Genomic DNA, 72089 nt, shown 5'->3' on the forward strand with positions numbered 1-72089 from the left:
TCAAAGTTTCCCCTCATCTCCTCCTTAAAACCAATATCAATCAGATATATATTTTTGGCACAAGCTAAAATGACAGGAATCTATCCTGACTTTCTACAGCACTAACAATGAGGTAGATGGACTGATTGCTGAAGGACATGTGAGATGATTTGACATATGTACTTTGATACCAGAACTGATGGAATGTCATTGACCCGCAACATTTGTCTATATATTAGATTTCAGCTACTTTTTGCCACTAAGACATGGCTTCATTTTGTGTTGATGTCATATTATGTTTCTTTCGAAATAAAATCCAAAAATTAGTCAAGCCATCAGAAGCAAAAAGAGTCACAAAAGTAAGACATGATCAGACCAGGTTCAATTAAACCCAGCTTGAATGTGCACAGTATAATCAAGAATGACCCATTCTCCTCAGAGCCACACAGCACATGATTATGGCATCCATTGAAGAGGAGGTTGGAGGAAAGAGGAAGATAAGTCCATAAAACCTCAACAATTAAAGGGTGTCCATTCAGAATAGAGATGTGGAGGAATTTCTTTAACCAGAGTTTTGTGAATCTGTGGAATTTGTTGCCACAGGTGGTTGTGGAGGCCAGGATATTGGGTGTATTTAAAGCTGAGATTGATAGGTTCCTGATTAGACAGGGCATCAAAAATTATGAGAAGGCCAGGCAGTGGGGCTGACTAGGAAAATGGATCAGGTCATGATTGAATAATGGGTAGAATCAATGGGCTGAATAGCCTATTTTTTTCTCATGTTCTAGGGGCACAATTAGGACATTCAGCCCATTCAGCCAAATTTGCTTCACCATTTAAATCATGGATTAATTTTTCCTTTTAACCCCATTCTCCTGTCTTCTCTCCAAGAACCAATCAAACTCTAAATATACCCAGTGATAGCCTCCATAATCAAATGTAGCAATGTATTCCAAAGATTCCCACCTTCAGTTACAGACATTTTCTTTCATCTGTTTTAAAGAGACATCCTATGATTCTGACTTTCCCACCCCTCCCCCCTCCCAAACCCCACGTTGATCGTAGATTCTCCTACTTAGTTCAAGTCAGTTCAAAAAATACATGCAGAAAAGAAGCCTTTTGTACTGGAGATGGGTGCAAGACGGGTGCTAGGAATTGCGGGGCCCAATTAGAAAATTGATAGTAGGGCCTCTACTCTACAAAAGTCGTGTAGTATGCCAGTCTTAGCCAAAAAGCATTAAATGCTATTTTTAAATTTTTAAGAATTTTTCACACTGTGAACCATATCAATCAAAATACATACAAATATTTCCCTCTTAAATATACACAGTGGCATTTTTTCCTCTTTTATCCCTCCACCTTCCCTCCCCCCTTCCCACCCCCTCCAAACCCATTAAACATTCAACATATACAATACAATACAATAAACCCATTAAACAATGAAAATAAACAAGAAAATTGTGTCATCTACTTTTACACACTGGATCAAGTCATTTGTCTTCTTATCATTTTATCATTTTAGGGGGTGGAGGTCCACGGTAAACCTTCTCTGTTGTGTTCCATGTACGGTTCCCAAATTTGTTCAAATAATGTGACTTTATTTTTTAAATTATATGTAATTTTTTCCAATGGAATACATTTATTCATTTCCATGTACCATTGCTGTACTCTCAGGCTCTCTTCTGATTTCCAAATTGATATTATACACTTTTTTGCTACACCTAAGGCTATCATAATAAATCTTTTTGGCGCTTCATCCAGTTTGAGGCCTAATTCTTTACTTTTTATATTACTTAGAAGAAAGATCTCTGGATTTTTTGGTATGTTGCTTTTTGTGATTTTAATTAATATCTGATTTAGATTGTCCCAAAACTTTTTCACTTTCTAACATGCCCAAATTGCATGTATTGTGGTTCCCATTTCCTTTTCACAGTGAAAACATCTATCTGATAATGCTGGATCACATTTTTTTAACTTTTGGGGCGTGATATATAACCTGTGTAACCAATTATACTGTATCATACGTAACTTTGAGTTTATTATATTCTTCATAGTTCTAGAACGTAACTTTTTCCATGTTTCATTTTTTTATCTTTATGTTTAAATCCTTTTCCCACTTTTGTTTGGTTTATAGCTTATTTCATCAATTTCCTTCTCTTTCAGCTTGATGTACATGTTCATTATAAATCTTTTTATTATCATTGTTTCTGTAATCACATATTCAAAGCTGATTCCTTCTGGTAATCTCAGTCTGTTTCCCAATTTATCCTTTAAGTAGGCTTTCAATTGATGGTATGCAAACATATTTGTACTTCATTTGTTCAAATGTTAATAAATTATTTCCCCCCAAAAATTTTTTTCTATTCTATTAATTCCTTTTCTCTCCCATTCTCTAAAGGAAAGGTTATCTATTGTAAATGGGATTAGCTGATTTTGCGTCAATAATAATTTTGGTAGTTGATCATTTGTTTTTTTTTCCTTTCTAAGTGAATCTTCTTCCATATAATGAGTAAACGAAGCAATACTGGCGAGCTTTTATATCATATTAGCTTTCCATCCCACTTTCTAGCCCACATATACTTTATATGTTCCAGTTCCTTCTCCTCTATTTTATCTAGCTCTATCTTAGTCCAATCTGGTTTTTCCCTGTCTGATAAAAATCTGATAAATACCTTAATTGTGCTGCTCTATAATAATTTTTAAAGTTTGGTAATAGCAAACCACCTTGGTTGTGCCACTCTGTTAATTTATCTAACGCTATCCTCGGTTTCCCCGCTTTCCATAAAAATTTCCTTATTATTCTCATTAGTACATTGAAGAATTTATCTGTTAAAGGAATTGGTAACAATTGAAATAAGTATTGTATCCTTGGGAAGACATTCATTTTAATGCAATTTACCCTCCCTATCAACATTAATGGTAATTCTTTCCAATGTTCTAAGTCTTCCTGTAATTTCTTTCTTAATGGCTGATAATTTAATTTGTACAGTGGTCTTAAATTATTATCTAATCTAATACCTAGGTATTGAATTGTTTGTGTTTGCCATTTAAAAGTTGATTCGTTTTTAAATTCGGTATAATCCGCATTACTCATTGGCATCACTTCACTTTTATTTGCATTGATCTTTCTCCATATTCCGATATTTCTCCATATTCCTTCAATTTCTTAGGTAGTTCTTTTATTGATATTTCTGGTTCTGTAAAGTATACTATAATGTCATCTGCAAATAAACTGATTTTATACTCCTTCTTTATTTTTAACCCTTTCTTTTATTTTCTGTTCTTATCAGTTCTGCCAATGGTTCTATTGCTAAAGGGAGCAATGAGGGACCTAGTGGACTCCCTCGCTAGTTGACCTATGTAATGTGCATCGAAAGAACCAAAGACTTGTTGATCCAAACCAAGGCTTTTATTAACTAAAAGATTGGAGTATATCACAAATAGGTTGACCAGTTCAGAATGATCTGGTCTGGCTAGGAGCAATTCTTTAAGACCTGCCAATAGATGGGGCTACACTCTCAGCCAATCACAGTCATCCTACACTACCATCAGTACATCAGTACACGTTGGTGATAGAATCTGTACTATCACATTCACCCCTTCTTTGAGAACCGACCCCAGGGTGGATGGAGGTTAGGGGCTGTACCAATCAGGGGGCCTGACCATCCGGTGTGACCACCGTGGCTCCAGGATTGCGGTCGCCGGAGTCATGTCGCCAGGTATGGCCATTGCTTTGCTCAATTCCCCAACAGTGTTGTCGACAGACTGGCCTGAGCTGGTGAGTTGGTGCTAGTCCCTCTGTTCAAGCACATGACCTGGGGGAGAATAAATAGAGGGAGGTTGAGTTAAAGGCACTGCTGCGCCTGATCCGACTTGGGCTATGTCCCTTACCGAGACTGTGTCCTCCATCTGTCCGAGTACTCAACGTAGGCATAATGCGGGTTTGCATGGAGCAGAGTCACTCAGTTAACCAAGGGGTCATTCTTAGAATACTGGATGTGGCATCATAAAAGGATTGGACCGGGAACCATGAGACATGCAGGTATGGTTAAACCTGACTTGGATTTCCTCTGGAAAGAGAACATCCTTTCACGGGGAGTGGCACTGATCGCGGGGCATAGGAGAGAGTGGATGGAGTGTAGGGCACTAGTGAGCACATCCTGCCAGCGAGAGGTAGGGAGACCTTTGGACTGGAGGGAAAGTGTATTCACTGTCCAGATGATGGCATTCTCTCTTTCGACTTGCGCATTACCGCATGGGTTATAGCTGGTGGTCCTGCTTGAAGCAATACCACGCTCCAGAAGGTACTGTCGCAGTTCTGCACTCATAAACAAGGACCCCCTGTCACTGTGGTTGTAATTGGGGTACCTGAAGATAGCGAAGATGCTGTGCAGGTCCTCTATAACTGAGGATGCAGTCATGTCTGAGCAGGGCACAGCAAACGGGAAGATGGAGTACTCGTCGATGGCTGTAAAGATGTAAGTGTTACTGTTCTTCGATGGTAGGGGCCCTTTGAATTCTCTGCTGAGATGCTCAAAGAGGTGAGTAGCTTTGATGACGTGGGTGTTCTCTGGATGGAAGAATGGGGCTTGCACTCAATGCACATTGGGCAGGCTCAGGTCATGGAGCGAATCTCCTCGACCGTGTAGGGCAGGTTGCGAGATTTAACAAAGTGCATGAACCTAGTGACCCCTGGATGACAGAGCTCCTTGTGGAGTTTCTGTAGCCTGTCCAGTTGCATGCTGGCGCAAGTCCCCCTGGAGAGTGCATCTGGTGGGTCGTTGAGTTTACCTGGCTGATATAGTATATCATAATTAAAAATGGAGAGCTCGATTCTCCACCTGATGGTTTTGTCATTCTTGATCTTACCTTGTTGGGTATGGCTAAACATGAAGGAGACTGCGCATTGGTCGGTCACCAGCATAAAGCGCCTGCCAGTGAGGTAGTGTCTCCAATGATGTACTGCTTCGATTATGGCCTGGGCTTCCTTCTCAACAGAGGAATTTCAGCTCTCAGGACCCTGGAGGGTTCTGGAGAAGAAGGCTACCGGCTGGCCAGCCTGGTTCAAAGTGGCTGACTGTGCAAAATCAAACGCATCGCTTTCAACTTGGAATGGAATGGACTCATCGATGGCGTGCAGCGTGGCAGCAGTGATGTTCGATTTGATGCGGTCAAAGGCTGCTTTGTCTTCGGTTGACAGGGGGAAGGAGGTGGTCTTGTTGAGTGGCTGTGCCTTGTCTGCTTAGTGTGGAACCCATTTGGCATAGTAATAGAAAAAACCCAGACAGCGTTTGATTGCCTTCTGGGATTTGGGCGGGGGGGCGTGGTGGGGAAAGTCCATGAGGGGACACATGCAGTCATAGTCCGGCATGACCACCCTGTTCTCCACCACACAACCCAGAATTGTGAGCTGAGTGAAATTGTTGAAATTGTAGGTCAAGTGCAGCCGAGTTGCAGTCTGAAAAAATTTCTCATGGTTCGCATCATGATCCTCCGTGTCATGGCTGCAGATGGTGACATTGTCCAGATACGGGAAAGTAGCAGTCAGCCCATTCTGGTTCACCATCCGGTCCATTTACCGCTGGAAGACTGCAATGCCATTTGTGACCCCAAAGAGTACCCTGAGGAATTGATACAGCCGCCCATTCGCTTCAAAGATCATGAAAGGTCGGTCTTCTCGGCGGATCGGGAGCTGATGATAGGCCGAATGTAAGTCAATGTGGAAAATACATGGCATTGGGCAATCTGATTCACCACATCCATGATCCATGGAAGGGGGTACGCATCCAGGAGTGTGAAAAGGTTGATAGTCTGGCTATAGTCAATCACCATCCGTGGCTTCTCCCCGTTTTTAACAACCACTACCTGGGTCCTCCATGGACTCAAGCTAGGTTCGATAATGCCCTCAACCAGCAGTTTGTGCACCTCATTTTTGATAAATTTCCTGTGTTCAGAACTATATTGCCGACTTTTGGTGGCCAAAGGCTTCCAGCCAGGGGTAAGATTTGCAAAAAGTGCTGGCAGAGCAACACGGAGGGTCGGGGCGTGTGGGTGGGTGGCTCGGGCTGCCGCTGGGAGGAGGTTCCCACGGTGGAGTGGTTACAGACAGAGAGCTGAGCATGAGGCCCCCCTAAGAACAGGGAAATGGTTTGAAATTGGCACTGAAAATCCAGTTCCAGCAGTACAGGGGCGCACAATTGGGGAAGGACTAATAGTTTGAAGTCTGTGAATGTGATATCTCTGGACTTTCAGGATTGCCACGCAGTATCTATTTATCCCAGTCGAAAGTGATCTGGTCGCCAATGAAATTCTCTGTGTAGTGGGGAGAATAGCTAGTCCGCAATGGTAGGCCAGGTCTGTGTGGATAAAACTGTCAGTTGATCCTGAGTCAAATAAGCAAATGGTATAGTCTCCATGCACTTGAATCAGTTCCATTGCTTTTGTGAGGGCTTGGGGGAATTCCTGGTCAAGGGTTATTGATGCAGAGACTTGTAATGCAGTGTCTTCCAGACAGTGGAGACCTGCGTGATGTCGTCATACAACATGTGCGTTATGACGTCACGCAAACAGTGGGGCCTGGAAAAACAGTGTTGGGGAGATGGTGTTGCTGCCTGCAGCCAAAGGTAAGGGTTGGAGGTCTCTGCTTGCCGTCGGCGGTGGGGCGGTCAGTGGGGGGGGGTGGTCAGTGGTGGTGGGTCGCCGGATGGCAGCGTCGGTGTGTCCCTGGTCGGCAGCAACGACATGTCCCTGGTTGGCAGTGGTGGCAGGTCCCTGGTTGGTAGCCGCAGGTCCCTGGTCAGCACATGCATGGTTAGTGGCGGCAGGTCTCTGGTCAATAAAAGGAATCAAAGACTTTGATGCACATTACAATTTTATTAACTAAAAGACTGGAGCATATCTTAAGTAGGTCAACCAGTCCAAAATGACCTGGTCTGGCTAGGAGCAATCCTTTAAGACCTGCCAGTAGGTGTGGCTACACTCTCAGCCAATCACAGTCATCCTACAATACCATCTGTACATATGTATATATACACATTGGTGATAAAATCTGTACTATCACAACCTACTTAATTTAAATTGGTTCAGTACATATCCATTTACTGTTACCTTTGCCAATGCTCCATTATATAATGTTTTAATCCAATTAGTATATTCTTCTGGTAGATTGAACCTCTGTAATACTTTGAATAAATAATTCCATTCTACCCTGTCAAAGGCTTTTTTTTTGCATCTAAACCTACAGCCACTATTGGCTTCTTATTTCCTTGAGCTGCATGAAGTAGATTAATAAATTTACATACATTATCTGCTGTTCGTCTTTTCTTAATAAATCCAGTTTGATCCAGTAGAGATATTGGCCAATATGATCCTGGTGTTAGTGGAAACTTCTGGATTACTGTAATTATTGCTGTCTCCATGAATCTGGCAAGTTTTGTGTTTCTTCTATCTGGTTCATTACTTCTAAGAGAGGAGGAATTAATAATTCTTTAAATGTTTTATAGAATTCTATTGGGAATCTATTCTCTCCAGGCATTATATTGTTCAGTAGCTTTTTTAATAAATCCTGTACTTCCTCTATTCAAAATGGTTTTATCAGTTTGCTTTGATCCTCTTCTTGCAATTTTGGCAGTTCAATTTTAGCTAAAAACTCTTCTATTTTATCATCTTTCCCCTCTTTCTCAATTTGGTATAATTGTTCATAAAATTCCTTAAAGTTCTCATTAATCTCCATTGGATTATGTGTAATTTGTTTGTCCTTTTTCCTTGATGCCAGTACAATTCTTTTAGCTTGCTCTGTTTTAAGTTGCCAGGCTAATATTTTGTGTGTTTTTTCTCCTAACTCATATTTCTGCTTTATTTTCATTATGTTCTTCTCCACTTTACACGTTTGTAATGTTTCGTATTTTATTTTTTTGTTTGCCAATTCTCTTTTTGTTGCATCATCCCTTGTAGCTAGTTCTTTTTCTGTACTTACTATCTCCCTTTCCAACTGTTCTATTTCTCGATTGTAGTCCTTTTTCATCTTAGTTACATATCTCCATCCTCAACCGATGGTCAGAACACTTCCAATCTCTTTTCAGTACCAACCGCTCAGTCCAAGATTCCGCCCTGCTCCAGCTCCCTCAACAGCCCCTAAGGCTAGAGCTGGATGAGGTTCCCACCCTGGATGAGACATATAAGGCAATCGAACAACTGAAAAGTGGCAAAGCAGCAGGTATGGATGGAATCCCCCCAGAAGTCTGGAAGGCTGGCGGCAAAACTCTGCATGCCAAACTGCATGAGTTTTTCAAGCTTTGTTGGGACCAAGGTAAACTGCCTCAGGATCTTCGTGATGCCACCATCATCACCCTGTACAAAAACAAAGGCGAGAAATCAGACTGCTCAAACTACAGGGGAATCACGTTGCTCTCCATTGCAGGCAAAATCTTCGCTAGGATTCTACTAAACAGAATAATACCTAGTGTCGCCGAGAATATTCTCCCAGAATCACAGTGCGGCTTTCGCGCAAACAGAGGAACCACTGACATGGTCTTTGCCCTCAGACAGCTCCAAGAAAAGTGCAGAGAACAAAACAAAGGACTCTACATCACCTTTGTTGACCTCACCAAAGCCTTCGACACCGTGAGCAGGAAAGGGCTTTGGCAAATACTAGAGCGCATCGGATGTCCCCCAAAGTTCCTCAACATGATTATCCAACTGCACGAAAACCAACAAGGTCGGGTCAGATACAGCAATGAGCTCTCTGAACCCTTCTCCATTAACAATGGCGTGAAGCAAGGCTGTGTTCTCGCACCAACCCTCTTTTCAATCTTCTTCAGCATGATGCTGAACCAAGCCATGAAAGACCCCAACAATGAAGACGCTGTTTACATCCGGTACCGCACGGATGGCAGTCTCTTCAATCTGAGGCGCCTGCAAGCTCACACCAAGACACAAGAGAAACTTGTCCGTGAACTACTCTTTGCAGATGATGCCGCTTTAGTTGCCCATTCAGAGCCAGCTCTTCAGCGCTTGACATCCTGTTTTGCGGAAACTGCCAAAATGTTTGGCCTGGAAGTCAGCCTGAAGAAAACTGAGGTCCTCCATCAGCCAGCTCCCCACCATGACTACCAGCCCCCCCCACATCTCCATCGGGCACACAAAACTCAAAACGGTCAACCAGTTTACCTATCTCGGCTGCACCATTTCATCAGATGCAAGGATCGACAATGAGATAGACAACAGACTCGCCAAGGCAAATAGCGCCTTTGGAAGACTACACAAAAGAGTCTGGAAAAACAACCAACTGAAATACCTCACAAAGATAAGCGTATACAGAGCCGTTGTCATACCCACACTCCTGTTCGGCTCCGAATCATGGGTCCTCTACCGGCACCACCTACGGCTCCTAGAACGCTTCCACCAGCGTTGTCTCCGCTCCATCCTCAACATCCATTGGAGCGCTCACACCCCTAACGTCGAGGTACTCGAGATGGCAGAGGTCGACAGCATCGAGTCCACGCTGCTGAAGATCCAGCTGCGCTGGATGGGTCACGTCTCCAGAATGGAGGACCATCGCCTTCCCAAGATCGTATTATATGGCGAGCTCTCCACTGGCCACCGTGACAGAGGTGCACCAAAGAAAAGGTACAAGGACTGCCTAAAGAAATCTCTTGGTGCCTGCCACATTGACCACCGCCAGTGGGCTGATAACGCCTCAAACCGTGCATCTTGGCGCCTCACAGTTTGGCGGGCAGCAGCCTCCTTTGAAGAAGACCGCAGAGCCCACCTCACTGACAAAAGGCAAAGGAGGAAAAACCCAACACCCAACCCCAACCAACCAATTTTCCCTTGCAACCGCTGCAATCGTGTCTGCCTGTCCCGCATCGGACTGGTCAGCCACAAACGAGCCTGCAGCTGACGTGGACTTTTTTTACCCCCTCCATAAATCTTCGTCCGCGAAGCCAAGCCAAAGAAAGAAAAAAGAACATAACTTATTATCTGCCCTCTATTGAAGGCTTTCATGGCATCCCATAATATAAATTTGTCTTTCGCTGATTCCGTATTTATTTCAAAGTACATTTTAATTTGGCGTTCAATAAATTCTCTAAATTCCTGTCTTTTAAGTAGCATGGAGTTTAACCTCCATCTTTATGTTCTTGGTGGAATCTCCTCCAGTTCTATTGCTAATAACAGAGGTGAGTGAACAATAGCAATCTAGCTTTATATTCAGTTTTCCTAACTCTCCCTTCAATATGTGCCAACAACAAAAACATATCAATCCTTGAGTATGTTTTATGCCTACTCAAATAACATGAGTATTCCTTCTCCCTTGGGTGCTGCCTCCTCCATATATCCATAAGTTTCATTTCCTGCATTGACTTAACCATAAATGTGGCCACTTTATTCTTTTTGCTAGTCTTTTGTCCAGTTTTATCCAACATTGGATCTAAATTAAGGTTAAAATCCCCTCCTATCAATATATTCCTCTGCGTGTCTACAGTCTTCAAAAAAATATCTTGCATAAACTTGATCCTCTTTATTAGGTGCATATACATTGATGAAATTCCAAAATTTTGAATATATCTGACACTTTATCATTACATACCACCCTGATGGATCTATTATTTCCTCCTCTATTTTGATTGGTACATTTTTATTTGTTAATATAGCTACACCTCTGGCTTTTGAATTATATGATGCTGCCGCTATGTGCCCTACCCTGTCTCTCCTAATTTATTATGTTCCACCAGTTAGATGTGTTTCCTGAACAAATACTATGTCTATTTTTACTTTTTTTGGGAAATTTAATAGCCTTTTTAATTTAATTTGGTTATGTATTCCATTAATATTTATAGTCATATAGTTCAACATGGCCATCTCATATCCTGTTTACACATCGTTTCTGCTTCCTTACCACCACTATCCTCCTTTTCCCCATTTTCATCCCTCAGTTTTCCCTTTTTGAACTCAATATATGACAACACTTTTAAAACATAAAATACTTCAACAATTCCCACATCTAAAATTCCCTTAACCCCAAATGTCCACCCCACTCTCTGAGTTGCCCCTTGTCCCTTGCCGGGCCACCACAACTCCCCTCTCCATTTGGATTTCGAACCTGCTCACAAGCGTCAACTGAGTTTGCAGTGACTGTTATTCTCTCCTGCCCAATCCCCGCCAGAAAAGACTTTTATCTTCACATATAACAAAGATCACCCTCTCCTTCCCCCCTTACTTCCTTTTTCTTTCCCTTCTTTAGTTCTTACTTATATATTATTTTTACATCTTCATATGTATTTTGTCATCGTTCTTCATTCTTGTAACATCTTTTCATCTCTCCTTCTGTCCTACAGGCATTCTGTAAAACCTTGTGCTTCGTCTAGATTTGAGAATATTTTGCTGCCCCAGGATAAATATTTTAAGCACAGCTGAATATCTTAACATAAATTTATAAACTTTTTTTCCATAGGATCGATTTTGCTGTATTAAACTCCTTCATCTTCTTTAAGATTTCAAAACTTATGTCTGGATAAAAAAATATTTTTTGACCCTTGTATTCCAATGGTTTTTTGTCTTCTCTAATTTTATTCCTTGACTTCTCCAGTATATTTTCTCTTATCTCTCAGAAATTTTCTCTTGAAACTGTAAGGTAAAACATCATGAGATGGGAATGTGTAAGGAGTTACCCTGTACAGGGCTGTAACAAGTTGTGAATGCATCCTTGTACTTACAAGATAAGAGAGACATTGATGGATTGAGAGGCAGGAAGCTAGCAGGGAAAGGATAGCAACAGTTTTAGTCATTGGACAAGTAATGATATGATGATGTTCTAAGCACGTATCCAAGGGTATAAAAAATCACCATTTTGCTAATAACGGCAGAATGCATTCTCCGACTAACATGGTTAGTCGCAAGTGTTACAATCCGGTAATAAAGAACAAAGAACCCTGATTTCGACTCAGTCTGGTGTTTGTCTCACTCATTCATGAACAAAGCAGACCTAACAAAACTCAGAAATTTTACTAAAACGGATTGTGGGTTTTTTGTTGTGTCTGAGGTTTCGGAGCTAGTGTTCTGTGTGCCCTTTCTATTTCCATGCCTTCCTGTATTTCTGGCATTCCCAGGACCTTTGGGATCCATTCTTTTATAAATTCTTTCATATTTGTGCCTTCTTCATCTTCCTTTAGGCCCACTACCTTTATGTTGTTTTGCCTACTATAGTTTTCCATTATATTCATCTACTGCTCTAACAACTCTTGTGACTCTTTAACATTTTTGTCACTTTCTTCCAATTTTCATTTTAAGTCATTCACTTCCATTTCTACAGCCATTTCTCATTCTTCCACATTTTCTAATCTTTTCCCTATTTCTGTTTGACCAACTCTATTCTACTTACTTTTTCTTCTGTACTTTTCATTTTTCTTTTCATTTCACTAAATTCTAATGTCAACCATTCTTTTAATGCTCTCATTTGTTCTTGAAATGTTTTTATCTATATACTGTCCATCTATTTTATCTTCTATTTCTCTGTGCAAAGCTTGATCTTCTGTGTCTGCACTTGTGTTTGTGTCTTCTACTTCTCTTCCTTGTATCTGTGATTCTTCTGACTTTCTTGTTGAGTTGCTTGCCTCACTTTGCTGGGCCTCTTCTTGCTGTTGGACCTCTTCTTCAGGGCTAGTTATCTGTTGGGCTGTTCTTCTTTGCTATCACTCCCTTTCCTGTCGCTTTCCTCTTCTTCCAGCTGAGATCCCTGGCGTCGGGCATCCCTCAACTAATCATTAAATGCTTGATATACTAAATATTGAAAGACAATATGAAAGTTTTAATTTTTTAATGCAAGTTAAGACAATTACAGACCTACTGTTTATGCAGGTCTTTTTCTGGTTTTTTATTTGCAAAATATTTCAAAATAAATTCAAAGTCAATGGTTTTAGTAATGTCATTTTCTTTAGATAGCATCACCAAATTGTTTAGTTTCTCTTGTGAAATTGTTGACTGTAAGTATGTTTTAATCATTTTTAGTTTTGAAAAACTTCTTTCCCCGATGTGATTGTCATGGACATTGTTAAGTAAATCCTCAAAGCAATAAAAACATTGGGAAATGCTGTGAATTGATTGTTTACTACCAGATATTCAAACAGAGCTAGAGGCTTAATGAAACTGAAGGCAAGAAAAATTTTCAGAGCTTCAAGTTCTTCAGCCAACAGATAACCATTTATGTCTTTAGTTGTTTCAGTAACTACCTCTCCATCAGTGCTCTGTTTTAGTATGGGGTCAGTTAAAGTTGCTTCAGGGACTGCTGTGTGATTCCCTATTTCCACCTTTTGTAAGCTCTAAAAGTTATTTTAAATGGCTTTTAAGCTGCTTAAATCTAGACTAAAGATTGAATAGCTTTGTCTAGCACTAAGCTGAAGCACTGAACTCCATATGCTTCTTTGGGATCATCTAAAGTTTGATCTTTTGCCTCATATGAAAACAATCTCTTCCTTCTACATAGTTTTTTTTCTTGAAATTGTCTAAACTCCAATGGTAATTCAACAGCTTCAGCCAATTCATTTGCACCTATTAGGACATCATTAAAACTGCCCTCTCTATAAGTTCTTAGCCATGATAATAGTTTTTCAAATGACTCCATGCCTTCATCAATGTCCTTTGTTTCATCTTGTAGTTCCTTGCTTAGATAGTTAACTTTAAAAAGAACTTCATGCCAAAATATCAAAGAAACTAAAAATTTTAACTGGTTTGTTGAAGATTCAGCTTCTGCTTTTATCTTGGGCTCACCTGTTATCTCTGATATTTCCACAAGTGCATATACTTCTCCAGCTTGATAACAAATAGCTTTAACACTGTCAATCCGACACTCCCACCTTATGTTGCTCAAGGGTTTCTCTCATAACCCAGGTACATATTTGTTAAATACTGCCCTCCTCTTAGTTAATGCTGAGAACAATATGTAGATCCTTTGCAAGATCCCAAAATATGTTATAGCATCTGGACAACACTTGGCTACATCTCCAAGTAAAAGGTTATAATTGTGACATGCACAGGGTACAAAGAAAGCTCTTGAGTTATCCTTCAACAGTCATGCTTGTACTCCAGACACGTGACCTTTAATGTTGCTACCGTTGTCATAGCCTTGGCCTCGAATGTCTTTCACATCTAAATTTAATTCCTTCAGTGTGATTAATAATGTTTTATATAAATCTTCTCCTGTGCTACGTTCAACCAGCATAAACTTTATGAAATGTTCATAAACACCTGAAGAAGCCAAGTTAACATCGGACACATACCTGATCGTTAGAGACATTTGATCTTGGTGACTCATATCAGGTGTGCAGTCTAAAATTATGGTGTCGTACTTAGCTGCTTTTATGTGTTTCAGTATCTCATTCAAAACAGCTGTAGCCATAATGTCTAGTAGTTCATGCTGAGTATCTTTTCCTAAATAGTGATTATGAATTTTGTGGGTTTTGACTTTTCTCAAATCTTCTTCAAGAACAGGATCAAACTTTCCAAGCAGCTCAACAAGACCTAAAACGTTTCCATTGTGTACACTCTCATTACCAACTTTTTCCTCTGTTCATCTAAATGCTAGATTTCTCTCAGCAAGAAACTGCGCTATTGCTACTAGCCTTTTGAATACTTGATGCCAGTGCTTTGCCTGTTCATTGACGATTATTTCAAGTTTTTTGTCAATTGTCTGTCCACTACAAAGTCTGCAAAGTGGACTTTCCACTCTGGCACTGTCTTCTGGTGTATTGAGCTCGTCTTCAATTTGATTCACAGCTGCGTCATCCTTTTCTAACTTGTTATCAATTTCATTATTGTATTTATCAAATGTAATTAGACTCAAGACTGTATGGTCATTTTCTGAATAGTTTTTGTTTTCTTCATCCTCAATACATGGGCAGTTCAAAGATGGAGTGACAAGTAATTTTGTGATAGCACCTCTATGTTTTTCATTTTCAGCTACATTAGCCTTGGCCAATGCTCGTTTCTGGTTGCCACTTAAATACTTACGTCCTTTGTCTCTATCTTTGCTTCTGCTTGCCAAGTAAAATTTTAAGCTGCTACTTCTCTGGGCTATATTTTTAAGGTTAAAAAAAAGTAAAAGAAGTGTATTTTAAAATGTTTAGACTTAAAATTACTCAAAAATCTTGACATTAGCAATTTGTTATAAAATTGAACTCAACATCCCTGATAACATGTCTACGTTGTTCCAACAGTGGAACTACATTGTCATCGTCATTGGTACAATGTAAGAAACCAACATCAATCTCATGTAATTTTGCTTTAGCTGCTGACCTTGGAACAATGCACCTAACTCTCAACTTGTGAATGCCACAGAATGTAATAGATGAATATTCCCGTTTTCCCTTTGCAATCCCGTGTTCTGATCTATCAGCAGCTACTGTTATAAAATGCCTCCAGCCCATCTTCAACATATTTGGGTATCTGAACTACATACACACAGAAAGAGGTGCTGCATTCATGAGTGCAGATATACAGCAGTATCTGCACGAGAGAGGGATTGCTACCAACTGCACTACGTTGCAATCCCAGGGGAATGGACAAATCGAAAGGAAAAATGCCACTATCTGGAAAACAGTCCTCTTGACCTTAAAAGCAAAAGACCTGTCTGTTACTAGATGGCAAGAAGTGTTGCCAGAGACTCTACACTCTATACATTTTTTGTTGCGTACTGGCACTAACATGACTCCACATGACTGTATCTTTTCCTTCACAAGGAAAGCCACGACAGGCACAGTGGTGCCTAAATGGATGATGATTCTGGGACCTGTTCTTCTTCAGAAGCTCTGCAGACCCCACAAAGCGGACCTGCTGGTGGATCAAGTGGAGTTGAGGCATGCAAACCCTCAGTAAGCCTTTGTCACATTCCCAGATAGAAGAGAAGACTCGGTGTCCACTAGGGATCTCGAGCCGGCCGGATACATGAGCAACGTGGAGGAAATACAGATGTCTATGGATCAACAAGGAGCGCAGAAGGAGTCACTAGAACAGTCGTCCATTGAGTTACCCCAGAGGACTATACCACTCATCTTGGGTATCAGGACCCTGGGTATGCCCACCCCATAAAATATCACCACCCTAGACTTGGTGGCAGGACCTAATCCCACACAAAATGATCCCCAGCCCACATGACCACATGATCAACCAGTACTTCCCACTCCCACACCTCCACCAAGAAAGGCTGAAAGGCAGACCACACTTCCCACCCCTATACCACTACAGAGGAGGTCCAGAAGACAACGAAAGCCACAAAAAATTTTGGACATGAACTCACAAACAAGGGAAGGAGGATGGGGTGGGTGGGGGGAATAACAATTTTTTAAGGAGGGGTGAATGTGGTGATATTTAATTACACTACTAGGTTAGCAAGGGTTATCCCGGTGACCTGTATATAAAGCAGTTATTGTCAATACAAATGTCACTAAGTATATATTGTTGATGATCATTTGTGGGTATTGTTATTGATATGACTCATAGTCCAAAAATAAAATAAAGAAAAAGAAAAAAAAAGAATGCAAAGCATTTATGCAATAAATCTGCACCACATTTTGGCAGGCACCGGCAACATCTCGAGCACGTCTAAACCAGTAATGTAGAAGTTTGAACAGCAAAGGTTAAATATCTCGAAAACACTAAATACGAAACAAAACCCTGAAAAACACGAACAAATCAGACAGCAAAAAGGGTCGTGCGCTAAGTAACTTCAGTATTCCCCCCCCCCCCCCCCCCCACGAACAGTGTCTATTCCAGAAATAACCATGCCTCTTCCCTCTGGAAGGGCAAAACACAGAAAGCATGTCAAGCCACAGGCAAGACAGCGCGACACACGGCGTGGTTTGCAACAAGCCCTCCCTTGTTATTTCACGTTTTATTGTGTGCAACAGGCACCACCCATCGCCAGCTCTCCCAATCTATTGGATGCGATAAATGTCCATCAATTGGTACGTTCGCCGAACACCCGCCCCAATGCTCATCCGTCATTGTGATTCGTTAAGTGAAACATCAATCACCCACGGCCTCTTCCCTCGACCATGTGTGCAATAAACTTCCAGAGGGCGATTGCCTTCCTCGTTTCACCTTCTATTTACTTTCTGCAGCCTTTTAATCATTGCTGTTGACACGAGCGCCCATTGCAAGTCTTGATCCTGGGTTCGCAGACCTCTGTGCAACGATTGGTCAGCCCAATGATCCAATCACGATGTCAACATGCTCACGCCCCCTTCGTCGAGTGGGGTTGCTATTGGCGAGATAGTCCGTCAGTTATTTATCAGTGGGCAGGCTCCGGGTTTGATTGGTTGGCCAGTCCTGGCACTGGAGGGGCTCGAGGGAGTGGCGGGGAGGTAGCGAGGCGCTGCCGCGGGAGGATCGGGACGGAGCGGCGGCGTTGGTATTGACAGGAAGCCGATCTGCGAAGTCCTCTGGGTGAGGAGCCGGGGTTGGAGAAGGCGCGGGGGCTGCGTCCGAGCGCCGGCTGACAGCTGGAGTGGGACTGCCCTCCCCTTCCCTCATCAACGTGAGTGGGGTCAACGGTACGGCGGGGCTGGGAAACGTGTGCGACTGCCCGCTGGGGGCGGAGGCAGGGACAGCTGCCAGCGGTGGGCACCGAGATACGCAGCGGGGATGGTGGACGCTGGGGTGACGGGGCTCACGGTCACGGGCCGTCGGCACCCCCAGCACCCATCGCCCTTTCTCCCTGACCCCCGCGAGGGAGAGCCCACCCACCCCCACGAGGGTGCCCCTGCGTCCGACCCCCGTGGCTGGTGGTCCCCTTCCCCTCTGCCCAGTCACCAGTTTCCCTGCATTATCCCGTCCGCTCCTTTCCCGGACACCGGGAACACACCTGCTGAGGGAACTCAGTGAGTGAGACAGCGCCCACGTTTTCAGGCTGGAGTGTGGATCCATTGCTGCTGCTCTCTGACTGTTACATTCTCTGGAGATGTTCTTGATGGTGGGGAGAGTTTTCCATGTGATGCCTTGGGAAGTGTCCACTACCTTTTGGAGGGCTTTATAGCCTATAACCAGACTGTGATGTAGCAGGCCAGCACACTTTCTACCACACCTCTGTAGAAATTTGCCAGCGTTTCTGGCGTCACCAAATCTCTGCAATCTCTAAGGAAGTATAGGTACTGACTTGATATCTTCATGATGTCATTGGTGTGTTGGGTCCAGGAAAGATCCTGTTAAATAGTGAATGCCAAGAATTTAAACATTTAGGGTCAACTCCTTTGATCAAGACAGTGAGATTTTTTGGCATTCTGGTATTGAGCATCTGAGTGTAATGGCTGCACAACGGTAATTTGTACTGTTAGTCTGGAAGTGAATGTTTTTCCTGATTAACTTGGACTATCTTGCAGTGATTGTGGTGCTCTCAGCCCAATGATTTAGTTGCTATAGACTAGTTATTCAAGAGCTTGCAATTATGATGCCTGCTAGACTATTAGTTTAGTTTGAGAATTTGATGTTAAGTAGACTATTTCAATTGGCCAAAAGGGTATTCACACAAAGATGAATGATGGCTCTTGAAATTCAGGCTAAGATCTATGTTGTCATAGGCATTGTTGTCTGATTGGGGAAGAGTTGATGGATGTTATTTGTCTTGAGTGATGGACCCATCCTCTCTATCAAATTCAGTGAATGGATTGTTTGCTTGGAGTGAATGTAAGTTCCATATGCAAAATGCTGCTTGAGTAATAGTCACCATAAGTTGAGTTGTTTTCCATCAGTTCTGAACATTTACATCACTACCAATGGAATGTTTTAGGAGGCAAGGTGCAGCATTATGATGAGAAAGATTCCAAAATGTTCCAGAGCAATATCATATCATGATGGACTTTGGTGAGCTCAATCAGGATTTATTTTTGAGATAGTGTATATAGAAATGTTTTTGGGATATAAATTTGGAAAGGTTTGTTAGAGTAGGTCACATACAAACACTTTAAAACAGATCAAATTTAAAACACTGGACCTATGCTCTTTTCTTCTCTTTGGCTTGGCTTCGCGGACAAAGATTTATGGAAGGGCAATGTCCACGTCAGCTGCAGGCTCGTTTGTGGCTGACAAGTCCGATGTGGGACAGGCAGACACAGTTGCAAGGGAAAATTGGTTGGTTGGGTGTTGGATTTTTCCTCCTTTGTCTTTTGTCAGTGAGGTGTGCTCTGCGGTCTTCTTCAAAGGAGGTTGCTGCCTGCTGAACTGTGAGGCGCCAAGATGCACGGTTTGAGGCGATATCAGCCCACTGGCGGTGGTCAATGTAGCAGGCATCAAGAGATTTCTTTAGGCAGTCCTTGTACCTCTTCTTTGGTGCACCTCTGTCACGGTGGCCAGTGGAGAGCTCGCCATTGCCTCCACAGCTTTTGCAAGAGGTTTGAATAGTGCTCAAGTGATTTCACTAATGGATTGTTGTTTACAAAAGGCAACATATGAATGATGTTATTGGAGCCACATATTGTCTGGAAGAGGGTCATGTGGGTTTGCAAGCAGAGAGAGTCAAACAGACTTACTCTCTAAGAGAAATACAGAGATCTTTTGTACAGTGTTACAGCCAGTAACAGAAGCTGGGACTGGACAGGACAAGCTGTGAATCCTTTTGGGAAGACGGTCTGGTCAAAGCCCTTGTGTTTCATGCAAGAGGAGAGGACAGGGTGTCTAATGTTTCACTTGGAATAAGCTGACCTGAAAGAAAGAGGTTATAATCTGGAGAACCTTGATGGGGAAAATTTCTTTGGCAAGACACTGAATTGGCTGGGTGTCCAACGTACAACAAATTTCTCTGAAAACCGACAAGAATCTTCCTGAGTGGTAACCATTTACTTTTCAAGCACCAAAACCTGGTGAACTTTATCAATGTTAAATTCTGTGCACAGTATAAGAATTGCTTGCAAACAGTGAACTTAGAGTAATGAAAAGTGAGATTAAACTGTGAACTAAAGAACTTTTCTGAACTTACACACACATTACCTACACATGGGCTTAGAATTAGAAGGGGGGTAAGTTAGGTTAGTTAAGTTAAGTTAAAGATGATGGAATCAAATGCTTTAATGATGTACATCTCTGCATTCTCTCATAAGTACACACATACTTGAATAAGCTAGGGTTACATTTCAATATTTAGACCTGCCTTTTGAATCATTTTGCTTCTGAAATATCTTTTGTATTTCAATTTTGCTTTTGTATGGTTTGATCAGTTGTTAAGTACTCCCTTGCAGTACTGACATTAACTTGGCAATTGTGTAGTGACTGTAATCTCCTCTACAAAAGGCCTCAAAAGGAAAAACAAATCTCTTTTGGTGAATTTAGACTCATGGTTTAAATTCTGACAAATTCTAATAATGCTTTGATATTCATTTTTGCTTTGTTAAATTATTTGAAGAAATACTGAAACATTTTATTCTTATCTTCTAGATCTGATTTTGTTTTCAAATGATGAATGATTAGAAAGGAAGAATTTTGAGCAGAAGATGGTGGAAAAATGAACAAACATTAATAACCAATAATAAATTGATTTCTATGACAATCAAATTATTGTTTAAAACTTATTGCGAGAGATGACCTTGGGTTGATTGTTCATTTTATTTGGTGTTTTAAAAAAAAACTGCGGATGAAGATGGTGAGAATTACAGAAATTATTGATCTGATTTGGATGGACAAATGATGGCTACTGGAACAGAACTATCACCAAACTTCTATCAAGTAGGAACCCAGAATCTGACTGGAACAGTTAATATGGTATGGGATATCAAGTGTTTCATAATCTTTTTTGCATTGTTGTTGTGCACCAATTTATCCAGTAGAATTGTAAGCAGACTAAGATTTGACAGCCATCAGGGCCAGTGTCATGGTGGAAGAGCAAGTGTTGTTGCTTTGGAACTGCAGGAATCCATTCACCTTGTGATCGTGTGGATTTCCAGCTGATGTTCCAGTGTCCTTCGAAATTGTAAAGATGTGCTAATGTTATAATTGACGTGTATCTTACTGCTTGGTATAGTTTAATGGCAAAATAAATCCAAGGCAAATCTGAGAGGAATAAGTTGCATTCGTACAAGAATGGGATGAAGGATTGCTCACCATGGGTCAAATTGGGATAGGCTCTTGTATGATTACGATGAAAATCAGGATTGATACTCAAAGACAATTTAAAAAAGTAGATTTTTAAAAGAGGGAATGGAAGCAAAAAGGCAAAGAATTCAAAAGAGATCTCAATGGTTGAGACCGAGGTTGCTGAAATGGGAGAAAGATTTGGTGGGTTTAGAGGTGGAAAAGGTTACAGAGATAGTGTGGAATTCAAATTTAGTTGGAAACCAAAGAGAAAGTTAGTATAACTAATAATCAGAAACCAATTGGATTGCTGAGAGACTCCCATTTGGTTCACTAAATGGCCACTCAGCATCCCTTCAGTAATTAAAGATTTTAGTGTATTTTGCGCACATGATGATAAATTGAATATTACTAAATTTCAGGGGAGGAAAGCTGTACTTAACCTGGTCTGGTCTGCATGCGATTCTAGAGCTACAGAATTATGGTTGACAAATATTTTTTGAAATGGACCAACAAACCACACTGTTCAGAGGCAATTAGGGATGTGCAATACATTCTTGCTGGTGATACTGCTGACACGCTGAAAAACAATTAAAAAAAAAAAAACACCTGGGTGAACAGGTTTGATACAAGATTGAATCAACATTTTAGACAATAGACAATAGGAACTGGAGTAGGCCCTTCGGCCCATCGAGCAAGCACCGCTATTTTACAGATCGTGGCTGATCATTACTATCAGTACCCCTTTCCAGCCTTATCCCCATAACCCTTAACTCCTTTGCCCACAAGAGTCTTATCTAACTCCCTTTTGAACATAATAAGCGAATCTGCCTCTACCACCCTCTGTGGCAGAGCATTCCACAGATTCACACTTCTCTGGGTAAAAAAATGTTTTCTCATCTCCATCCTAAAGGGCCTACCCTGTATTCTTAAACTATGCCCTCTAGTCCTCGTCTCCCCCATCATTGGGAACAAGTAATCAGACTTCACCTTGTCTATCCCCCTGATGATTTTGTATACCTCAATCATGTCCCCCCTCACCCTTCTAAACTCCATCGGATACAAAGTCCAGTTTTTCTAGCCTTTCAGCATATGTCAACCCCGCCATCCCTGGAACTAACCTTGTAAAACTGCGCTGCACACCCTCTATAGCTAGTATGTCCTTCCTCAAAATTGGAGACCAGTTTTGTGCCTGACTTGGTCAAGTAGGGAGGAGAGTGAAAGAAACCTCTTTGAGACTGTTGAAAACAGCAAAATATAGGAGCAAATATACAGATGAAAGTTTTTGTAACAAATGTACAATGTTTTATAGGCTGTTTTAATGATGGAGTGTATATATGATGGACATCTTAGTACCATGTCAAATTTCATTGTCAAATAATATCCAGGGAGTTAACTTTGGGGTTATTGGCTTCAGATTAAAAGCATATTCCTTTGAAAATTTCTGCTCATCAGCTTTAGAAGACAACTAGCCCTGTGACAAGTTGAAGACAGTATAGTCATCCAGTCAGGTTATTGAGAGAAAGCGTTATGTAATCAATATGTATGGGAACAGCTGTCTTTTCAAATATTATCACTTTGGGTAGCATGTAGATGAGAAATAAGTTCTTTGAAGATTGATGAATGATTTTAAAAATGCAGTTCAATCAACAGTAAAAGATGGAAATTTAACTTCACTGCTAGGCAATACTAGGAAGTTTATAGCTAATAGAGTATTATAAATGCTGGGCTTCTATGCTAATGTGAAATATTTGAAATTTTTAAAACCACCAGAGTGTTATAGAAATGAACTTTTTTTTAGTTTCCATTATCATACAACATCCATGTTTTAATACCTTGCTTACTATTACATGTTTGAGGTATCCATTTAATGTAGTTTAATTGTTGACAGTGAATATTTTAGCAAAGGGTAAAATTTTAAACTGAAAATTAAATTTGCTGTTTTGAATATATTTCAGTAGACTGAGAATTTTTGTGAATTGCTGTGGAATTCACAAAGCATCTCTTAGTTTGACACTACCAAGCATCTGTCAGCTTGCCTATTGTATTTATTTTGTGGAAGAATTTTGCACATGGCCCAATGTTTTGAAGACTTTTCTGTTGACCTTTTAGACTGTTGAATTAAATTAAAGAAGTACAGCTTTGATTAGTGGCAATTAGTGAAATCTTGCTTAGTTAATATAGTTTTTTTTAGCACGGTCAGATCGTTTTTGGAACTGGTTTTTTCCATTTCTTTTAGTGATTTTTTTTCCTCTCTTACCTTAACTGAGGCAATTGTAGTGCATTTTCTTGTTCTCTTTAGACAGTCCCACCTAGTTCTGTGGCTGCTGAAGAATTCTGCAGAATTAAAATTTATTGTCATGAACAAATCACGAAATTTGATGTTTTAATGTAAACAATCATATTTAATTATAATCACCTTACAATTATAATATATTTAAAAAATAGCGCACGAAAAGTGAGGCAGTGTCTTTGGTTCATTGATTATTCAAGAATCTGATGGGAGAGGGGAAGAAGCTGTCCTTGTGCAGCTGAGTGATCGTCTTTAGGCTCCTGTACCTTTTTCACAAAGGTAGCAGTGTGAAGAGGACATAGCCTGGGTGGTGATGGTGCTTTTTTTAAGACACAGTCTCATCTAGATGTTCTTGATAGAATGAAGTATGGTGCAGAGTTTAAAAACTCTTCGGAACTTTTTCTTGTCCTGAGAGTTGGCATCTCCATACCAGACAGTCATGCAACCAACCAGAATGCTCTCTATTGTACACCTGTAGAAGTTTTCAAGTGTCTTTGGTGTCATATCGAATCTCCTCAAATACTTCACAAAGTTTAATTGCTGGTGAGTCTTCTTCATGATAACAAGGATGCTCCTGGACTGATCCTCGGAGATGTTGAAATCTAGGAATTTGAAGTTGTTGACCCTCTCCACTACTGAGCCCTCGATGAGGACTGGTTTGTGTTCTCCTGATTTGATCCTGACATCCACAATCATCTCCTAGTTTTGCTAACGTTAGCACAAGGTTATTGGTGTGGCACCACTCAAAGAGCTGATCTATCTCCCTCCTGTATGCTTCTTCACTGCCATTTGTAATTCTGCTGACATGAGATTATGCAGACTGGCACAAACGGTGTAATTGAGTAGCTTGAGATATTGGGTCCTTTGGTGGTTTGTAAATGGTCTGTGAATATTCCTATTTTTTAGCGTTTATGTGTAGATTTCTGTCCTAGATATTGCTTCTCCATTTTAGTTTATTGTGGGCCAAGAATTCCCATAAGTAAGGATGTGGCTTATTTTCTGGAAGAGTTTGAAAATATCTTTGAGGTGTTTTCTGTCCTTTTGGAAATCTTTTAAGGCTCTCATGTTGGGGATGTGGAAAATGTGCCCCATATATTTGAGCTAGATGAGATGAACATCTGAGGAACTATTTATTTGACACTTCTATTTAAACATCTCCAATACATGGGGAATATTATAAAAAGGAGGAAATGTATTAATACATTTTGTTGAATTTTAAAAATATATATGCATTCACATGAGGCTGCTTAACAATGTGAGAGCCCATGGAATTGCAGAACCATTGGTTGATCGGCAGGAATCAGTGGGAATAAAAAGATCATATTCTGAATGACTACAAGTGGTGTTCTTGAGGGGTCAGTGTTGGGGCCACTTCTTTTCATGTTGTATGTTAATTATCTGGAATGAGGAATAACTGTCTTTGTGGCTGAGTTTGCAGATGATACAAAGATGGTTGGAGGGTCAGGTAGCGATGAGGAAATGGAAAGGCCACAGAGAGATAGATTAGCAAAATGAGCAAAGAAGTGCTAAATGAAACACATGTTTGTAAGTGTATGCTCATGCACTTTGATAGAAGGAATAAAAGGGCAAAACTATTATTTCGATGGGGAGAAAATTCAAAATTTAGAGGTGCAAAGAGCCTCGGGGATCCTTGGGCAGGATACCCTAAAGGTTAACCTCCAACTTGAGTCTGTGTTGAAGGCAGATACAATGTTGACATTCATACCTAGAGGAATAGGATACAAAAGCAAGGATGTGATGTTGAGGCCTCACTTGGAGTATGTGGTACAGTTTAGGGCTCCTTATTCAAGAAGGATGTATTAGCATTGTAGAGGGTTCAGAGAAGATTCACAAGAATAATATTGTAATGAAAGGATTAGCATGAGGAATGTTAGACTGCTCTTGGATTGTACTCCTCAGCATTCAGAAAATTAATGGGGACCTCATCGATGCATTTTGAATGTTGAAAGGCTTGGAGAGTAGATATAATAAAGTTGTTTCTCATGGTAGGGGAGTGGAAGACAAGAGGTTCAAATGAACTGAAGGGCACCCATATAAAACAGATGCAGAGGAATTTCTTTAGCCAGAGAGTGGTGATATTTTCTACCATGGGTGGCTGTGGAGGCCACATTATTGATTTACGCCAGATATTGATTGGTATCAAAGATTATGGGGAGAAAGCAGTGGAGTGGGGCTAAGTGGGAGAATAGATCAGCTCATGAATGGAATAGTGCAGAAGATTTGATGGACCAAATTGTCTCCTTTTTCTTTATCTTAAGGTCTAATTCTGTAAAAGCAGAGAATTATTTATATTTGAACTAGTGGTTGGATAAAGCTCTTGTTTCTCTTTAATCATCCTATCAGTATTGTTGCACTCCAATTAATGAGCATGAATGTCCAGGTAAACTTTAACTCAACAGCATTATTTTTTTTTTTGTGTGGTCTATCATTTATTTCTCAATTGTTCAAATTACCATCTATTTTTTTAAATTTTTTTATTTTTCACACCATAAATCACATTAGCCATGATATACACTATTTCTTTTTCACACATATACAGTGAGTTTTTCTTCCCCCCCCCCCCTTTCCTCCCAAACCACCCCCCAACCCCCCCTCTCATCCATTTTAGGTATACAATCTAGGTTGCATTAAGCCAGTCAGACAATGTTGTCATTCAACAAAATTACACCAGAAATTCTACTGAGTCCATTCTTTTCTTTCCTTCTCCTTCCATCAACTTAGGTAATGTTTGTCCCCGGTAGGTTTTCGCTATTGTATTTAATGTAAGGCTCCTATACTTGTTCGAATATTTCAATATTATTTCTTAACCAATATGTTATTTTTTCTAATGGAATACATTTATTCATTTAAATTTGGTAGTTTCTTCCTTTTAATTTGGTTATGTATTCCATTAATATTTAAAGTCATATAGTTCAGCGTAGCCCTTTTATATTTTGTTTATCTTCTCTTTCCGTTTTTCCATCATTACCTTTCCTCCTTTTCCATTTCTGTTTTCTTATTTTCAACTCTTTATAAGACAACATTCCTACAAGATCCAACATTTTCCTTATTCTCCTATTTCTATCTTATTTATCCCCAATCTCCCCTTCACCTCCTGAGTTGTCCTTTAACCCTTGTCGGACAACCACATCTCCCCTCTCCATTTGGATTTGCGAATCCACTCGCAAGCATCAACTGATTTTGCAGTGACCGCTATTTCCCCCCACCCCGCCTCCCCCAGAAAAGATTTCACTTTTCATATGTCACAAAGGTCACTCTTTTAATTCCGTCCTTATTCTCTCTATTCCATTACCTTCCCTTATTAATTCTTGTCTATACTATCTATATTTTCCTCTAAGTACAGATACATTCATGTATGCTCATTGTCTCTTTTCACTCTTATACCTCTTTACCCGCATACATATCAATCGTGATCATTTTTACTCTCATTACCCGTCTTCATCCCTCAGTCTATTTTTGTCTTTACCCACATACATATCAATCGTGATCATTTTAACTCTCATTTCCCGTCTTCCTCCCTCAGTCTATTTTTGTAATTGTTCTGCAAATTTTCGTGCTTCTTCTGGATCCGAGAACAGTCTGTTTTGTTGTCCTGGAATAAATATTTTCAATACCGCTGGATGCTTTAGTATAAATTTATACCCTTTCTTCCATAAAATCGCCTTTGCTGTATTGAACTCTTTTCTCTTCTTTAGGAGTTCAAAACTTATATCTGGATAAATGAAGATTTTTTGCCCTTTATACTCCAGTGGTTTGTTGCCCTCTCTTACTTTTTCCATTGTCTTCTCCAGTACCTTTTCTCTTGTAGTATATCTTAGGAATTTTACTACAATAGATCTTGGTTTTTGTTGTGGTTGTGGTTTAGAGGCCAATACTCTATGTGCCCTTTCTATTTCCAATTCTTGCTGTAGTTCTGGACATCCTAGGGTCTTAGGGATCCACTCTTTTATAAACTCCCTCATATTCTTGCCTTCTTCATCTTCCTTAAGGCCCACTATCTTTATGTTATTTCTTTTGTTATGGTTTTCCATTGTATCTATTTTTTGAGCTAGTAGTTCTTGTGTCTCTTTAGTTTTTTTATTAGATTTCTCCAATTTCTTTTTTAAGTCTTCTACCTCCATTTCTGCTGCTACTGCCCGCTCTTCCATCTTGTCCATTTTCTTTCCCATTTCTGTTAAGGTCATCTCCATTTTATTTATTTTCTCTTCTGTGTTGTTTATTCTTTTTCTTAAATCCGTAAATTCCTGTGTTTGCCATTCTTTAAATGACTCCATGTATCCTTTAATAAGAGCAAGTATATCCTTTACCTTGCCTTTCTTTTCTTCTTCTATTTCACCATACTCTTCCTCTTCTTCTTCCTCTGGGTTGGCCATCTGTTGTTTCTTTGTTGCCCTTTCCTCCTCTTCTTTCTTGTTTCTATTGTCTTCTGTGGTCTCTTCTTGCTGCAGGTGTTCTGCAGCTGTCGTTGCCGGCTGTGGAGATTGACTCTCCAGCTGGTCCCCCCTCCCGTCGGTGTGTTTTTTTTTCATTCGCATCGCGCATGCGCGAAGTTTCGCGCATGCGCGGTTGCGCATTTTTACTCGGCTCTGCGAGCCATTTTTGTAGTCCATTATTTACCGACCTGAGGGAGCGGGTTTCTCTCTCCGCAGCGGGCCTCTTCGGACAGGTAAGGCCTTCACCTTTTTCCTCCTTTGTCTTCTCTTCCTCTCTTCTTACCGTTGCTTTCGACTTTTCTTTTTTTGTTGCCATCTTCTTTCCACCTTTATACTCACTTTTCTGTAACTTTTATTTCTGTGCCTTTGTGTTTTCTCTTGTTTTTCCCGACTTTTCTGGAGAGGGCTGGAGTTCACCGTCCGGCCACTACTCCATCACGTCAACTCAACAGCATTATTAAGGGAAGACCTAAAAGGAATTTACAAATGATTGGCAGATGTTTAAATATAAATATCAAGCTGAAAGACACCGATTAAGTTGGAGGAGCATTTTATTCTGTCATTCTACCCATAAAAATTAAATATATCTCTTATTTAAATATTTATTTTAATACTTTCTACACTGTTTTCACAATTTTGACAACAGAGCAAATAAATTCCACAATATGGAGCAGTCCAGTCAGTTAATGACTCAACCATGATCTCAATTAAGAAGCAATTTGGACTGAAAAAATTTTGATTGTACAAGAGTGTGAGAAGAGTTTCCTCCAAACTGAAAACATTTTTATTCCAAGTTAATCTTGGCTTTGGCAAAAACATATTATTCCATTCGAATGTTGACTTATTCACTAATATGGAATACATCTATATGTAAATTGTAAGATATTTCCACTTTACTAGTACTGAAGGGATACAGAAATTGAGTGTAGACCTTTCCATTAAATTCCCATGTTTATTGACTGAATCTTATGAATCTTTGTTAAAATAATAATTGGCTTTCTGACTACTCAATAAGAATATTTCAACCTGAAAGAGTTAGTAATTTTGTCTGCTATTCAAAGACTCAGAATGAAATGAGTAGACTTCTTCCCATGTAACAAAACAGAAATTAAATCTGCATTGTCTGAAAAGATATCTGGAGCATTGACTCTCACACAGTAGTCTTGACACATTTAAATAATAGAAATTAGGATGCTGTTATAGACCACAACATGCTTTGAAACTGAAAGAATTGCATCCAATGTAAGAATTAAAATGAGTATTTGGGTTCCGAGTAGCAGATTTTTTTGTAGTATCATTTAATATCTCATTCCAACTTTAAGACAAGTCAATTAGGGCAATGATTTTCTTGTTAAACATAAGTGGAAATTTAAATGAGAATTCCAGCTTGAAACATTAAAATGATGTTTAAAAAGTTACACCATGATAAGGTGACCATGTGGCGGAGCACTCTCTTACGGCGAATCGGCCCCATGTGTAATGCCACATGGTGGGGCAGCCATGGGAAAATGGCACCATCAGGGTTTCGCCCTGCCTCAAGTCTCCTGCTCATTGCACGCCTGGGCAGCGGTTGTGATATCACCACGCACACAGTGTCTGAGTTCAAGCTTCCCTTAAAGGGCTCTGCGCTGAACTTGAATAAAATGGTAGTTAATGACATTCAGCGTGGTGGCTGTGTCTTTCTTGGCTGTGGCCAGCTCCATGTTGGCAACCCCGACGAGCCCAGATGCTTCTCTGGTCTCAAAAACATGGATCTGGCTGAGATCAATGCCTTTGCCCATCAAACTGCCTCCCTTCTGGACCCATCGCCCACATACATGGTTCAGGCAGGCAGAGGTTCAGTTTCAACTGAGGAACATTTCAGCAGACCCCATGATGTTCTATCACGTCATGAGCGTGCTGGACGAAGAAACAGCAGCCAGCCAGGATGGATAAATATCCTGCCCTCAAGAATCTGCTCCTTGGCACTTTTAGGCTCTCCCCTCAGCAGTGCACCTCCAGGCTCCTGCACCTCGACGGGCTTGGGGACCGCCCACCATTGGCCCTAATGGATGAGATGCTGGTGCTGGCAGAGGATCGCAAACCTATTTTGTCAAATCTTCACTGAGCAGATGACCGAGGACAACCAGCTACTCCTAGCGGATGAGCACTTCATGGATCCATGCTGAGTCACACAGACACCCTCTGGTGCACCAAGAGGGAGAATAAAGCAGCCCTCAGTCAGGTTACACGACCAGGCACAAGCTGGAAGAGCACCATTCCTTCAGTTGCTTTTACCATCAGCGCTGGGGAGCGAGTTCATAAGTGCCAATGACCAGATGACTACCAGGGGAAATGACCTGGCCAGCCTGGACATAGGAGTGGAGCTGGGCGTCCTGCCCTCCACCGCTCGAGACATGCACCCAATCTCATGGTCCCACCCTGCAGGCTGCCATCGGTTCTGCCATCAAGACCTTTGGTACCCACAGGGCGCAGATCCAGATCGGGAAAGAAAAATTCCGCTGGAAGTTTGTGTTAGCCTTAGTGGGTACTGCGTTGTTGGGGGCACATGGCCTATTAGTCGACATGAAGTCACCTGCAAGCCCAAGAACACCGCCATTGCCATTTCCAGGGACAAGTATTTGAGCATACTCCATGAATTCCCTGCCATCCTACAACTACGATTCAGCACCACCTTACCCCAGTACGGGGTATACCACCAAATCTCCACAGAGGGCCCTCACTGCATGCCAAGCCCAGATGACTTCTGCCCGAGAAACTGCAGCTAGCAAAGGAAGAGTTTTCCTGACTGCAGGAGTTGGGGATTGTCCGTTGCTTGGACAGTGCCTAGGCATCCTCCCTCCATATGGTCCCCAAATCCTCTGGGGGCTGGACACCCTGTGGGGATAACCAGCGTTTGAACAACACGACCACACCGGACAGGTACCCGGTTCCCCACATTCAAGACTCTCAGCAAGTCTTCTCCAAGGTCAATCTGGTGCAGGGCTATCATAAGATCCCAGTCCACCCTGAGGACATCAGCAAGATGGCAATCATCACCCCCTTTGGCCTCTATGAATTCCTGTGTATGCCTTTCGGGCTCAAGAATGCAGTCCAAACTTTTCAGTGCCTCATGGACGCAGTGTATAGGGACTTGGACTTTGAGTTTATTTATCTGGACAATATCCTTATCGCCAGTCGCAACTGTGAAGAACATAAACCCCACTTCTGTACCCTGTTTGCCCGACTGGCGGAGTTCGGTCTCATGATCAATGTGGCCAAGTGCCAGTTCAGCAATCAGATGTTACAGTTCATGGAACTCACCATCTCAACAGCAGGGGCTTCCCCGGCACCAGAAAAGGTCGTGGTCAACCAGCGGTTCCCCAAGCTAATCATCCTCAAGGGCCTGCAGGAGTTCATAGGGTTGTGAATTTTTATCATTGGTTCATCCCTGGTGCTGCCCACATCGTGCAACTGATTTTCATGTTGATTGCTGCTAAGGAGAATGCCCTAGCCTGGTTGGAGGAGGCAGAGACCGCTTTTACTGCAACAAAGGAGGCCCGCGCCAAGGCAACTCTATTGGTACACCCACGCTCGAGGCACAAATGTAACTCTCGGTGGATGCCTCAGCCACGGCAATAGGGAGTATACTCAAGCAGTGGATCAATGGCCGTGGCACCCACTGGTCTTCTTTAGTTAACAGCTGCATCCACTGGAGCTTAAATACAGTGCTTTCAACCGATAGCTCTTGGCACTGTACCTAGCCATCCAGTACTTTCGATACTTTCTGGAGTGCAGGCCCTTCACGGTGTTCACGGATCACAAGCCCCTCACACAGGCATTCATGATGGCCAAAGATCTATGATCGGCTTGTCAGCAATGCCACCTTTCCTACGTGTTGGAGTTCACCACCGACATTTGGCACAGGGCAGGGAAAGACAACATCATGGCAGATGCGCTCTCTCATCCGGTGATCAACGCTCTCACCCCTGGTCTTGATTACATACAATTTGCACAAGCCCAGAAGCAGGACACAGAGACACAGGATTTCTAGATCGCCATCTCTGGCCTTGATCTCCAGGACATTCATCTGCCCAACACCCTGGACATGCTGCTCTGCGATGTCTCCACCGGCTCACAGTGGATGTTGAGGGTTTTTAACTCTCAGCGAAGACATCGGTGCGAATGGTGGCAGAACAGTTTGTGTGGTATGGGTTCAAAAAGGAGGTAGTTGAGATGGCAAGAAGCTGTACCAGAAGCCAGGCCTCTAAGGTCCATCGACATACTTAGGCCCCAAATCTGCAATTCGACCCGGCAGTGTCGAGATTTCAGCACATCCATGTTGATATCGTAGCGCCCCTGCCAGTGTCCAGAGAGGCGCGCCACCTTCTCACAATAGTCTATCGTACCACAAGGTAGACTATTTCCATCAAAGAGGCTTTCACGGAGACGTATGCCAGGAACTTAATCAGCTATTGGATCGCCAGGTTCGGGGTTCCGGCGCTCATCGCCAGTGACAGAGGTGCCCAATTCACCTCCGTGCCCTGGGCTCAGCTGGAGAACCTCTTGTGAGGGTAGTGGGGGGGGGGGGTTAAACTCTACCACACCATAGCCTATTATCCGCAAGCAAATGGTTTGGTTGAGAGATTTCATCGTCATCTGCCCTCATGGCTCACCTCTCCAGCACAGGCTAGGCAGACGGACTGCTCTGGGTCCTCCTTAGCATCAGTACAACACCCAAGGAGGACCTACAGGCATCTTTTGTGGAACTGGTATACAGTGCGCTGCTCTCATTGCCTGGGGAATTCTTTGGCTCAGAGCCCAAAGACATGTCTGAGCACGTGAACCTGTTGGTGGATCTCTGTAAGAAGCTCTCTTCGCTAGCCCCCTGCTTCCCTTGCATCATAGCACCTGGCCGTTACATCGTCCCAAAGAACTGTGGAATTTGTGTTTGTTTGGCGCGGCCCACATATGGCACCTTTGCAACACCTGTATGAGGTCTGTACAAGGTCCTCCAGCGATGAGGTCTGTACAAGGTCCTCCAGCGATTTGGCATGACTTTCAGTTTGGACATGGGAAAAAATGAATTTTTCACCATGGACCATTTGAAGGTGGCGCACTTGGACCTATCACTGCTGGTATAAAAGGCCATGCCCAAATGCCAGGTCACCCACCCAAGTGGCAGGTCGTGTAGCCGGTTCTGGGGGGTTGTGTGGTGGCACACTCTCTCATGGTGAACCAGCCCCGAATGTTACACCACATGGGGGGGAAGCCATGGGAAGATGGGGCTATCAGGATTTCTCCCTGCCTCGTCACCAGCCCAGCGCACGCCTAGAGCAGCGGATATGATGTCACTACGCATGTGGTGACTGAGATCACACTTTCCTTAAAGGGGCGTGCGCTGAATTTGAATAAAACAGTCATTAATGACAATCAACGAGGTGGCTGTTTCTTTCTTGGCTGTAGGTTAAAATTACAGATAAAGAAGGAAAAAGAGGGTGAAAGAAAAAAAATCCATTATAATTTTTGATGTTATGCCTCATATATTAAAAAAATCTGCTCTAAATCTAAATGATTTCATGTGATTAGCTCATAAACCTAGTTTAAGCTCAGTGGTTACAGAGGCTAATAATTTTTCTCCCAGAATGTAAGAATGAATGATTAAATGAGTTCTGAAGTTTGGTTTAAAATTTCTCAAAAGAGCTAGTTGCTATTATAGTCTGGGCAATATCTTGTTATGTTAGACTTTGTTAATTCTCAAACTTTACCTTCCAGTTTGGCATTTTTTTGTACGTTCCATTATCTTTTTCAGGTTGGGGTGGGCCTGAATGCGTCTTGCATCAGCAAGTTTAGATGTCTACAGTTAAGATGTTTTGCCATTGGCTTTGAAAGAGGTACTACAATTCTGCTGTCTTTTCTTCAAGATTTATTATAATAGCCTTAGCTGTAGCAAAAAAATGTATTATGTCATGCTGGAAATCAGAAGACTGCCTGAGAATACAGCAATGGTACATAGAAATGAATAAATGTATTCCATTGGAAAAAAAAATTTAAGAAATAACATCACAGTATTCAAACAAATTTGGGAACCGTACATTGAACACAACAGAGAAGTCCTACCGCGGACCTCTACCACCTAAAATGACAGAATGAGAGGAAGACGAAATGAACTGACCCAGTGTGTAAAAGTAGATGACACAATTTTCTTGTTTATTTTCATTTTGTGATGACATTGTTTAATGGGTTTAATGTATCATATATGTTGAATGTTGAGTGGGTGGGGAGGGGAGTGGGAAGGAGGGAGGGAAGGGAGGGGGGAAAAATGGGAGAAAAATTACACTATATATTCAAGAGGGAAAGGTTTATGTGTATTGTGGTCAATATGGTTCATAGTGTGAAAAATTTTAAAAAAAATTTAAAAAGCTGTCTCTGCAGAATATCTTCATGAATATTTAAGAAAAGGTTATCTTAATCAGCATTCCACTCTACAACAACTATGTGTATTGATGTTGATTTTATAGCCTCATTTCTGAAACTAAAAGTAGACGCTGCCACTGCTTGAAGGACTAATGTATCAGGATTTTTCAGCGATTAGATTGGAACTTTTGAGGCAAAAAAAAGATGCCTTTGTTATTTGAAATCTGCGATTTTCTTTTTTACTTTTAACAACAAAATATCACTAACACAAATAGTTACAAATATTTTGAGTAACAATTTCATTCACATTTCTTTTGATATGCATGCATTTATCATTTTCATTTTTTCAGTAGATCCGAATGGTTTTTAATGATTTCTAAAATTTGTGTAGTGACAGTGTTTATTACAGGACACATGATAAGATCTTGTGATATTTTTGTAAATGAAAAAAGTATGGCACAGTGGCAAGCAAAGTGTAAGGCATGGCCATGTTCTGATCAAGACATGGTCTTAGCACTGACTTCATGGCAGATTGGCAATTAAAGACTAATTTTTTATCATTTGCAAGATGGAAATGTGTTTTTGTACTTCAAACTTTGGAAATTTCTTAAATTAAGATTGTTGAATGCATTCTCAAAAATAATGCATGATGTCCCATGCAATTAAGTGTGTGCCTTTGATAATGAAGGGTGAAGGCTTATGAGTGTACTTCTGTTTTAGTTTTGTAAGTTCTAAAGTAGTGAGGTAATGTTGAAACTGCTCATTCTCTCATAAATGTGCTTGACATGTTGGTCTACTGGGTAGCCTTTGAGGTGATTTGTTCATATTTAGATATACAGCATAATAACAGGACCTTTTGGACCATGAGCCTGTGTCTCCCAATTACAGCCAATTTACCTACACCCGTGAAACGTTTCATTCCGTGGAAGGAAATCGGAGCCCCTGGAGAAAACCCATGTAGTCACAGGGAGAATGTACCAACTCCTTACAGACAGTGCAGGATTCAAACCCTGGTCCTGATCACTGGCTCTGTAATGACGCTAATCACTACACCACTCTGCTGCCCCATACCGCTGCTCATATAGGGCTTCTGTGTGTTCCTGATCTGAGGATGTGCCAAAGAAGTCATCTATGTCCTGCCTCAATGACTACTGCCCTGTCAAACTCACATCCATCGTCATGAAGTGCTTCAAGAGGCTCATCATGGGGCGCATCAAGTTCCTGCTACCCCTGTCTTTAGTCCTCCTGCAGTTCACATACATACCCAACCATTCTAAGGATGATGTAATTGCCACTGCCCTCCATCTAGCCCTCACCCACCTGGAAAACAAGAACATTCCATTGCTGTTTATTGATCAGCTTGATTGATCAGTTTATTGATTCAACACAATCATACCACAGTACCTGATCAGGAAGTTGAGCCTGTTGGGTCTATACACCTCCCTCTGATATTAGATTCTTGACTTCCTGACAGGGAGACCTCAGGCAGTCCGGATTGGTAACAGCATCAACAAGACTATCACATTGAGCACAGACGGCCCCCAGGGTTGTGTGCTAAGCCAACTGCTATTCACCCTGCTGACCCTGACTGTGCAGCTAAACACAGCTTGAAACACATCATCAAGTTTGCTGATGACACAACCGTGAGGGGGCATATCAGATAGAATGACGAGTCAGTGTACAGAGATGAGGTGCAGTCAATAATGCGCAGCCAACAACCTGTATCTGAATGTTAAAAAAAAAACTTAAGGGATGGTTGTCGACTTCAAGAGGGTCTGGACAGGCGGTGGGGGGGGAGACCACATTCCGCTGACAATTGACGGGTCCATTGTTGAGATCATCAAGAGTATTCTTGGAGTGCACTTAGCAGAGAACCTCACATGGTCCCTTAACACAAATGCCATAGCCAAGAAAGCAAAACTATGCCTCTACTTCCTGCATATGTTGAGGAAAATCCATCTCCCACCCACCATCTTCAGGATGTTTCAAGACAATCCTGTGCAATTGTATCACTGCCTGGTTTAGAAGCTATTCCACAAGACCCTGCAGAGGATAGTGAAATCATAGAAAAGATCATTCTCTTCCTACCATGAAGAACATTTACGACACTTCATGCAATGAAAGGCAATGAATATTGTGAAGGACTCCATGAACCCTTAAGTAAACTGATCTCCCTTCTGCCATCTGGTAGGAGGTACTGCAGCACGGGCCTTTACATCCAGATTGGAAAAGAGCTTTTTTCCCCAAGCCATCAGACTCCTGAACTCCCAGAAGTTTTGAGGGACTGTTACTGTGTAAGTCTTAATATTTTAATATGTTTAACTTCTATTCTAACTTGTATTTATATAAGTATGCTCTGTGGTCCTGCAGAAACACCATTTTGTCTTTACCGTGTGAGCATGGTATGAATGATAAATAAAAGTGACTTGGTTTGTTTTTAATATTATTGTGAATGCGTCTTCTCTACTTAGTGATTATGGATCAGAGGAGAGCTTGCATTTCTTTAAGGAGGCTGTGAGCATATACTTGAACCCTTTTCTCTGGGCATTTGTGAGTCACTTTCCATGAAAGAGCTTAGAATAATTTGGCGAATCTGATGTTAGACATGCCTGCCTAACGTGGCTGACTGAATCTAGGACTTCAATTGGAGAGATGTGGGCCTGCAATTTGCTTATCCTTCTGCTGAACTGAGTTTTATGCAGAGACCTTCTTGAAATGCTTGGTCTCAGACACATGACCTCAAGGTCTGAGGTATTGATCTTCAAAAACTCTCCTCAATTAACCAACAACTACACTGATATGTTAAATGTGATGGTGAATTTTATCATCAATTTCTAGATTTGACAAGAGGCTGAACCCAAGAAAGGGTTGTTGTCCACATTTTATAATGTTTCACTATGAACCTTTATAGTCAGAGGGAAGTGTGATGTAGCAGGGACCGGTTGCAATGGAAATCATAAATGCAACTATATAAATGTAATTGATATCTATGAGGTTGACAGCTACTCTGTTAATTTAGTCACTTCGGAGAATGTAGATCAGAGCCACTGGATGTAATGATTCCTTTGATACAGTTAGTTTTTGGAACTAACCATACTGTTTATGCAGATCATGTAGAACAATGGACATAAAATCTTGGATAGAAATGCAGCATAGAAAATCTCTAGTTCTAGGTTTATAGTTGTTCAGTACCTAATTGCAACTTAATTGGTTGTAGTAGAATGTTAGCCCTGACATTCTGAGCATGGTTATTAGTATAATTTCTCTCTAATTTTACATGATCCAGGAAAATGTGGTATCATTGTAGCAAGACTTAAAAGAATGTGAAAAAGTTGATGAATATTCTAAAAATGCCAGTGCATTTGATGTCAGTCTGCTGGTTTGAATATTTCAAAAAGTGTGCAACCTGCATACTTGTCTGGAGGGATTATCAGCAAGTGGAGATACTGTGATGGCAGAAAAATTTCCATAGGAGCTAAAGGGAATCATAAATAAATTTGGTTTCTTACCTTAATAAGTATTTAATATTGTTACAGAATTCTGTGTTGTGTATTGACCTATGTGTTGTGTGGTTTTATGTTAAAAAAAAATGACAGTTTACCTTGAGAGCCAAGGTGAAGGTGGACTGCTGAGAGTGAGAGAGTGGTAGATGGACTCAGCATGTGCAGAAGATGATCTAGAAATTTCTGGACTTGGAAGACAAACCACCACTAGGTGTGGCTGTGGAGTGGAAGGAGGCCCAAAATATGAGTAATTGTCTGGGAGGAAGTTTAGAATGTTGGCGTTTTAAAAGTGAGGAACATTCTGAAGGAACTCAGAAGGATCCCGACCAAGCCATTGTTCATCTCTCTGCAAGCAAAACAAGAGACCATTTTGAATTTTGTGTTCTCTCTCTCTCTCTCTCTCTCTCTCTCTCTCTCTCTCTCTCTCTCTCTCTCTCTCTCTCTCTCTCTCTCTCTCTCTCTCTCTTTCTCTCTCTCAAAGATCTTTTGGCTTCAGTTTACCAAACAAACTGAATTTTGTTTACGATCTTTACTTCGATTGAAATCAAAGTTTTGTGAGTTGTATGTGTTTTGTATTTGTATTGTGTCTAAGTGTTTTCTGTGGGCCAGTTGGAAATATAACTTAGACTATGATTACATATGTTATATTTAGGCTGGGGTACTTATTAGTAACCAGTGAACATTGTTATAGAAGGGATTTTGAATTAAAGTTTGAAGGTGAAATTTTGTTAATAAAATAATTCTTCATCTTTACCCCTATGCCTTCTTTGTGGTCGCTGGTTTGATCTTTTAACATAATTTGGGGCCATCGTCCGGGATAAACCAATTTGAAAGCTTTAGGGGTGATTGACCTGCTTAGTTATCAGTTGTCTGAGTTTGACTTAAGCTTCAGCTTGAAATTAAAAATAAATCTTTCTTTCTTTCGGCTTGGCTTCGCGGACAAAGATTTATGGAGGGGGTAAATGTCCACGTCAGCTGCAGGCTCGTTTGTGGCTGACAAGTCCGATGCAGGACAGGCAGACACGGTTGCAGCGGTTGCAGGGGAAAATTGGTTGGTTGGGGTTGGGTGTTGGGTTTTTCCTCCTTTGCCTTTTGTCAGTGAGGTGGGCTCTGCGGTCTTCCTCAAAGGAGGTTGCTGCCCGTCAAACTGTGAGGCGCCAAGATGCACGGTTTGAGGCATATCAGCCCACTGGCGGTGGTCAATGTGGCAGGCACCAAGAGATTTTTTTAGGCAGTCCTTGTACTTTTTCTTTGGTGCACCTCTGTCACGGTGGCCAGTGGAGACCTCGCCATATAACACGATCTTGGGAAGGCGATGGTCCTCCATTCTGGAGACGTGATCCACCCAGCACAGCTGGATCTTCAGCAGCGTAGACTCGATGCTGTCGACCTCTGCCATCTCAAGTATACGACGTTAGGGATGAAAGCGCTCCAGTGAATGTTGAGGATGGAGTGGAGACAACGCTGGTGGAAGCGTTCTAGGAGCCGTAGGTGATGCCGGTAGAGGACCCATGATTCGGAGCTGAACAGGAGTGTGGGTATGACAACGGCTCTGTATACGCTGATCTTTGTGAGGTTTTTCAGTTGGTTGTTTTTCCAGACTCTTTTGTGTAGCCTTCCAAAGGCGCTATTTGCCTTGGCGAGTCTGTTGTCTATCTCGTTGTCGATCCTTGCATCTGATGAAATGGTGCAGCCGAGATAGGTAAACTGGTTGACCGTTTTGAGTTTTGTGTGCCCGATGGAGATGTGGGGGGGCTGGTAGTCATGGTGGGGAGCTGGCTGATGGGGGACCTCAGTTTTCTTCAGACTGACTTCCAGGCCAAACATTTTGGCAGTTTCTGCAAAACAGGACTAAATCACCAGCAGAAAAACCAGCAACTATGAATAATGACCAGTTCATAGCGAATCCTTTACTTGTTAATTTAAAAATGGCTAAAAAGTCAGAACTGATGGTTATAATTGGCAAGTTAAAACTTCTTACAGTAACAACTGGTATGAAAAAAAGGAAATTGTCCTAAAGATTGTTAAGCACAATGTCGAAAGAGGGTATTTGAAGAAGCTGGATTAGAACAGTTTCCAAAGAAGAAATCTTCAGAAAAGTAAAATTGGATTTGAGAAAACTAGAGTTAGAGGGAAAAAGAGAGGGAGAAAGGAAGCAGTAAGTCAGACAGAAATGGAGGAGAGAGAGAAAAAGAACAGAAGCATGAGCTAGAACTAGCTAAATTAAAGCTGACCATCCATAACCCAAGGAGAGGGAGTAAACCAAAACCCATGTGCTGGTCAGGAGGAGAGGTTTCTGGTCAGTAGAGAAGTGAGGTTAATTCCTCCATATGAGGAAGCTGAAATAGACCAGTATTTTCAGCATTTTGAGAAAGTAGCTGTAAATTTAAAATGTCCACCAGACTAGTGGTCACACCTGCTATGAAGTATTCTTAAAGGGAAAGCCCAACAGGTGTACTCATGTCTCACTGTACAACAGCAGCTGATTATGAATTTGTAAAGCAGGCTATATTCCGATCTTATGAACTAGTTCCAGAGGCTTATAGACAAAAGTTCAGGTGTTTAAATAAAGCAGCAACCCAATCTTACCTGGATTTTGCCCATAGGAAGGTTGTGTGTTTTGATCAGTGGTGTTAGAAACAGAATTACCCTTAAAGAAATTGCTCGAGACAAAAATTGAGAACAAAGAACATTTATTATACAACAATGCAAAGTTGGGTGCTTCCCCTTACCCTGGGAATACACACATACATTGGGGCTCACCCAACTTTTATACAGTTTATCTCAGTATAGGAATAACCCCCCCCCTTACATTCTTCTGCCTCCAGCTGGAGAGATTTGGCATTAGGCAATCCTGCCTGCCTACGTGCTGTTTCTGTGCACTTGGAGGACCAGGGGGTATCCTATCGGTGTCTTCTCAGCGCGGTCATTGGCGACTTCAGGGGTTTCTATGAGGCTCTAAAGGCAGTGTACAGCCACTCACCCCGTCCAAAGCCCGCTGCGCAGCTCAGACGGCAAAGTCCTCCTCAGCGACAAGATCTCCATCCTCAACCGATGGTCAGAACACTTCCAATCTCTTTTCAGTGCCAACCGCTCAGTCCAAGATTCCACCCTGCTCCAGCTCCCTCAACAGCCCCTAAGGCTAGAGCTGGATGAGGTCCTCACCCAGGATGAGACATATAAGGCAAACGAACAACTGAAAAGTGGCAAAGCAGCAGGTATGGATGGAATCCCCCCAGAGGTCTGGAAGGCTGGCAGCAAAACTCTGCATGTCAAACTGCATGAGTTTTTCAAGCTTTGTTGGGACCAAGGAAAACTGCCTCAGGACCTTCGTGATGCCACCATCATCACCCTGTACAAAAACAAAGGCGAGAAATCAGACTGCTCAAACTACAGGGGAATCACGCTGCTCTCCATTTCAGGCAAAATCTTCGCTAGGATTCTCCTAAATAGAATAATACCTAGTGTCGCCGAGAACATTCTCCCAGAATCACAGTGCGGCTTTCGTGCAAACAGAGGAACTACTGACATGGTCTTTGCCCTCAGACAGCTCCAAGAAAAGTGCAGAGAACAAAACAAAGGACTCTACATCACCTTTGTTGACCTCACAAAAGCCTTTGACACCGTGAGCAGGAAAGGGCTTTGGCAAATACTAGAGCGCATCGGATGCCCCCCAAAGTTCCTCAACATGATTATCCAACGGGGAGTCACGTGATGGAGTAGTGGCTGGACGGTGAACTCCAGCTCTCTCCGGAAAAGTCGGAAAAAACAAAGGAAAACACAAAGGCACAGAAATAAAAGTTAAAGAAAAGTGAGTATAAAGGTGGAAAGAAGATGGCGACAAAAAAAGAAAAATCGAAATCAATGGTAAGAAGAGAGGAAGAGAAGACAACGGAGGAAGAAGGAGAAGGCCTTACCTGTTCGAAGAGGCCCGCGGTGAAGAGAGAAACCCGCTCCCTCAGGTCGGTTGAAATTGGACTACAAAAATGGCTCGCTGAGCCATGTAAAAGTCGCACATGTGCGGTGCGCATGAAAAAAAACACACCGATGGGAGGGGTGACCAGCTGGGGAGTCGATCTCCACAGCCTGCAACGACAGCTGCAGAACACCTGCAGCAAGAAGAGAACACAGAAGACAATGGAAACAAGAAAGAAGAGAAGAAAAGGGCAACAAAGAAACAACAGATGGCCAACCCAGAGGAAGAAGAAGAGGAAGAGGAAGAGTACAGTGAAATAGAAGAAGAAGGGAAAGGCAAGATAAAGGATATACTTTCTCTTATTAAAGAATACATGGAGTCATTTAAAGAATGGCAAACACAGGAATTTAATGATTTAAGAAGAAGAATAAACAACACAGAAGAGAAAATGAATAAATTAGATATGACCTTAACAGAAATGGGAAAGAAAATGAACAAGATGGAAGAGCGGGCAATAGCAGCAGAAATGGAGGTAGAGGACTTAAAAAAGAAATTAGAGGAATCTAATAAAAAAGTTATAGAGACACAAGAACTGTTAGCTCAGAAAATAGATATAATGGAAAATTATAACAGAAGAAATAACATAAAGATAGTGGGCCTTAAGGAAGATGAAGAAGGCAAGAATATGAGAGAGTTTATAAAAGATTGGATCCCTAGGATCCTAGGATATCCAGAACTACAGCAGGAAATGGAAATAGAAAGGGCACATAGGGCATTGGCCTTTAAACCACAACCACAACAAAAACCAAGATCTATTTTAGTAAAATTCCTAAGATATACTACAAGAGAAAAGGTACTGGAGAAGACAATGGAAAAAGTAAGAGAGGGCAACAAGCCACTGGAGTATAAAGGGCAAAAAATCTTCATTTATCCAGATATAAGTTTTGAACTCCTAAAGAAGAGAAAGGAGTTCAATACAGCAAAGCGATTTTATGGAAGAAAGGGTATAAATTTATACTAAAGCATCCAGCGGTATTGAAAATATTTATTCCAGGACAACAAAACAGACTATTCTCGGATCCAGAAGAAGCACAAAAATTTGCAGAACAATTACAAAATAGACTGAGGGATGAAGACGTGTAATGAGAGTAAAAATGATCACGATTGATATGTATGTGGGTAAAGAGGTATAAGAGTGTATAGGTATAATGTGCATACGTGAATGTATCTGTATTTAGAGGAAAATATAGATAGTATAGACAAGAATTAATAAGGGAAGGTAATGGAATAGAGAGAATAAGGGGGGAATTAAAAGAGTGACCTTTGTTACATATGAAAAGTGAAATCTTTTCTGGGGGGGGGCTGGGTGGGGGGGAGTTGCGGTCACTGCAAAATCAGTTGACGCTTGCGAGTGAATACGCAAACCCAAATGGAGAGGGTAGATGTGGTTGTCCGACAAGGGATAAAGGACAACTCAGGAGGGGAAGGGGAGATTGGGGCTAAAGAAGTTATAAATAGGAGAATAAGGAAAATGTTTGATGTTTTAGGAATGTTGTCTTATAAAGGGTTTAAAATAAGAAAACAGAAATGGAAAAGGAGGAAAGGTAATGATGGAAAAACGGAAAGGGAAGATAAACAAAGTATAAAATGGCTACGTTGAACTATATGACTTTAAATATTAATGGAATACATAACCAAATTAAAAGGAAGAAACTGCTAAATTTACTGAAAAAAGAAAAAATTGATATAGCATTTGTCCAAGAAACACACTTAACTGAATTGGAGCACAAGAAATTAAAGAGAGATTGGGTAGGACATGTAACAGCAGCATCGTATAATTCAAAAGCAAGAGGAGTGGCTATATTAATTAGTAAAAATGTACCATTTAAAATAAAAGAGGAAATAATAGATCCAGCAGGGAGATATGTAATGATAAAATGTCAGATATATTCGGAGTTTTGGAATCTACTCAATGTATATTCACCTAACGAAGAAGATCGAAAGTTTATGCAAGATATCTTTTTGAAGGTAGCTAATACACAAGGGAACATACTAATAGGAGGGGATTTCAACCTGAATTTCGATTCAAAAATGGATAAAACTGGGAAAAAAATTAACAGAAAGAACAAAGTAACCAAATTTATAATTAAATCGATGGAAGAAATGCAACTTTTGGATATATGGAGGAAACAACACCCAAAGGAAAAGGAATATTCATATTACTCGGCTAGACATAAAACATACTCAAGAATAGACCTATTTTTGTTATCAGCTCGTGTGCAAGATAGAGTAAGAAAAACAGAATATAAAGCTAGAATACTATCGGACCATTCACCCTTAATATTGACAGTAAAGCTAGAGGACATCCCTCCAAGAATGTATAGATGGAGATTAAACCCCATGCTACTTAAAAGGCAGGATTTTAGAGAATTTATTGAAAAACAATTAAAAATGTATTTTGAAATAAATACGGAATCAGTTTATACTATGGGATGCAATGAAAGCATTCATTAGGGGGCAAATAATAAGTTATGTAACCAAGATGAAGAAGGACTATAATCAGGAAACAGAGCAGTTGGAAAGGGAAATAGTAAATATAGAAAAAAAATTAGCAATGAAGGAAGATACAACTAAAAGAAGAGAATTGGCGGATAAAAAAATAAAATATGATACACTACAAATATATAAGGTAGAGAAGAATATAATGAAGACAAAACAGAAATATTATGAACTGGGTGAAAAACACACAAAATCCTAGCATGGCAGCTTAAGACAGAACAAGCTAAGAAAATGGTGTTGGCATCAAGGAAAAAAGACAAACAAATTACATATAATCCAAAAGAAATTAAGGAAAACTTTAGAGAATTCTATGAACAATTATACCGAACAGAAAACGAAAGGAAAGAAGGGAAAATAGATGAATTTTTGACTAAAATTGAACTACCAAAACTACAAATAGAGGAACAAAATAAATTAACAGAACCATTTGGAACAGTAGAAATACAAGAGATAATAAAAAAATTACCAAATAATAAGACACCAGGAGAGGATGGATTTCCAATAGAATCCTACAAAACATTTAAAGACTTATTAATTCCGCCCCTCCTGGATGTAATCAACCAGATTGATGAAACACAAAGCTTACCAGATTCATGTAAAACAGCAATAATTACAGTAATACTAAAACAAGGGAAAGATCCACTCTCACCTGCGTCAAATAGACCAATATCTTTACTAAACACAGATTATAAGATAATAGCTAAACTATTAGCAAACAGATTAGCAGAGCAGGTACCGAAAATGGTAAATTTAGACCAAACTGGATTTATCAAAAAAAGACGCACAACAGACAATATTTGTAAATTTATTAACTTAATTCATGCAGTAGAATGAAATAAAGCACCTGCAGTAGCAGTTGCTTTAGACGCAGAGAAGGCCTTCGACAGAGTAGAATGGAATTATTTGTTCAAAGTATTGCAAAAATTCAGTTTACCGGAGAAGTATATTAATTGGATTAAAGCATTATATAAGGGACCGTTAGCGAAAGTGACAGTAAATGGACATGTATCAAAGCAATTTAACTTAAGCAGGTCAACGCGGCAGGGATGCCCACTATCACCTTTATTGTTTGCGTTAGCTATAGAACCACTAGCAGAATTGATAAGAATAGATAATAATATAAAAGGAATAAAAATAAAAGACAAGGAATATAAAATCAGTCTATTTGCGGATGATGTTATAGTGTACTTAACAGAACCAGAACTATCAATAAAAGAATTATATAAGAAATTGAAAGAATATGGAGAAGTGTCGGGTTACAAGATAAATGTAAATAAAAGTGAAGCAATGCCTATGAATAATGCGGATTTCTCAAAATTTAAGAAGTAATCTCCATTTAGATGGCAAATGCAGGCAATAAGATACCTAGATGTACAAATAAACAAAAATCTCGGCCAATTATACAAACTCAATTATTATCCGCTAATGAAAAAATTACAGGACGATTTAGAGCTTTGGAAAGATTTACCACTAACACTAATAGGAAGGATAAACTGTATTAAAATAAACATTTTTCCAAGGATATTATACTTATTTCAGGCATTGCCAATACAACTGACAGAAAAATTCTTCAAAGAGTTAAAGAAAATAATAAGGAAATTTTTATGGAGAGGGGGGAAACCGAGGATAGCACTAGATAAATTAACAGAATGGTATAAACAAGGAGGCTTACAATTGCCAAACTTTAAAAATTATTATAGAGCCGTACAATTAAGATACCTATCAGATTTTTATCAAACAAGGGAAAAACCAGTCTGGACGAGATTAGAATTAGATAAAATAGGGGAAAAGATACCTGAAAACATATTATATAAATGGGATGAAAAATTGGTACAACATAGAACTTCTCCAGTATTACATCATCTCCTCAATATTTGGAAGAAGATTCATGTAGAAAGAAATAAAACAAATTATCAATTACCAAAACTAATATTGACGCAAAATAAGTTACTCCCTTTTACAATAGATAACCTTTCTTTTAGAGAATGGGAAAAAAAAGGGATTAAAAGAATAGAAAATTGTTTTTCAGGAAGTAGATTCTTATCCTTTGAACAAGTGAGAGATAAGTACAATATAACTGGAGATACAGCGCTGGCATATTACCAATTGAGATCCTACTTGAAGGATAAATTAGGAAGCAGTTTGAGTTTGCCAGAGGGAAGTAACCTTGAATATGTGATTACAGATACAAAGTTAATCAAAAGATTTATAACAAATATGTATATTAAACTGCAAGAAAAGGAGAATGAGGAAACAAATTGTAAAACTAAACAAAAATGGGAACAAGATTTAAATATAAAGATAAAAAAGGAAACATGGGAGAAATTATGTTCTGGAACGATGAGAAATACAATAAATACGAGGCTACGTATTATACAATATAACTGGTTACACAGACTATACATTACACCTCAAAAGTTCAATAAATGGGACCCAACAGTATCTGATAGATGTTTTCAATGTAAAAAAGAAATGGGAACAACAATTCATGCAATCTGGACATGTGAGAAAGTAGAAGAATTTTGGGAAGATCTCAATCAGATATTAAATAAAATAACAGAAAACAATATACCAAAGAATCCAGAGATCTTTCTCCTAAGTAACATAAAAAACAAAGAATTTGGAATTGATTTGGAGGATGCACAAAAAAGATTTGTTAAGATATCTCTAGCCGTAGCAAAAAAATGTATTATGTCAACCTGGAAATTGGAAGATAATTTGAAAATACAACAATGAAATTAATAAATGTATTCCATTAGAAAAAATTACATATAGTTTAAGAAATAATATTTAAATATTCGAACAAATATGGGAGCCTTACATTAAATACAATAGCGAAAACCTACCGGGGACAATCATTACCTAAGTTGATGGAAGGAGAAGGAAAGAAAAGAATGGACTCAGTAGAATTTCTTGTGTATTTTTGTTGAATGACAACATTGTCTGACTGGTTTAATGTAACCTAGATTGTATACCTAAAATGGATGGGGGGGGTGGGGGGGTGGCTTGGGAGGAGGGAGGGGGTGGGAGAAAAAGTCACTGTATATGTGTGAAAAAGAAAAAGTGTGTATCATGGCTAATGTGATTTATGGTGTGAAAAATAAAAAATTAAAAAAAAACATGATTATCCAACTGCACGAAAACCAACAAGGGCGGGTCAGATACAGCAATGAGTTCTCTGAACCCTTCTCCATTAACAATGGCGTGAAGCAATGCAGTGTTCTCGCACCAACCCTCTTTTCAATCTTCTTCAGCATGATGCTGAACCAAGCCATGAAAGACCTCAACAATGAAGACGCTGTTTACATCCGGTACCGCACGGATGGCAGTCTCTTCAATCTGAGGCGCCTGCAAGCTCAAACCAAGACACAAGAGAAACTTGTCCGTGAACTACTCTTTGGAGACGATGCCGCTTTAGTTGCCCATTCAGAGCCAGGTCTTCAGCGCTTGACGTCCTGTTTTGCGGAAACTGCCAAAATGTTTGGCCTGAAAGTCAGCCTGAAGAAAACGGAGGTCCTCCATCAGCCAGCTCCCCACCATGACTATCAGCCCCCCTACATCTCCATCGGGCACACAAAACTCAAAACGGTCAACCAGTTTACCTATCTCGGCTGCACTATTTAATCAGATGCAAGGATCGACAATGAGATAGACAACAGACTCGCCAAGGCAAACAGCGCCTTTGGAAGACTACACAAAAGAGTCTGGAAAAACAACCAACTGAAAAACCTCACAAAGATAAGTATATACAGAGCCGTTGTCATACCCACACTCCTGTTCAGCTCCGAATCATGGGTCCTCTACCGGCATCACCTACGGCTCCTAGAACGCTTCCACCAGCGTTGTCTCCGCTCCATCCTCAACATTCATTGGAGCGCTTTCATCCCTAACGTCGAAGTACTCGAGATGGCAGAGTTCGACAGCATAGAGTCCACGCTGCTGAAGATCCAGCTTCGCTGGGTGGGTCATGTCTCCAGATTGGAGGACCATCGCCTTCCCAAGATCGTGTTATATGGCGAGCTCTCCACTGGCCACCGTGACAAAGGTGCACCAAAGAAAAGGTACAAGGACTGCCTAAAGAAATCTCTTGGTGCCTGCCACATTGACCACCGCCAGTGACTGATATCGCCTCAAACCGTGCATCTTGGCGCCTCACAGTTTGGCGGACAGCAACCTCCTTTGAAGAAGACTGCAGAGCCCACCTCAGTGACAAAATGCAAAGGAGGAAAAACCCAACACCCAACCCCAACCAACCAATTTTCCCCTGCAACTGCTGCAACCGTGTCTGCCTGTCCCGCATCGGACCTGTCAGCCACCAACGAGCCTGCAGCTTGACGTGGACATTTACCCCCTCCATAAATCTTCATCCGCGAAGCCAAGCCAAAGAAAATCCCCATTGTCCTTATTCATAACCTTGCCCTTGTCCCCATTAACACCTTTCCAACTCTCAGAGCTACAGTCCCTTCATATGCAGAGTTCACTAATCCTGTCTAGGGTTTACTAATTTAATATGCATAACTTGATAAATCTGTGTATGGCTTACTAATTATTTATGCAAGCCTTGCTAATTCTATCTGGGGCTTGGAGACCCTTATCTCGTTCAGACTAACTCTACTTCTATCATCAATTGTCTGTCCTTATCTCTTTCAGTTAGTGAACTTGCTGATTCTCTAGGAGATTCTTATCTTATTCAGACAGTGTCAGCTTCCTGCCTTCTAATATCCATGTCTCATGTTGTTTGTACTGGCTTCATTCATTTACTTATGTATCTATTTTATTTTCTTCATGTTCATATTGCAATATCAGTTTTTCTCATCTCTCACAGTGGTGTGCCATAATGAAAGTAGAAAATAACTTTGATTTATTGAGAGAAAACATTCTGATTGAGGGGATTAAAAATTGTGTTCCTGTTTGTGAGAGATGGGAAAATTGACCTAAAATTATGAACATGGAAGAAACTAAAGTTCATCAGTAAAATGGCTGAAACCAGTTCAAACAGGATAAGTTTGGGGCTTAGGATGCAGGAAAGCAGAGTCAGCACGATTAACATAAGAATCTTCTATCCTTTGTGACAAGACCATAGGACTAAGATAAGGAATGGTAAGGTACAATAGAATGTAGGAAGTTGAGGTAGTCTGGATCAGATAAGGGTCTCCTAGCCATGGACAGAAGTACCAAGTCATACATTTCTAATTAGCTAACCATACACAGATTTATACATATGAAATTAGCCAACCCTAGATAGAATGAGTCAACTCTGCATATCAAGAGACTGTAGCCCCGAGAATCAGGAAGGTGTGAATAAGGACAATGACATGAAGGGACACCGACAGGATAACCCCCCCTGGTTCTCCAAGTATACTGAAATTGCACGTAGGCAGGCAGGATTGCCTAATGCCAAACCTCTCCAGCAGGAGGCAGAAGAATGTAAGGGGGAGGGTATTCCTACACTGAAATCAACTGTATAAAAGTTGGGTGAGCCCCAGTGTGTGTGTGTATTCCCAGGGTAAGGGGAAGCACCCAACTTTGCATTGTTGTAGTAATAAATGTTCTTTGTTCTCAATTTTTGTCTCGAGCAATTTCTTTAAAGGTACTTTAATTCCTAACATGTTGATATTCAAGTGTACTTGGCAGAGAAAAATATAAAAACGAAGAATTGGCTAATATCGCAGAGCCATTTGCTTTAATCCACGAGTCTAAGTGGATACAAGTGTTAGAAATAGAAGTACCTTTAAAGAAATTGCTCGAGACAAAAATTGAGAACAAAGAACATTTATTTTACAACAATGCAAAGTTGGGTGCTTCCCCTTACCCTGGGAATACACACATACACTGGGGCTCACCCAACTTTTATACAGTTGATTTCAGTATAGCAATACCCTCCCCCTTACATTCTTCTGCCTCCTGCTGGAGAGGTTTGGCATTAGGCAATCCTGCCTGCCTATGTGCAGTTTCAGTACACTTGGAGGACCAGGGGGTATCCTGTCGGTGTCCCTTCATGTTATTGTCCTTATTCACACCGTCCTGATTCTCGGGGCTACAGTCTCTTGGTATGCAGAGTTGGCTCATCCTGTCTAGGGTTGGCTAAATTAATATGTATAAATCTGTGTAAGGTTAGCTAATTAGATATGTAGGACTTGGTACTTCTGTCCAGGGCTAGGAGACCCTTATCTGATCCAGACTACCTCAACTTCCTACATTCTATTGTTCCTTACCACTCCTTATCTTAGTCTTATGGTGGCTCTTGTCACAAAGACTAGAAGATTCTTATGTTAATCGTGCTGACTCTGCTTTCCTGCATCCTAATCGCCAAGCTCATCCTGTTTGTACTGGTTACAGCCATTAACTGATGTATGAATTTTAGTTTCCTTCATGTTCATAATTTTAGATCAGTTTTCCCATCTCTCACACAAGGGAAAATCTTTCAAAGGAATACTGCTGAAAATCCAAGTAGAGTAGAAAGAAAATCTAGAAGTGAGGTTAAAGAAAGAGGGGAAGAGAAATGGATGAAGGAAAAATTTTTGAGTGTTATTTGCCACTATTGTAAGAAACCAGGGCACATAATAGCAAATTGTCCTGTGCTGAAAAGATAGAAAGAGAAAAGGGTGGTACCAACTACCTGTGTTCTGAGTGAAAAAGTTAGGGATATTTATTAAACCTTTTATGACTGAAGGGTTTCACTTTGATAAAAGAAGGATCCATTCAAGTGCTAATTGCTTATATTAAGCAACATTTTGAACTGGTGAAGAGACCGATACTGGAGATGTGAATTTAATTAAAGGCATTGGTGGTGAAGCAGAGCCTATACCTTTGCATAGAATAGTGATGAAATCAGACTTAGTTAACGGCCCAGTTACGATAGGGATAAGATCATGTCTGCCGGTGGATGGAGTTTCTCTTTTGTTAGGGAATGATTTAGCAGAGGGTAAAGTCATACCTGCTGTGAAACTCACAAGTAAGCCCTTGGTTTATGAGTCCGAAAAGGATTTGGAAATCTACTCTATGTGTGCCATTACTAGAGCCATGTCTACAAAAATGGTAGAGTAGAAAAAGTCTGTGAAGATCCAGTAGTGGAGGCAAGCATTGAAGACAAACATAAGGATCCAGCTTTGCTGTTGTCAAGAGAAGAATTAATAGCTAGGCAAAAGCATGATCCTGATCTTGCTGGGATAAGAGATAAGATTCTGTCTAACCAGGAAATTCAAACTGTTCCGGTAGGTTACTTTGTTCAAGATGGAATATTGATGAGAAAGTGGAGACCACATGTGATACCAGTCAGTGAAAACTGGGCAGTAGTAAGTCATGTTTTAATTCCCAAAACTTACAGGAATGAAATATTAAAGTTGGCTCATAGTATTCCTTTAGGAGATCATCTTGGATTGAAGAAGACAGTAGAAAAGATAAGGAAACAGTTTTATTGGCCGAAATTAAGAAAGGATGTTGTGAACTTTTGTAGAACCTGTCACACTTGTCAACTGGTGGACAAGCCTAATCAAGAACCACCAGTGGCTCCTTTACAACCCATCCTTGCTTTCAGGGAGCCCTTCTCAAAAGTGATAGTGGATTGTGTTGGCCCATTGCCAAGAACTAAGGTGGGAATTGAATATTTGTTAACACTCTTGCATAGCTTCAAGGTTTCCAGAGGCTATTCCCCTGAGAAACACTAAAGTGAAGATGATTGTGGCTAGCTAAAATATTTCACACTGTTAGGCCTACCAAGGGAAATTCGGTTGGATGAAGAGAGTGATTTTATGTCTGGAATATTTCAACAGGTGGTGTATGAATTGGGATCCCATCAAATTGTGTTGTCTGACCATCATCCTGATAGTCAAGGGGCCTTGGAAATGTTCCATTTTACTGTGAAAAATATGATGAGGATATGCGCTTGAAGCAGTTGAAGAAAAACAGTCACCACATCAAAGATCATTAATGACTGTTTATTCAAACTCAGCACTGTCCCTTTAAAGGTAACTTGGGTTCAGACTCCACGGGATTGATGACATTATAATCGCTGCCAAGAGTGCATGCTGAGAGGCTAGAGTCAGATATAAACCCTGATGATGACATCGCCTCATGCCTTCCCCTCCATTTGGCAATACATGCAGGGCCGGTTCACCATGAGGATGTGTGCTGCCACACACAACCCCCCCCCCCCCCCAAGAACTGGCTACATGTCCTGACGCTTTGGTGGCTGGCCCCAGCACTTGGGCACGGCCATCTGTACAGGCTGGGATAAGTGCATATGAGTGGATTTTATGCGGTACATCTTACAGAGTTCTGTGTTGTGTATTGGCCTATATGTCATGTGGTTTAATGTTAAAAAGTGACAGTTTGCCTCAGAGAGCCAAGGTAAAGGTGGACTGGTGTCGAGTGGAAGAAGGCCCAGAACATGAGTCATGGTTTGGAGGACAGTTTAGAATGTTTGTCAGAAATAAAACTTCTCACACATGAGTCTCTTTAAAACTGATGACACGACAAGCTTTATTTACAAGTCTGCAGAGTTGGACTCAACTGGCTTCTCACCAGTTAAGCCCTGATACATACAGTGCATTGATTTTTATACCCTTATTGTTTGCCCTTCCCCTTCTTATTAATACTGTTTTAATTGGTTAGTATTGCAAAAGCATTCTAAGTATAACTGCATTTTTAATTATCACGTTCGTTACGTACGCTGCGAACTCTACATACACTAAATTCTGTTTCTCACCCTTCTTATCAATCTTTTGTCTCCTGCATGTCTCTCACTATGACCATGAAAAGATAGGTTTAAAAAAAACATATCCAGCTGAACCTTTTGTCCTTGGCTGCTAGTAAGCTCCCTGTCCGTTCTGGCTTCCCTTTTTATGATTAATCATCACATTTTAACTTAAGTCATTTTAACCTAAATTCTCTATATAACAATGTTGAGATTTCAAAAAGGATGAACATTCCAAAGGCAGCCAGAAGGATCCGATTCCTCTCTCTCTCTCTCTCTCTCTCAAAAAGATCTTTTGGCTTTAGTTTACAAAGAAATGGAATTTTGTTTATTTTCTTTGCTTTGGTTGAGGATCGATGTTTTGTGAGTCATGTGTGTTTTATTTTTGTTTTGTATCTAAGTTGTTCTGTGGGCTGGTTGGATGTGTAGCTTAAACTTTGATTATGTGTACAATTTTTAGGCTGGGGAATTTATTAGTTTTACACTGTTATAGAGATTTTCATAGTAACCAGTGGGGCATTGTGATAAAAGGGGGGATTTTGAATTAAAGTTTGAAGGTGAATTTTTTGTTAATAAAGTAATTTTTCATCTTTACCCCTGTGTGACATGCCTTCTTTGTGGTTGCTGGTTTGATCTTGTAACAGCTACAATAAAAAAGTTTTTCCTTTACCCCCCCATCTAAGGTGAAAGGCACACCTGACTGCCAGAGAATGTTAAATGGCCCTTCGTATGGGCGCTGCAGTGAGGCCCTCTTTGGTCCTCTCTGGACAAATTCAAACTGCACCACATCCTGTTCTTTGAGTCGATGGGATTGTTGGGTGCCATGGTATGATGAGGGTGGTGGGGTTAGGTTGCCTAGTCTTTTGCAGAGGCCCGCCAGCCCTCCCCCCTCCCCCCCCCCCAGCTCACTTGTTCACCTCGGCCTCCAGGATGAAGAATTCTCCTGGCAGGAGAGTGGCACGCCATAAACCATCTATGCCGATGAGGCTTGCAGGTCCTCTTTGGGTGCAGTTCTGATCCCAGGGTTACTCGTCTACCCAGGTGGGCCAGAAAGTCTTGCCATCAGATCAGACTTCAAATGTCGGTGGAGCATCTCTACCAACTCATTGAATTGTGGGTGGTAGGCCATGGTGTGGTGAAGTGTTACCCCTAGAAGTCTTGCCAGTTGAAACCATAGCCTGGAGATAAATTTGGTGCATCTGTCGCTCGTGATGTGCGCTGGCACCCCAAAATGAGCAATCCACTGGTTGACCAGGGCTCTGGCATATGTCTCTGTTGATACCTCACTGACCGGGATGTCTTCCAGCCATCTCATTGCTCAGTCCACTATGGTGAACAGGTACTGTGTCTCCCTGGACACCGGCACGGTGCCCACAACATCCACGTAGATATGCTGGAACCTCCGCATTGTTGAGTTGAAATGTTGAACAGGAGTCTGTGTATGCCTGTGGGTTTTAGATGTCTGGCACCTGATGCATTTGCAGGTCAGCACTGCCACCTCTTTTTTGAGGTGATGCCAGACAAATCATTGCACCATCATCCTCACAGATGCCTTCACTGAGGGGAGGGTGAGATCATGGATGGAGCTGATGACCCTTGCCCTCCAATCCTGTGGAACTACCGAGGTTGGTGAGCCAGTGGAGGTGTCGCAGAGCAGTGGCTAGGCGGAGTCAGGAAACTGCTCATTCTTGAGGTGAGGACCCTAGATGGAGGACTGAGGAGCTTGTGTTTTGGCATCACGCTGTTGGGCCTGTGCTGGTTGCACATAGTCTAGGCAGGGAGCTAATGTGTTGATGGCCAGGCAGGAGAGCACATCCGTAATCACATTGTCCTTGCTTGCCCTGTGCCAGATGTCCGTGGTGTATTCAGACACATAGGAAATGTGGCCTGGCCGACCTTGGCTATAGCCAGTGCTTGGGCGAGGGGTTTGTGATAAGTAAAAACAGTGAAAATTATGCCCTCCAAGAAATATCGGAAGTGGCGGATGGCCAGGTACAGTGCCAGGAGCTCCCGGTCAAAAGCACTGTATTTAAGTTCTGGTGGCTACAACTGCTGACTGAAAAAGGCCAGTGGGTGCCACTGCCGGTCTAGTCACTGTTCCAGTATTCCACCGACCACCAGATCCCGGTACACCCTGATGATGTTGGAAAGTGCGCCATTATCACCACTTTTGGTTTATTCGAGTTCCTCCGGATGTCATTCGGATTGAAGAAAGTCCAAATCCCTACCCACTGTGTTCATGAGACGCTGTAACATCTGGGCCGTGTTCTTCAACCTGAATGGCATCCGGAGGAACTTGAATAAGCCGAAAGGGGTGACAATGTGGTCTTTCCAACATCATCGGGGTATACCGAAATCTGGTGATATCCGCACACCTGATCAAGTTTTGAAAAAAACTGTGCACCATGAAGGTTGACTGCGAAGTCCTGGATATGGGGAACCGGGTACCTGTCTGGAGTCGTCATGTCGTTTAACCACCTGTAGTCTCCACAGGACCTCCAACCACCAGATGAATTTGGGACATACAGAGGTGTCGCCCAGGTGCTGTCTGACTGCCGGACGATGCCCAACTCTTGTAGCTTAGAGAATTCCTCCTTTGTTTGATTCAGTTTCTCCGGTGGCATTCTTCTAGCTCTGGCATGTTTCAGGGGGCCTTATGTGAAGATGTGGTGGTAAACTCTGTGTTGGGGGAAAGCAACGTCAAAATGCGGCTCCAGTGTGGCGGGAAACTCGCTGAGGATATCAGCATACTCATTCGTGGTGGTGGCTATGGTGGCAATTCTGGGTCTTGTCATCCGCCTTGCCCAGTCCCACTGAGTGAAAAGTGCAGGCATTGAGCAGCCTCCTGTCACTCATGTCCACCAGCAGGCCATGAGTCCTCAGGAAGTTGGCCCCCTAGGCCAGCACAAACTTTCATGTTAACTTTTCTTCCCCGATCTCTATCTGTGCCCTACGGGTCTTGATTGCAGAGCAGGGTTCTGTGTTTGAGTCTCCAGCACTGTAGGGGGGAGAAAGCTCAGCTTGACCCCTGTGCCCACCAGGAACCAGTGGCCTATGTATTTGTCTGTGATGTAAAGGAGGCTATTCATGTGCTAACTGTCACAGCCATCAACAGCGATTGGCCTAGTCATTTTCCTGAAAATCACAGGGTTGGTGGCACTTGTGGGCTTTCGCTCCCCAGCACTGGTGGTAAAAGCATCATGTTGACTGGGTTTCCTCCGGCTTGTGCTTTAGGGAATCATGCAGTTGATGGTGTCCTGCCTTGGAAACCTGGCTGAAGACCACCTTGTTTTCCTGCTTTGCGCGCCAGAGGGCATCTGCCTGGGCTGCAGCCTTGTGGGGATCAGAGAAGTCTTCTTCAGACAGATATAGCCAGATATCTTCTGGCATCTGTTCAAGGCATATCTGGCGAAATAGGAAACACAGCTCATGATCCTCTGCCAGGGCCAGTATCTCATCCATGAGAGCTGATGGGCTGCGGTTCCCCCAACCTGTCCAGGTGACACAGCCTGGAAGCATGCTGCTGGGGACTGAGGCAAAACTTCCCCAAGAGCAGGTTTTTGAGGGCAGTGTATTTGCTCACTGCTGGTGGTCAATGAATGATGTCATCCACCCTCACTGCCGAATCCTGATCCAGTGTGCCCACTGTCAGAAATAAAACTTCTCACACATGAGTCTCTTTAAAACTGATGACACGACAAGCTTTATTTACAAGTCTGCAGAGTTGGACTCAACTGGTTTCTCACCAGTTAAGCCCCGATACATACAGTGCATTGATTTTTATACCCTTATTATTTGCCCTTCCCCTTCTTATTAATACTGTTTTAATTGGTTAGTATTACAAAAGCATTCTAAGTATAACTGCATTATTAATTATCACGTTCGTTACGTACGCTGTGAACTCTACATACACTAAATTCTGTTTCTCACCCTTCTTATCAATCCTTTGTCTCCTGCATGTCTCTCACTATGACCATGAAAAGATAGGTTTAAAAAAACATATTCAGCAGATCCTTTTGTCCTTGACTGCTAGTAAACTCCCTGTCCGTTCTGGCTTCCCTGTTTATGATTAATCATCACATTTTAACTTAAGTCTTTTTAACCTAAATTCTCTATATAACAATCCACCCCTTTCTCTCTTTAAAATGTGTTGAATATATGTATAGATATGAATGGGGATTCTAACCTAGGGAAGAGAAACGTTCTATGATACATTAATCTCACGCTGAAATAAAAGTCTTACAGGGTCTCCCATTCCTCCTGGTTGCATAGCTTGTTCGACCATGGAAATCACCAGGCTGCGTAGACAGGGAATAATACAGGGCAAAATAAGTAGGAGGAATAAAATACCTCCGATGACCCACAAGAAGGTACGCCACCAGGTTCCTCCAAACCATTTGTCCATCCAATTAAATTGTGGGAAAGGATGCCAGGTTTGAACCGGTACATGCGACAAAGTACGAATATTATCAGCGATTTTACGAATGGCTTTTCCATTATCATCAATCTGTAAGCAGCAGTTAGTCAAATTAAGTTTGCCACATACACCTCCTTCCGTGGCTAGGAGATAGTCTAGGGCTAGACGGTTCTGATATATAGCAGAGCGCATTTGACCTTGCTGGGATGCAAGTAATTGCAGGGCTATAGCTGTTTGATTCGTAACAATTTCAAGGACTGCTTGTAAGCGAATTATGCGATTTAACATATATATAGGAGTACGATAACCCCAGGATCCATCTTGAGCCCATGTAGCGGGACCATAATATTGAATTATGCGTTCTGGAGGCCAATCATCTCTCCATTGTCCCAAATGTACCGTGGTAGAGCGGGGTTGACGATGTAATGTATCAAAAACCTTCACGCCTAATTTATGACCGTGATCGTGGGGTAGGAGGAAAAATTCTGGGCGGATTATTCCTAGGAAACAAGTTCCACTCCACTGTGAGGGAAGACGAGTATAAGCTTTATTACCACATACCCAGAATAATCCATTTGGGGATACTCCATACCCCCTTTCCCAAACTCTTTTAAGAACGGGATTTGATTGGTATGGTCCTGTGATGGTGGAAGTGGTACAATTCCAAAACTGAATACTGCTATTAGACAGGGGTAGGCAATTAGTTTTAAAAACAGTGGATAAGAACCAAGTCTGGGGTTTAGGAAACCAAGTGAAAATACCAGGCGAAATGCGAATCCATACAGCCTTGCAGGGACTTTCTCCTACTGGGTATTTGCCGGCTCGTGAGAGACAATAAAAACCAGAGGGGACGTTAGAGAGAGACCAGGTTTCTCTTGATCTCGTTCGGTTAGTTGTCCAAATCCGGGAAATCATGGTCAATGAATTGAGGGGCTCTCCTCACCAAGGCCATTGTTCTGACATCCGTGGACCCCCGCAGACCCAACAATTGGTTACATTAAAAGTTCCTGCAATTTTAGTTGCCAGATCTACAAAAAGGTTATCTCCCCCAATTGCATTACCGAAACTTACATGGTTATTTGGATGGACTCGAACTAAGTCCGGCTGTCTTAAAGGGACAGGCAATTTCGAGTGTGGAGTGTAACTTTTCATTGGAACAGTACGCTGGTGTATGCAAAACCAGAGTCCATCAGGGCATGGTGGGCTTGAGTCACCTTTCCAACCATTAAGAGGGAAAGGAGTGGTATTAGGAATCTGTATATAATGACCCATATTATTTCCTTCTTTTTCCACACAAGGGGTATATGGATGTTGGGTGGTATTTTCTGCCCAGCATTTCTCAGGAACTGAGGTATGGGAAATGAAATTACCTTCCTTTCTTCCCCAAATGTGGTCCTGAAACAGGACCACTGTATCTCTGCATTTTTTACATTTCACACCTGATAAAGACATAGGCAAACTAAGAAAAATCAAAGAACATAACAATAACATTGTGAATTAAGTCTTTTTGCGAAATCGTAAGGTAAGAGGTTTTTCTCCAGGAACAAGTCCAATCTGAGTTCGTATCAGGGTCCTGAGGCGCCTCTACAGGTCCCTTAAATCTGGATGCGTGTGTCCACCCCTTCTCTCTTGTTCGTGCTGCAGCTTCTGTAGTTAAGAGAACTTGGTATGGACCTTCCCACTGGGGCTGGAGTTTTTCAGTCTTCCAGGTCTTGATGAGAATCCAGTCTCCTGGTTCCACTTTGTGTAAAGAAAAGTCTAGAAGCGGTGTTTGTGCCAATAGTCCTCTCTTTCGTAAATCTGCAAGAGAGCGTGACAGTGCCTGTAAATAGTTCCTAACAAATATATCCCCTTCCCCCAAGGTGGGACACCCCTCAACTGTACTCCAGAAGGGAAGCCCAAACATCATTTCATAAGGGGACAGCCCTACATCTTTTCGTGGGGCAGTACGAATTCTCAATAAAGCCAGGGGCAGACACTTTATCCAAGGCATTTTAGTTTCCACCATTAACTTTGTCAATTGCATTTTTAGTGTTCCATTCATACGTTCAACCTTCCCTGAGCTTTGTGGATGCCAAGGGGTATGTAATTTCCAAGAGACCTGTAATGCATTACAAATCAATTGCTGGATTTTTGAAGAAAAATGTGGACCCCTGTCTGAGTCTATAGAATCCATTATACCATATCTGGGGATTATCTGCTCTAGGAGGAGGCGAGCTACTGTAGAGGCTGTAGTATTTATTGTTGGGAAGGCTTCTACCCATCGGGTAAAGTGATCTATTATCACCAACAGATATTTCCATCTTTGAACTTGAGGTAACTCTGTGAAGTCGATCTGGATACGTTGAAAAGGGCATATGGCTAATGGTTGACCTCCCATGGTTCCTGTCCTCATTATCCTCTTATTAATTTTTGTGCATAGGTAACAATTTTGCACCTCCTGTTGGGCCAAGGTGTAGATTCCTTTACACACATATTCTCGAAGCACTGTGTCACATAAGGCTTGGGTGCCCCAGTGGCTCTGATGATGCAGGTGTTTTAAAATATTGCGAGTTATTTCTTTATTTAGAACCATTCTTCCATCTGGTGTCTTCCATGTTCCATCAGGTAGCTGGCTTGCGCCCAGCTGATCCATGTTCTTTTCTTCCTTAGCAGTGAAAATGGGAGCTGTCTTTATGCCTTGCCTTATTGGGATTAAAGTCAGCAAACGGACTTCTTGTTGCTGGGCTGCTCTTTTGGCTTCTTCATCAGCCAGTCTGTTTCCAATTGCTGTCGGGTTATCTCCCCTTTGATGGCTTGGTATGTAGACCACTGCTATTTCCTGGGGTAATGTTAAGGCTTCTAAAGTCAGAGTAATCATCTGTTCGTGTGCCAATTCCTTTCCTCTTGATGTAATTAGACCACGCTCCTTCCAGATCTTACCAAAGGTATGCACTACCCCGTATGCACATTTGGAATCTGTGTAAATCGTTCCAATTTTCTTTGCCAGTATTCTGAGGGCTCTCTGCAAGGCATAAAGTTCACAGGATTGTGCTGACCAGCTTCCGGGTAGTCTCGTGGATTCTACTACTTTCCAAGTATTTCCTTCTATTATAGCATACCCATTTCTTCTCATTCCGTCAACACATCTGGCAGAGCCGTCAATATAGAATTCATATCCTTCTCCCAGCGGAGTATCGCAAAGGTCTTCTCGGGTCTTGGTCTGAAGATCTGTCAACTCGACACAGTCATGCTCCACCTCTCTCTCTGTTTCACTGCCGTATAAAAACTCAGCTGGGTTGCAGCAATTAATTTTTGCAAACTGTAAATCTTCTCCAACCATTAAAATGGTTTCATACTTTAATATGCGAGAATCAGTCAGCCATCGATGGGCAGTTTGTGTTAATAAAACACTCACAGAATGGGAGGTGTACACAGACATCTTTCCTCCAAAAGTAAGTTTACGTGCTTCCTCTACCAACAGAGCAGCAGCCGCTACTCCCTGGATACACGTCGGCCATCCGCGAGACACTGGGTCCATCATTTTGGAAAGGAAAGCCACTGGGTGTCGCTGACCGCCTTTTTCCTGTGTTAAAACTCCCACAGCTGTTCCTTGGTTATGAGTGACAAATAGCTGGAAGGGCTGTTTTAAAGAGGGCAGAGTAAGTACTGGGGCTCGTGTCAGGCGATGCTTCAAGTCCTCGAACCATCCCTCCTCCTCCTGGGTCCATTTCAATGGATATTCATTTTCATTTGTCAGTTTTTCATACATAAACTTCACCAAAGCTGAGTAGTCCTCTATCCATAACCTACAGTAACCTAAGAGTCCCAGGAATTGTCTTATTTCCTTCTTATTATGGGGTAAAGGCATTCTAGTGATTCCCGCAATCCGTTCAGGGGTAATCCGTTTCTGTCCTTTACTTATCTGGTGTCCCAAATATATCACAGTTCTCTCAACAAACTGTAACTTGTTCCTGGACACCCGTAGACCCTTTTTCCCCAGATAATTCAAGAGTCTAATGGTATCTCCCCTCATTTCTTGTTCCTTGGGTCCTGATAATAGTAAATCGTCCACATACTGCATTAGTTGGGAATCATCAGATTGTGGATAGTCCACCAGGATTTGTTCTAGCATTTGTCCAAACAGGTTTGGAGATTCGTGAACCCTTGGGGCAATACAGTCCACCGAAACTGTCTCCGTCTACCTGTCCATGGATTTTCCCATTCAAACGCAAACATATCTCTACTTTCCTCTTCTAATGGACACGTCCAGAAGGCATCCTTCAAGTCGATAACACTAAACCACTCATGGTCTGGGGGAATCCGACTCATAATAGTATAGGGATTAGGCACCACTGGGTGGCGGGTCTGAACAATAGCATTCAAACTTCTTAGATCCTGAACTAGGCGATAGGATCCATCTGACTTTTTTACTGGGAGTATAGGGGTGTTATAAGGTGACATGCATTCTTCTAATAGTCCGTCTCGTATTAAAGTCTCAATTACCGGCTGTAGCCCTTTTCTCCCTTCCAAAGAAATAGGATACTGACGTTTCCTTACCGGCTGATGACCTGGTATTAATGTGACATGTAAAGGTGGGATGTCCAGACCTCCTCGATTTCCCTCCTTATACCAGACTCTCTCGTCAATCTGCCGTTCATCCTCTTCCTTTAAAGCGCAGAGGTGGACTCGCACTTCTCCGTCCACAGGGAGAGCACCCAAACCTAGGAGAGCCTGTAAGTCCCTTCCTAGGAGGTTAAATCCAGCCGAAGGTAATAACAAGAGGTCTTGTACCCCTTCTCTTTCTTCCAGTTTCACTGTTACTTGGGGAATTATTGATACCATTCTGGGAGCCCCTTCTATCCCAGAAATTGTCAAATTACTTTTTATAGGCTCAGTTCCAATTGGCACAGTTATTACACTACTTCGTTCCGCTCCTGTGTCCACCATAAACACCACCTCTTCTCCCTTGGGACCAATTTTTAGTTTTACCAGGGGTTCCCTCTTATATTTGGTCCCTAACATTTGGAACCCCTGACACCCCTAATTTTCTTCCATAAGTTCGAGGGCACGCAATTCCCTCTTGTATCGGGGGCATTCCCTCTTAAAGTGTCCTTCCTCATTGCAGTAATAGCACTTAACGAACCTCCGGGGTCTTCCCTCTCTTGGATATCTTGGATTGTTTAGAGGAAGGTTTTGTTTTCTTTCCTCTCTGGATTCAGCATTCATCTGTCGGATAGTCTGTACCATAACCTTTGTCGCCCTCTTTTGATCTTCTTCTTCTCTCTGCACATATACTTTTTGTGCCTTTTTTAACAGTTCACTTAGGGGTTTTTCACTCCAGTCCTCCTCCTTTTCTAGTTTCTTTCTAATGTCCTGCCATGATTTGGAAACAAATTCAATTCGAATAAGCTGTTCACCCATTGGTGTACTAGGGTCCACGCCAGCATACTGTTGAACATTCTTTCTCACCCTCTCTAAAAAATCAGTAGGGGACTCGTCTTTCCCCTGGTGGTTCCCAAATGCCTTGGTAAAATTGTGACCCTTTGGCACAGCCTCCCGTATCCCTTTAATTGTCCACTCTCTATATTGTCTCATACTTGCCAATCCCTCGGGTGTTCGTTTGTCCCACCTGGGTTCATTTAAGGGATATTTTTGTTCATGGGGTCTAGGGTCCCCAGGTTGTTCATATTCCCACATGAGGAGGGCAGCCCGTCGAATCATCTGCCTCTCCTGGGGTGAAAATAATGTTCCCATTATTGCCTGCATCTCTTCCCACGTATATGTGTTTGGTCCCAAGAATTGGTCAAGCTGTTCAGCCAGTCCTATAGGATCTTCCAATAACTTTTTCATTTCTTTCTTAAATCCCCGCACCTCTGTACTAGTTAGGGGAACATTCACATATCCCGTTCCCCCTCCCGGTCCTCCCATAGGAACTTCTCTCAGGGGATTTAGATTTATTGAAAACTTTGATGGTCCTGGACCAGTCTGGGATCTTGTCCAGGGTCGGTTTACCGGTGGAAGTTTAGGGTCCGACTCCCTTAATTCATCCTTTTTTTCCCGGCCCCCTTCGGGGCAATCAGATTCATCACCTTTCCCCTCCGGTAATAAGCTTTCCTCGGGCGCAGTAGGCACCGGGGGAATATAAGGAGGGGGAAGGTTGTCCAGAGGTTCCCATTTCTTTTCTCCCGCTACCCTCAATTTAAAACATTCTGTTAAGGATCCTGGCCAGGGAACCCAACAAAATGCATATGCTGACTCTTCTTGATTCACCTTTGGTCTCGAATTTACATATATGTTTAATGCTTGTCTAACCCAATCCTCATCAGATCCAAATTTCGGCCACCAGACCGAGGAACCTTTAATAGGTTGTTTTGACCAAAGGAGACAATATTGGACCATCTTTTTCTTGTTTTTGTCCCGATATCTTTTACTATCCCAATTTTCAAACATTCTCCCCAAAGGGCTGTCAAGGGGTACTCCCAGGAATTGTCCTGAATTTTCAGACGAGCCCTTAGATTTTGATCCTCCCATTTTCCCACCTAGATCTGTTCATCGTTGCTGAGGACCCTCTCGTTCTGGACCCTACTCCCTTCTTCTCAGACGCCTCGTCGGAGGTACTGTCCCTCCTTCGGTTACCGCTGAGGTTTTCCTGGGGTTGACCCCTCTCTTCTCGGCACTTCGTCGGAGGTGCTGTACCTCCTTCGGTTACCGCCGAGGTTTCCCTGGGGTCTATCCTAGAGTCCCGCGACAGGGTCCTCACACTACGACAAAAGATCTATACCGAATCTATTACATTAGGTTTTTATCCAAACAGGTGTATTCCGTTACACCTGTTACCCAATCCCCACACCACAATCGTAAGTCGTCACTTACCGGTGTCTTCCCGGGGATTGAACCATCACCCTTCTCCTCTCCGTCTTGTCGTGTCACCCTGTCCGGATACCACTCGCTCAAGCCGCCCGAAGCGACGAGCAAGGGACTAGGAGCCGCTGAACTCAGCGGGGTGCACCGCCTCCGATGTCCCTCTTCTCGCCTCCCCTCACGGCCGGAGTGTAGATCCCGGACGAGTCCCCATTTGTCAGAAATAAAACTTCTCACACATGAGTCTCTTTAAAACTGATGACACGACAAGCTTTATTTACAAGTCTGCAGAGTTGGACTCAACTGGTTTCTCACCAGTTAAGCCCTGATACATACAGTGCATTGATTTTTATACCCTTATTATTTGCCCTTCCCTTTCTTATTAATACTGTTTTAATTGGTTAGTATTACAAAAGCATTCTAAGTATAACTGCATTATTAATTATCACGTTCGTTACGTACACTGTGAACTCTACATACACTAAATTCTGTTTCTCACCCTTCTTATCAATCCTTTGTCTCCTGCATGTCTCTCACTATGACCATGAAAAGATAGGTTTAAAAAAACATATTCAGCAGATCCTTTTGTCCTTGACTGCTAGTAAACTCCCTGTCCGTTCTGGCTTCCCTGTTTATGATTAATCATCACATTTTAACTTAAGTCTTTTTAACCTAAATTCTCTATATAACACCCACGGCGTGGTAGAATTTCATGGCGTCGACTGAGATGTTGTGCGTGTGAAATTGTGCCTCCACTTGCCTGAACCATGGACGTGGGCGATGGGGCCAGAAAGGGGGAAGTTTGAGGGCTGCAGAGTTTATCTTGTCTGTGTCCATTGTTAACTGGGTGCAGATAGATGTCTGGGCCCATCGGGGTCACCACTGTGACACTTGAAACAGCTAAAGAAAAAGACAGTCACCACACCAAAGATCGTCAACGACTGTTTATTCAAACTCAGCCCATGCCCCTTTAAGGGCAGCACAGGCTCAATCACCATGGGAGTGGTGACGTCATAATCGCTGACCAGGGCTGGAGTCAGAGGAAAACCCCAGACAATGCCATCTCCTCATGACTATCCCTCCATGTGCAATAAGTGGGGCTGGTTCGCCATGAGGATGTGTGCCGCCACAAGGGCTTATTGCGTGGAAAATGAAAAGGATTGGGATGAAGGAATCCATTTGTTATTGTTTGCTGTTAGAGAGGCAACTCAGGAGTCTCTTGGCTTTAGTCCATTTGAGTTGTAGTTTGGTCATGAAGTCAGGGATCAAAAAGCAAAAATTAGCGACATTAAACCTGGTGACAAAGTATTGGTTTTGTTTCCAGTGCAGTCAAACCCTTTGAGAGCTTGGTTTTCAGGACCATATAAGGTGAAATCAAAAATTAACCAGGTCATCTATGTTATTGAGCCGCCTGATCGTCGAAGAGAGACATAGGTCTGTCATATGATTATGCTTAAACATTACTTTGAGAAAATGACTGAAGGGGAGACTAGGATTCTGATCAAGGTGGCAGTTATAGAGGAAAGTAAGGTGGAGATATGTTTTTGTGAAAATTCATGGAGCACAGAATGTGATAAGCCCCAGGCTCAAAATTCCATAGTTTAGCAAACCTAGAAACCAAGTTAATGCATTTGACTAAATCAAAAAGGGATGAAGACATTACTTATGAAATTTAAGAATATATTCCCAGTTTTTCAAAAAAGAACTCCAGTGGCTTGTCATGACGTGGAGTTTGGGAATGCTAAGCCTATTAAGCAGCATCTTTACTGAGTTAATCAGGAAAAGGGCAGATTGTTGGATCAAGAGGTGGATTATATGCTCAAAAATGACATCATCCAAAAATCAAATTGGAGTTCACCCTGTCATCTGGTGCCTAAGCAAGATGGCTCAATTAGATTTTGTACAGATTATCGAAAGGTAAACATGATGACGAAGACTGATGCGATCCCTATTCCCACAATTGATGATTGTGTAGATAATGTGGGGAAGGCTAAATTTCTTACAAAGATTAATCTTTTAAAAGGATACTAGTGTGTTCCTTTGACAGAGAAAGGCAGGGAGATTTCTGCATTTGTTATACCTTCGGGATTGTATGAGTATAATATATGCCTCTTGGGATGAAAAATGCACCTAGCACATTTCAGAGAATGATTAATGCAGCACACAGGAGCCTATATTGATGTATTAGTAATTAGTACGGATACATAGGAAGAACACATGCTTGAATTAGAGCAGTTATTTCAGAGATTGATGGAAGCACACCTCACAGTGAATTTGCACAATAGTGAGTTTGGACATGCCACTGTAATTTTTCTGGGTTATGTGGTAGGACAGGGACAGGTGGCACCAGTTGGAGAGAAAATATTGGCTATCGCTGTATTCCCTATCCCCTGTAATAAGAAAGCTCTTTGGAGATTTCAAGGTATAATTGGCTACTATTGTCGATTCTGTAAAATCTGTGCAGAATTGCACTCCCATTAACAAAACTACTTGAAAAGAAAGAAAAATTTAACTGGTCAGATGCATGCCAGGAAGCCTTGCTGAGGTTAAATGCCATTTTATACCATCGGCCTGTACTTGTGTCCCCTAACTTAAAAACCCATTCTCTTTAGCCATGGATGCCAGTGACGAAGCGGTTGGTGTTGTACTGTTACAGAAGAAGAATGGTGATAGAGTAGAGCATCTATTTGGTACTTGTCGAAAAAGTTTAACGACCATCAATGTCCATCATTGAGAAGGAGTTTTTAAGCACTTGTTTTAGCATTGCAACATTATGATGTGTATATTTGTACTGCTCAATAACCATTAATATCATAATCCATTAGTTTTTCTGTCTAAAATAAAAAATAAGAACAGACGGTTATTGAACTGGAGCTTAATGTTATAAGATTATGATTTAATTATTACACATATAAAGTAGACTAACCTTGGTAGATATGAATCTAATCACATACTTATTGTAAAAAGGGATTGGTTATTTTATTTTATTGATGTAATACTTCCATTGTTAAAAATTAGTTCTTGTGGACCATTTTTTTTAGCAGGGGTGGTGTTACAGAGTTCTGTGTTGTGTATTGGGCTATGTGTTTTGTGGTCTTGTGTTGGAAAGTGACAGTCTGCCTTTAAGAGCCAAGGTGAAGGTGGACTGCTGAGAGAGTGGGAGATGGACTGGGCATATGCAGAAGAAGATTTAGAAATTTCTGGTCTTGGAAGACAAACCACCACTGGGTGTGGCTGTGGAGTGGAAGGAGGCCCAAGCAAAGCCATTGTCTGGAAGGCATTTTACAATGTTGGGCATATTTTAAAAGGGATGAACATTGCGAAGGTGGCTAGAATTTTATGCTCTCTCTTTCTCAAAGATCTTTTGGCTTCAGTTTACCAAACAAACTGAATTTTGTTTTCGATGTTTACTTCGATTGAAGTTGAAGTTTTGTGAGTCTTGTGTGTTTTGTATCTAAGTTTTTCTCTGGGCTGGTTGGAAATATAACTTAGACTTTAATTACATATGTTATATTTAGGCTGGGGAATTTATTAGTTTTACACTGTTATAGAAATTTGCATAGTAACCAGTGGGCATTGTTATAAAAGGGGTATTTTGAATTAAAGTTTGAAGGTGAATTTTTTTGTTAATAAAGTAATTGTTCATCTTTACCCCTGTGTGATATGCCTTCTTTGTGGTTGCTGGTTTGATCTTGTAACAATACGGATGAGATGGACCTCTTATGGAAGAGGATGTCCTCGCATGCATTCACCTTGAGGGATGAGCAAACTTCCCTAGGCACCACACTAGCCTTGCATTTTTCCTTGGCAGCAATGCCCAAGGTAATTGGAACATTTAAGCCTTCAACTATCACTCACGGGCTCCAAAAGGATATTCTAATGAAAGCACAAGAAACTGCATATGATAAAATATGGAGCAACTTGACAGGACAGGCAGCATCTGTAAAGGGAAATGGACAGTCGACATTTTGAGTTGAGCCCCTTCATTTGGATATAAAGAGAAGTTAGTCATATAAAAAGATGGGGAGGGGTAATAGCTGGCAAGTGATAGGTGGACCAAGTAAGGAGGGGTTGATTGGTAGACAAATAGGGGAAGTGTGAAAATGGCAACAGAGGCTGAGGGGTGATGTGGAGACGATAAAGGGCTGTGAATGTAGAATCTGATGAAAAAAGTACAGATTAATAACTCCTTTTGGAACTAACCATGCTATTTATGCAGATCATATACAAAAACCAAATAAAGGAAGGTTGGTGCACAGTCGGGAGCAGGAGGAGAGGGAATAGGATTGACAGTGGGAGGAGTGATGACCAGATGGATTAGTTTGGAGAGGAAACTGATATGGTGAAAATGTCTGGATAATAGCACTTCTCTTTCAACCTTTTATCACATTGTTTCTCTCATTTAATTTAAGAAATAACCTAAAAGACAGCCTTACTGATCATCAGTGCTTATTGGTTTCTTGTTAATATCAAGGTGTGGTTGATAAAATACATGTTGTGTTTGTGCCTTCTCATTGTTGCAACCAATAGACGAGACTGCTAATGCTAATTCAAATCTTGCAGTGTGTAATGAGATATGGCTTTTTGATGAGTATTTTGAAAGGTTGCATTTATGTTTTTGCTATCTTTGATTTTGTTTGATGTTAATAAAATTATATTTAATTGTCTCAGATTTTATTGATTTATTTTGAAGTGGTTGGTTATTTTGACTAAGGTTTTGAGCTTGGAATACAACCAAGTTTTTTGCAGTGAAATAAATGGGAAATATTGTACCTTTTTGATCAGGGTTGGTGCCAGACAAAAGTGTGGGGGTGGGAGCATTGGAATGCTCATAAACTCACTTGGTGGAGCAGGGTGTGTGGAGGGGTGGGGGTTTACTGTTGGATCCTGGAACTACCTGTGAATGAATGTTTTAACTGCCCCTCTGATGTAGGAGACAAGGGTACTGCTTTTTTGCAATTGTCGCTAGAGATGCAAGAGGAAATGGGGATGACCAATGATAGCTGTGACCATATAGACGGCACAGCACCTTGCTTGGGTGGGTAATGCCCATGGATGCCCCTTCTTGGCACCAACCTTGTTTTTGATTCATGCTTTTCCTGGATTGTAACCATGTAAATTAATGAATGCACAATTTTTGTAAGATGAAGAACTATTCTTCAATAATAACAATGGCCATTGGGGTGGATCATGAATTTAGGCCATTGGTTCACTTCATGGTTTAATTTTTGGTCTGCTACATGTTTATAAAAAACTGAACAACACTATGAATAGCTTTGTACTACAAAAAATAGTGAAAATTTGTGGATTGTCTATTAGTAATAATTTACTGAAGGTTTTTTGTGTGTGCATAAGAATTAGGAACAGGTGTAGGATCTTAAGATTATGGCTGAGCTGGCTATGAACTCTGCTTCATTTAACTGCCTATAACCTTTAATTTCCCTGTCATTCAAAAATCTCTCGAATACATTTTTTGAGGCTGCTAAGCCACTTCCTGGGCAGAGAATTTCACAGATTCGTAATTCTCTAGGAGAAGCAGTTCCTCCTTTTTTTTTGTTTTAAATCTATTGCCCAAATTGTGAGGCCAGTTTCTGGCTTCTATCATTTATTCCTTTTATACAGGGTTGGTCAATCTTTTAATTTTTAATTTGAACATCTTTCTTTTTCTTTTTTTCTTTGGCTTGGCTTCGCGGACAAAGATTTATGGAGGAGGTAAAAGTCCACGTCAGCTGCAGGCTCGATTGTGGCTGACAAGTCCGATGCGAGACAGGCAGACACAGTTGCAGCGGTTGCAGGGGAAAATTGGTTGGTTGGGGTTGGGTGTTGGGTATTTCCTCCTTTGTCTTTTATCAGTGAGGTGGGCTCTGCGGTCTTCTTCAAAGGAGGTTGCTGCCTGCCGAACTGTGAGGCACCAAGATGCACGGTTTGAGGCGATATCAGCCCACTGGCGGTGGTCAATGTGGCAGGCACCAAGAGATTTCTTTAGGTAGTCCTTGTACCTCTTCTTTGGTGCACCTCTGTCACGGTGGCCAGTGGAGAGCTCGCCATATAACACGATCTTGGGAAGGCGATGGTCCTCCATTCTGGAGATGTGACCCACCCAGCGCAGCTGGATCTTCAGCAGCGTGGACTCGATGCTGTCGGCCTCTGCCATCTTGAGTACTTTGATGTTAGGGATGAAGTCGCTCCAATGAATTTTGAAGATGGAGCGGAGACAACTCTGGTGGAAGCATTCTAGGAGACGTAGGTGATGCCGGTAGAGGACCCATGATTCGGAGCCGAACAGGAGTGTGGGTATGACAACGGCTCTGTATACGCTAATCGTTGTGAGGTTTTTCAGTTGGTTGTTTTTCCAGACTCTTTTGTGTAGTCTTCCAAAGGCACTATTTGCCTTGGAGAGTCTGTTGTCTATCTCGTTGTCGATCCTTGCATCTGATGAAATGGTGCAGCCGAGATAGGTAAACTGGTTGACCGTTTTGAGTTTTGTGTGGACATACAGCATGGTAAAAGGACATTTTGGCCCACAAATATGTACTGGGGGTATAGGTTAATTGGGTGGCACATTCTCGTGGCTGAATTAGCCTGCTACTATGCTGTATGTCTAAATGTAAAAAGTTAATTGGTTGGTCACCCCTGCTTATGAATCTCTATCATCCTTCTAAATGAGCTTAGTCCCTGGCTACTCAATCTCTCCCCATAAGCTAATCCTCTCAATTTCTGAACAAGTCTGATGAATCTCCTGTGTCTTATCTCCAAAGGCATTATATAAGACCAGAACTGCACATAATACTCCAGATGGAGTCCTCACCTGTATTCTGATGCAGAATTTCAGTGCTCTTAAATTGAATCCATTTGGCAATGAAGGCCAATATTTTAAATTTGATATATCTGTAAATTCTCTGTTTGTGTATTATCAACTCAGAGCTTTGATAAAAGATAATTATGGTAAAGAGATGAATTTACCCATGTCGATGAAATTTGCGTCTTTTATTTCTTCTGTACCTAAGAAAGGTTATATTTTAGATATGTACAAATTGTTACAGGATAGTATGGATAAACCGGAATGGGAGAAATCTAGGCTTAAATGAGAAAGTGATTTAACATATTTTTCTAGAAGATAATTGGGAGGTTATGTAACTAAAGTAATGAATGTACGTTATGGAATGGCCAATTATATTTTTTTACATCAGTTATATTTGACTCCAGTGAAATTGAAAAAATATGGATTTAGTAATTCGGATTCTTGTTTTAGATGTGGACTATGTACTGGAACTTTTTTACATGTTGTTTGGTCTTGTTTTAAAGTACAACCATTTTGGGAAGGAATTAGATTGTTTTTGGAAAAAGTATTTAAGATTAAATTACCATTAGACCTATCAATCCTTTTGTTGGGATATATGGTTTCTTTGAAAGGATTCGGGTTGGATAAATTTCAAATTGCATTTGTATGTCTAGTGTTATCTGTAGCATGAAAATGTGTAGCTAGTATTTGGAAGGATAATGTGGTGGTTAATATAACATGCTGGCATAATGAGTTGAGAAATTGTATTATTATGGAAAAAATTACTTGTAATCTGCATGATAATTGTGTGCTTTTTGTTAAAATGTAGTCTTATTTGGAGTATATGAATTTAGAAATACAGAAATATTCTTTATAATTACTGTATTATCTTTATATTTGGCTCCCCTTAAGGGGGCTGGCTGAAGGGGTGGGAGGGTGGGTGGGGTTTTTTGTTTTTTTAATATATGCAAAAAAATTGTTTTTTTTCTGTTATATTTGATTGTAAGTTGTTTAAATTCTTTTAAAGTTTAAAAAAAAAAGCCAATATCCTATTGGTCTTGATTACCTGTTGTACCTGAAAATATTTTGAGGTTCACATTCAGGTGCGCTGGGATCTCTGCACAACAGCATTCTGCAATTTTTCACAATTTAGTGGTCTAATTTACTATTTTAAAAGAGGATGACCCATTGCTTGCAAATAGGAT

At 41.4% G+C, this 72089-nt stretch overlaps 1 long non-coding RNA gene across 1 annotated transcript; it reads left to right on the forward strand.

The window, feature by feature from the left end:
• Nucleotides 1-17277: 17277 nt before the first annotated feature.
• Nucleotides 17278-20511, forward strand: LOC138750170 (uncharacterized). The gene is made up of 2 exons (XR_011349126.1): nt 17278-17506; nt 20395-20511. It is a non-coding gene; the product is annotated as an uncharacterized lncRNA (long non-coding RNA).
• The last annotated feature ends 51578 nt before the right edge of the window (nt 20512-72089 follow it).

Source organism: Narcine bancroftii (genome assembly GCF_036971445.1).
Source record: "Narcine bancroftii isolate sNarBan1 chromosome 12 unlocalized genomic scaffold, sNarBan1.hap1 SUPER_12_unloc_2, whole genome shotgun sequence".
In the NCBI taxonomy this organism is placed as follows: domain Eukaryota; kingdom Metazoa; phylum Chordata; class Chondrichthyes; order Torpediniformes; family Narcinidae; genus Narcine; species Narcine bancroftii.